Source organism: Calidris pugnax, unplaced genomic scaffold (assembly GCF_001431845.1).
Source record: "Calidris pugnax isolate Ruff unplaced genomic scaffold, ASM143184v1 scaffold211, whole genome shotgun sequence".
NCBI classification, from domain to species: Eukaryota; Metazoa; Chordata; class Aves; order Charadriiformes; family Scolopacidae; genus Calidris; species Calidris pugnax.
The window spans coordinates 7,359,641-7,431,729 of NW_015091083.1; positions in this window are offsets into that span (position 1 = coordinate 7,359,641).

Below are 72,089 nucleotides of genomic sequence, written 5' to 3' on the forward strand. Positions count from 1 at the left end.
AGAGGCAAATAGATCTTCCTTTCTTTTATAAACATGGTATCTAGAATTCTAGTATATAATGTGAAGAGTATGCTGCTGTTGCTATTATTAGTAGTAATAGTTTTGTTATGTACTGTGTACCTTACACAATATCACAAAAAAGCAGGTTCCTATACCCAGAGTGTTTATGATTTAGAGGGACAGATTGCACCAGTTGCACCTGGAGGAACTGCAAGAGAGAGGAACAGAAGAGTGGCCTCAGACATGTTGTGGGTGGGATGAATATGCCTTCCTCTGTGTAAGTGGCCAACTCTGCTGGCCCCAAAGCAAACAACTGGCCCCATAGCCTCTCAAAATTGTTAGGCTGCCAAGAAGGTATTTTTATCAGCTCACCTGAAACCCATAGCATACAGGTCTGCATAAGGAAGATGAACCCCTTCGCCTGCCCTCCACACATAGAACAGAAAGAAATGGATTCCCTAAGAGGAATTCAAAGCAGGCTGTGTCCTGAACCACTGTTTGCAAAGACAATTTTGTCTCGCTGGTGATTTTAGGAGGAGTCAAGGAAACCTCCTAACTTGGGCCCTTAGTGGTAAGATATTAGGCAATGTGAATACTGCAGCAGAACAGGGACAGGGTGGCTCCATTGCTCCTTTGAGGGCTAAGCCCATTTTTTCCATTGCACTTCCACAATCTTTACAGCAAGAGCTGTGGTCTCTCCGCACCCTTCACATTTCCTAAAACCCAGACAGCCATCTGCAGAGCAGCAGAGAGTTCAGACACCAAGGGACTACAGGAAAAAGGAAAAAAGAACAAAGAAGAAAAGAATCATGGACAGGAGAGTTGTGAAATTAGTGTGTGTGTCTGCTGTGATGGTTTAAATGTGGTTTGATGCTAATATATAGGAAATGTCTTTTATTTTCAAAAAGGTATTAAAGCAATAAGGTGGTTGTGAGGGAACATAACTGAGATGTGAGGCTCTGAGTGCTGATACAACGCAGTGGAGAGGGGTAGGAAATCAGAGACATGGGAACATGCTGGCTAACGTAGGATCTTTGAAGCTGAAGCCAAGAATTTGGCTACAAAAAAAGCACATCAGGAGCCCAAGGATGTGCTCCCCTCCAGTAGACTAAAGCCGGATGCAGTGGGGCTTGCCACACAACTTTGTGTTCAGCTCTGTCATGCACAGAAGGGTCTCTGGCACCAGCTGGATGGGTGGCACAGCAGATAATGGCAGCTGCAATCTGTGTGAGAAGTACCTGGCTCTACCTCAGGCATGAAGCCGGACACAGAGCCTGGCACAGCGCCACACTCATAGTTAGTCCCCAAATGCTTTGCTCCCATTAAAAATCTCTATCCCTTCTTGAAGCCCATTTATTTTAGGGAACATCTGTTATGCCAGTGCAACTGCAGGGCATGTTGTGCTGGTGTAAACAAGCCCACGGGAAGTTTCATGCCGTTTTCCCACCATGCCCATCTTTGTTCTGGTCCCTTCTCATCTCAGTGACAGCTGTGTCCTGGGCAAAGCTTGCCATTTATGTGGAAAAGCGTGGTATTTTTAGCCTGATTTCTCAATAATATGAGGATTGTGAGATCATATCCTTCATGTGACCATAAGTGTTTATGGAGAGGAGGACAATTGTATATGAATCCGATAGCCTCTCACCCTTCCCAGTAATTTTTTACCCTGTTTATCAGTCTCAACCAAATATGCCAGAAGCTTGAAGAGCTCTAAAATATCAAATGTCTGGTATGTTCTCAGATAAAAAGGTGCTGTTAAAAGGAAAGCACTAACCATGGTAATAGCAGCACACTGCATACTAGACATCAGAAAATTCATAGGGTTTCTCTTCTCTCTCCCCTCCATCCATGAGAGAGAAATGTACAGGAAACCAAACTTCTTTAGTCCTGCTTGTTGAATCACTTTTTCTGTAAGGTTCAGTGTAAACAAGGGTTATCTCACTGACCACCCTCCCAGTAACACTTTGCTATATTGACAATACTGACAGACAAGAACCGACTCCTGCAATCTATGTAATGACCAAAACACGGGGAGAAGCATGTCAGAATAGCACCATTTTATATGTCCTCTGCTCTCGGTTTGCCAGACCTTCAATACTGTGAAGGCTCAAGGTTTACACTCTTGCATATATTTTGCTTTTGCTTTTTATAGTGTTTATCTTGCTGTTTTCACACCTGCTGAGGTACATGGCAGCAGAGGCATGAATTGAGAACTGACTCATCTGTAGATCTCCGTAAATAGCTGGTCACCTGGCCATACACAGGAAACCTGACCCCCACTGACAGCTAGTTTTTGTCTTTACTGTATAGGAGACACTGGTAAGAAAGGGCATCTGTGAGACCAGACAGTTATCACTTACATATGCTAAATAGATAATATACCAAAGAACCAATAATGTTGATAATGAGTAACGAGGCAATTAAGAAGTAAATTAGAACCCCCCACCCCACTCAGTGGGCTTCTTCTCCAGCCTGTTAAGAAGCTGTGCCCTGCTAAATGCCTAAATTTCAGTAACCTAAGAGTGACCTGGAGTTTAAATTAAATATCCCACTGTCATGAAAGAAATTGCCTTGCTGCACAGTGTAAGTTCTGAGAAATTCCATTAATGCCTGTAGACAATATGCTTAGGTTTCACACTATGAAAAACCCCAAAACCAGACTGAAGGGCAACTTGATCCATTTGTAAACTTTTGTGATTTTCTAACCCATGCTTGTGTTGCAAAACTATATTGACCCCGAATGTAAATTTTAAAAACATTGTAAAGACATTTCCATTTTTTTCTCCTTGTCCTTACTCTGAAGTTAACTTTAAGTTTGATTAACTCAGAGACTTACTTGCTAATAGCTACTGTCAATAGCAATGCAACATGAATTTCCATCTTGATCCACTCTATTGCACTGAAAGTACTAAAAAGGGGATAACTTTGTATTACGTTAGGATTCTTCCAAAAGGCTGTGGAGTCTGTGAAAGATTCTCAATAAACACTGTTTTTATTTCTAGGTAAAACTTTGGAAGATAAAAGTTACACAACTTTTCACAGGGCAACAGCATCCCAGCAGCACAAATTAACTTGATCTCAGTACTGTGCTACTCTGATTTTATAGCTTTTGGATCAGAGCTCTGGCATATGGATCAGCGCTGGTAGTGACTCAAACCACAGACAGAGTAAGCTGATGCTTTTCTTCAAAAGATCATGAACCAAAAAAGGATGGATCTCTTTGCTCTCCACTGCTGGGACAAAGGGGAAAAGCTGGCTATTGAAATGATGTTTCCTTACTGCCTGACAGTAATGTGGACTCTGGGAATTCAGAGAGGTAGGGAAAAATGCATTTTATAGGGCATGAGTAGATCTGGTTTTGAAGCACCAATTTAATCTGGGAACATAATGAGCTATTGGAAAGCCTCCTCTTGCTGTACTGAAGTAGACCTGCTAGAGAATACACCATAATACCATCTCACTTCCAGACACTAAATGTTCTTCCTGAAGCCTTTTCTGTTTTCTTCAGACATGTGCAGCTTTACTTTATTTGATACAAATAGGGCAGTGTATAATCCACCTCCTGCTAAGGTCCATGGAGAGACTTAAAAGAAGTGGGGTTGGGAAATAGCCCTTGTCCATACTGCATTGTTTGAACTGGTTACTCAGCTTCCCATCTTTGATATTGTTTTAAACATACAAGCATTTTTTAATTAAAGGGGTAAACTGAAATGTCAAATCCTTTAAATTTTCTTTTATCCTGGGTAAGCACAACTGAAACAGGCAATAGCTCTAAAAAAGTTCTATAGATCTGTTACAGAAGAAGACTACATTACAAGGTAAGTTAGAGAAAGTGGAGGATGGTAAAAAAGGGAAGAGTAACAGTGTCAAATTTGCAGATGAGATGAGAGCATGAAAGAGGGAATATTAGTTAAGAAGAAAAGACCAAAAATGTGTGGAGGTTTTATTAGTGTGCAATCTCATTAGAATGAGTCATGGTTGAGCAATTTTGCCTTAGAGGAGTTCCTTTGATTCATGGTAAGAAACTGGGAGGCACTGGAACTGAAGAAAACCAAGAATTCGTGATGGAAAATGCCAGAAGTTTAGAATTTCAAATTTAGGTGATTGTTCCAAATGTTCTGAATCATGTAGCATTGTACTGCTAGATGTTAGATTTTATAGTAACATGTAGAGGTGGACAGTTTGTCCCAGGACCACTAAGGTCATTTCTCCAGTACTGGAGCTGGATGAGTTATACCTGGTTGATTTCTCAGACATATTTGTCTCACCTGTTCTTAAAAAATTTGCAAGGAAGGTTGTTCCATGCTACCCCTAGTCTGCTCCTGTATTTTATTAAGTGCTCTGATATCTATTACTGATAATCTGGGAGGATTCTCTTAACCAGCTGTACAACCTTGGATGAAAACTTGCTGGACTACATTTTCATAATTTCCCTATGTCTCCTTTTCCAACTTTGTGGATCTCAAAAATCACCCTTGCTATCCCAGAGGTTGTGAGGTTGTCTCCTTGTTGTCATTGGGTTAGATATAGCTAACAAAGGCCCAATTATAAATATTATTGCTACTTTAATGGCACTGGTACTTTTTCACTTTCTTTATTTGAGGGATTACTCACAGAGGGAAACCAAAAATGAGAATGAAATTTAGATAGACTCGTATATAAATCCCAGGGAAGCAGGATTCCATCTGAAATTTGGGCAAGCATGCAGAAGTGGAATAGGAACACTTGTAGCCAAAGCTCCTTTCCTGCTCCTGGGAGAAGTCAGCAGTGCTGGCCCAAGTGTCAAGAGAATGTGAGCAGCTGCCAGTCCAAATCATCTGCCTTCTCCAACCAGTTGTCCCACCAATATTCCAGATTTCCCAAAAACAAACCTCCAGGGTGCCCTGACAGGTGTAGCTGGCAGTACAGTGGAGAGCTAACACTGTGCCAGCAAAACACAAATGCAAGGTCATGAGAAAATTACTGTTGAATCGCAGGATCTACACAAGTGTGGTATGCCCACCAACACCCAGGCCTGTGACATCCATTTGTCATCTTTCCAGGAAAATGTTTCTAACACTTAAAAGTCTCCTGCACTTATTGGAGATTTTGGTTTTTTGTGGCATTTACGTAATTTCCGTAAATCTGTTGCTAATTGTTGTATTTTCTTCTTTATTCCATTTGTCCGATGCCCTTTGAGTGGTTTTAATAAAATCACATCTTATGACTAACATTCACTGTCCCCCATCAGAGAGTCCTTTTATGTCTCAAATAAAGAAGGTCTGACAGCTAGAGACCAAGCCTTTATTCCTCACACACCCAAGCCTCCCATCCCGCTCATTGACATACTGGGATTCCTTCAGAATGGGGCAAGGTGATGCTCACACTGTGCAGCCAGGAAGGTATTGAATTCACACAGTAGTCAGCTTTCTCACTCAGCTGGGACAGTGACAAAGCACTGAGCCCCAGACTTCAAGATTTGCAAAGGAAATGCACTCAGAACACACTCAGCAGCTGGAGTGTGTTTGTGCATTCTAAATAAATATGCATTTTTACAGTGATGTAAGAAATATATGAGAGAGGGAAACCATGGATGGCTTACAGTAGACACTACTGCAGGATTTTATAAAGAAACCACCCTTCTGGAGAGATTACTGCATAACTCAGCTATGTTCAAAAATCTAATTCACTAAAACTTGTATATGAGCATCTTTAGTGCTAATTCTTACAAAAGCAATTCTACTGCGAAGTGCTAGTTTGCTGGGACCAGAAATGGCTCTGTACTGAATAAGGCCGTTCCAGGAAAAGTTAATCCACAAGTAGCTACTCTTTTTCATTTCCTTCATTCTCCTCTGTCTGAAGCCAAATCTGCTTGGCACTGCAGCAGCTGGCTTCCAAGATAAAGCTGTAAGATCTCACACAGGCATGCTATGGTCTCTGCGTATTCACAAATGTCAGCAGCTTTGGTGTAATGCAGGGTTCCCTCCACACCAGCCGACAGTGACTTGACAATGCTGTGTACTTGCAAAGCCTCCCCCTACGCAAACCCAGACTAATCACAGAAAGGTCTCACACGAAGAGAAATGTGGGGGTTTGAAAGGCTGATGCCATCAAATCCCACAATTTCAGTAGTTTCCAGTATAACCCTGAGCAGTGAGAATATGTTGATCCCTGCAACATATTTGGGTTGCTGGTCCAGGGTACAGTGTTCTCATTCCAAAAATTATCAGTGCAATATTTACTTGCTGATTCAATTTATTTGCTGATTCAATTTATGCCAGCAATTTATGTGCAGCATAATTCAACATATCCATCTTTTGTAGCCAGTATTTATCTCACTCAACTAACTTTTTAAAAATATGTCAGTTCATGTATGTAGAAGGAATTTTTATACAGCTATAAAAGATTTAAATATTGAACAAAACTATGCATTTCATAAAATATTGGTGGTTTATTTATAGAGCAACACATCACAATTTAGAAACACACCTCTTGGTGTAATTATATCTGCTTGCCCTGTGATTCTTTTGAGAGATGATGGTTTAAAAACCCCGAGCCCAACATTTTAAAAAAATAATTTAAAAATAAACCTCTAGGCCTTACCTTTGCAGAGATGCAAGCTCTTTCAAAACATGAATAAAATGAGGTTAAAAAATAAAAAAAAAAAACCATAAGGTGATTTTTAAAAAGAAAAAAAAATATGTATGATACCTACATTACTTTCATGGCCTGCATCTTTATCTGAACACCTGGCAACCTGGAAGGAGATTTCTTTCAGAAGTAAGTTTGCATGCAGGTGTGTGTCTTTCTCTGAGTGCCCTATTCCCCCCGATTTCATTGTATGTTATAGCATGTTTTACTTTAAAACAGTGCTCAGAGGCAATAAGTAGTTCAGAAGGTAGTTAAAAGTCTGCGCTTTAGCTATTTCAATTTTAGTATTTGCCATTGTATATTCAGAAATATATAGCAGTAAAAAGCAGCCCAAAGTCAGAATGTACTATACTAAGTTGAAATGTTAGTGGAAAGAACATAATGAGGAAGATAAAAAGAAATTGCTTAATCCTCTGAAAAAAACCCCTGTGATTTTCCAGCATTCTATCAAATGAAATGTGCTTTGGGTAAATAAAACAGAGGAAAAAAAGTCAGCTTGTGTTGCTGGGGTGGAAAAGACTAGGTCGCCCAGAGCAGGCATTCTGTATGGTTTTGACAGCCACCTGGACCAGAAAGAAGATGTTCTCTTTGTCTTGGCCTCGGGTAAGCTGCAGAGGCTATTTAGTTAACCTCACAAGCTAGTTCAGAAATTGGAACAGTTAAAGAGCATCTGGAGTATGATCTTATTGCTCTCTTTTTTTCATAACTTTGTTTCATAACTTTGTTACAAATTCCGCATTTGCATTTTTCAAGTACATGTATTTAAATTCTGTTTAATATGAAACCAACTTTGCGTCATATGACAGACATGGGCGAGACAGTCTTTAATATCAAACAGTGCCACTCTCACTCTTGCAATGTCCTGGACTAGGTTCAGCACGTTAAGAGAACAAGAGAGTGCCCCTGGCTGTGCTGGAAAGGGCAATATAGACATTAGCAATGTGGGTGTCTTGTGCTGAGGATGTCAGGGCCACCAGTGAGTATGTGGCACCCATGAGTGCTCTTCACATCTGTTACCCACTGGCTGCTCAAGGCCTCTTCATGAAACAGGAGAAAATAGGAAGAATAGAGCAGCTAGCCCCACAAGAAGAAAGGAAGACAGGGGGAAGAGACAGGGCCTGAAGCCAATGGAGAACACAGACATTTTACAAGAGATTACGAGAGAGTAGAGACAAAAGTAAGGAGGGGCAGAAGGGAAGGACCAGCCAGCACCCAGGCAGGCTTGCATGAAGACAAGCTAGAGGAGATTCAGAGGACACGTGGGAGGGCCCTGCAGGACCAAGGTGCAAGGTGTGAATATGAGGGTGACAGGCACAATGGACAATCCCACGAAACCGAGCAGGGTAGTAAAAGCAATGAAGTTCAGGTCATCTGCAGTGGAATTTTATTGCTTTTTAGAGAAGGACAGCAGATCTTAGCAACTTGAGAGAGTTGTAGAAGTAGACAAAAAATGGCATCAGTAATGAACTCTGGGTTACATTCACAGAGAGGAGACTTATCTTGCCGTGTAACTCATGTGCAACAAGGCGCATAGTTTTCTGAGGTATAGCATGGTTCCTTAGATGAGCTTGTAACAAAAATGTGAATGGAGATAAATGGGAAAAACTCATGTAATTTCCTGACTTGATTTCAATGTACAGGGAAATCACATAAGGCAGCAATGACAATTGATAAGAAACTATGAGACTACAGATTTCCAGCCAAAAGAAATCATTCATATTGATGAAAATTACTATGTACGTGCGTAGTTTGCCTCAGGAACTATGTATAAGAATTTTAAAAAAATGAAGCAGCTGAAACATTCACATAATAAATGCAAGCAGTTTGGACAACAAAATCAAAGAGCTTTAATAATAGCATGGGGTGAGAAACTGGATATTATAGCAGAAAATAGTGGGCTAATAGTCATGACTAGAATGCAAGTGCTGAACAATATGCACTATTCAATGTGCATATGACCCAATTGATATAAACAGTTGTTAGCATTTTAAGTTAATGATGTAATATTCTGCACAAGAATGCGTGAAACAGAATCCTTTTGGGTCTAAATCACGCAAGGAAAGGAGGGTGAACAAAATTGTACTGATGCAGTCTCGTGAATCAGCCACGGGCCAGCACAGGGGGACATGACAGAGGTCTCATTAACGTTACTAAAGGCAGAAATCTGACAGGGAACAGTCTCATTTGGGAAGACCTTAATTTCCAGATAGAGGTTGGAAAGCAAGAACAACTTTCTGCCAGGTGCAGTAAAAAGGTCTGGAGTCAATTTCAAGAGGCTCCCAAAGAAATATAACAAAAGCAAACACAACCCAAGCTTTAAATGACCCCAGCTGAGTCTCCCTCTCAGAAATCTGTGAAACTAAATTAGCCACTTGGGCGCTCAAGAATGAGTAAGATTTCCTCACTCGCAAGCCATGACTTTTGGAAAAAAAAGATTTAAAGAAACAGACATTTCCTAACATAAAAACTGAAAAAGGCTAGAAGGATAACTTAGCAAGCCCCAGTAATTCATGGTACAGAGAGCTATTATCCATTTGAGAATGACTGTAGTAGTCATTACCTTCAGGTGTGGCCTCCTGTTGAGGTGAAGAGCCAGAAATCCCCTTCCCTTTCTTATGCCTTCGTTCAGTTCCTGCTATACCCAGTTCACACAATGTGCACCTATGTCTCTCACCGTCAGCGTACATATAGCTTGGCAAAACCCCAATACACAGCCCAAATGAAATAATCTGGCCCGACCAAGATTCAAGTGTCTCCTCTAGGCTCCTACTCCTAGTGATCTTCAGGCAGTCTTAATTTGTCACTGTTTTTTTGGAGCAGTGGTCTCCTGGTCTCAGTGTGGAAAAAAAACAAGGAGTGGCAGGACCTAAGGAAGGACTCCAAGGAAGTGGAATTTTATTGAGCCAGAAATGGCAATGTTCATTCATTGCAGGGGGCATGTGGTGTGGTGGGAACAGAAGATTAGCACAAAAATTATCAGAAAAGGGGGCACTAAATGAGAGATACCAGAATCCAGGCTCAGTAAAGCTCACACAGGCATCTGAATGTTCTAATAAAATGCTTATTTTATATAAAGTGAGACAGAAATAAGTGAATAATTTGGCACAGGCTTCAGTAAGAGCAATGATGTTGACCACTGAGGTGAAAGTGGGATGAGTGGTAATGGAAGTGAAAACAAAACTCAGAATTTAAAATAGTCCAGTTATAACATCACATGTTCTGCACTCCAGAATGTATGAGGAAGAGATATATTAAATGCTAGAGTAATAAATTATCCTATGGGAGTTCTATTTTGAACAGACTTCAGGTAACTTCTTTAAGAAATGTTATTTAGTAGGTACCGCACTAAAAATGTGAAGATGTATCACAGATGCTGTGAGCAACATGATGCTGAAGCTACATATTCAGCAAGAATATAAACAAGTGGTAATGAAGCATAGTGGTGCCTCTATTTTGTGGGTTCCACTGCTGGTTTGATTGGCAGATACACATCCTGTTTGCCAGCAGAAGCAAGAGTTTATGATCCATTCTGACTACAAAAGCATTTGAATTAGCATGCAATCAACTAAAATTTCATAAACAATACAGACATTCTGAAATGCAAGATGGGTCTGCAATTTATAATAGATCATCTCCATGATGATGGCTTGTTATGAGTCTTACCCCACATTTAACGTTTAATCATAAAGTTTTGTACAAGTTTTGAATTTCCTGATTATACTATACTAAGTTAAATGTGATGCAATGATAAACTTAAAACTGGTGGATTTATTTATATAGGCTGAAAATGTAGTAATTACAAGCATATGTCAAATATGCTGATCTTTGCTCAGGACAAAGAGAAAGAAAGTGGGAGAGCAAGAAAGAAAATGAGAAGAGGCGAGGGGAAGGGAAGGGGAAAATAAAAGAACTGGGCTAGAATCAAGCCCAACATGTTCACCTATCCAACAGTAAAAAGATAATTCATAAAGCAAACTCTATTGACATAATAGAGAATAAATAGTAAAAAAGCCTGAAAATGACATAATGCTTTCATTGTTCTACTCATTGAAGAAGGAAACTGAAAACTCTAAAGTTCCTTTTTCTTTTTCCTGTCTTTTCAAAGTCAAAATTAACTGGAATCTGGATTAAAGAAGGTTTGAGTAGGAAAAAGAATAATACAGAGACCAGACCAAAATATTTACCCACTGGTCATACTCTGTCCCTTCCTGATCTTTTGGAGGCATATCTAAAGAGAATTGGGAGCTTTTCAGAGGTGACTCATTTCCAGTTTAAATGGTTGGTCAGTGATATCAGTGACTGGTTGTGCTGCTCTGTGCCAATTACCCACCACAATGTTAGTGAAACAAGCTGGACTAACATCTGGATTTATCAGAGTAAAAGCTTTTAAATCACAATGCTTTACTCTTATCAAAAAAAAAAAAAAATATTGGGAGAAAACTTACTCCTTTGAAGTCAGCAGGAGCTTTTGCCATGATCCTCAGCGCAGACAGGCTTTTACTCTTTTCAGTTTCTTTTTCCTTCACTGCAGTGCCAGACCCTTCAGGTATATCACTGCTTTGTATCATCACTCTTACTGTTATGATGGGTGCCACAACACCTGCAGGATATTGACTTGCTACAACACAGAAGCTATGGCCTTTCCTTAAAAGAGATTACAAAGGAGATTCAGGTGTCCTGCCTTAGCTAAGATTGTATCTAATTGTTACCTTTCATGACAAATACTCTGACAGAGAAAAAAAAATTAAAAAAAGAAACTGCTTCATCCTTCTACTTACTGCCTGGAATAAAATTGAAATTTTGGAGGGCAGAAAGAGTGAGTTTAATGTTTGTTGCAAAAAGATATTACCAAAACATAAAACTAAATGATAGCTAGGACAATCTGAATATCCCAAAGATTTATTTAAAGGAACATAATGGCCAAATATATTAACTGTGCTTGAGCAAGTATTGTGGGCAATCCTGTTTTTAGTCCCTGAGAAAATTAAGGATTGGTATTTTTTCCTTTGTTTGAGGAAATTGCAGGCAAGTTTCCTATATAGATGTTTTCTACAGGCTTTTAAACAGTCCTTAAATTGTGTACCTTGAACACAAACAGTTTGTATGGAGCCAGGTCCCTTTTTCACCTAAGCCTAGACATTTCTTAAGGCCAGGGTCTTTATGTCATGCTGTCCCTGTATTTAAGGTCTTGGGTTACTTATGTTTTATTTTTAGTAAATTCCACTTGATATGTATGTATGATATGGACAAGAACCGACTAGTGCTTCTGCTGAAATTTGTTTTGTCAGGAAGTGCCCAATTAATACAAAGAAAAGCTCTTCAGTAGGAATGCCTTGTTTTCAGTAAATAAGATGTCAAGGTCATGATAGCATCCAGTTTTTCCTTCCACTTTTTGACCTGATTCATGTTGACAACAACAAAACAACAATTTGAGAATTGTCATAAAATGGGAAATGTGGATTCTTGCCCAACTGTAATGAACAAATTTCTCTGTTGTCATTGCCAAAATTAACAACTTTCATAATTAGGAAGGCTGTTGTATAATTTGCTGTTGGGAGTATCTGGCATCCTATCTCTACTGAAACAGGGAGAAAAAAATTTCCCTCTCCAGTAGGCTTAGTGGTGTAAGTGAAGTGATTGTATGAGTTTCAAGCAGGACTACTATAACCAAAAGGAAAGTCCAGTCCCCTTATCAAAGCTCACGTTTCACAAAGAGATCAAGCTCCATCTTACCACCAATTAAGCTTTTTGTCACAATTATGCTGCTGCAGAACCTCATGCAGAACCTCTCAGTGCCAAGACACTCCCTTCGTAATTTCAAATCTAAGTGTATAATGCATAATTTTTTTATTTATTTTTTTTCTTCTCCCAAGATAGTTTTTTAATTGTTTCTTTTCTGATCCTTGTGCTTACCCACTGTATTCACAAGAAAGCAACCTCTCCTATTGTGCTGGTTTTGGCTGGGACAGAATTAATTTTCTCCGTAGGAGCTAGTATGGGGCTATGTTTGTTCTGGAAACAGTATTGATAATATAGGGATGTTTTAATTATTGCTGAGCAGTGCTTACACAGCATCAAGGCCTTTTCTGCTTGTCACACCACCCCACCAGTGAGTAGCCTGGGGGTGCACAAAGAGTTGGGAGGAGACACAGCTGGGACAGCTGACCCCACCCGACCAAAGGGATATTCCATACCATATGACGTTATGGTCAACAATAAAACTAGGGTGAAGGTTGGCAGGGAACCCTGCTGCTCAGGGACTGGCTGGGCATATGTCGGGTGGTGGTGAGTGATTGTTTTCATTTGCATCACTTGCCTTTCTTGGGTTTTATGTCTCTCTCTTTGTTATTTTCCTTTTCCTTAAAATTGTTGTTATTATTATTATTATTATAAATTATTAAACTGCTTTTATCTCATCCTATGAGTTTTCTCACTTTTACACTTCTGATTCTCTCCCCCATCCCACCAGGGGTGCGATGTGGCTGTGTGGTGCTTAGTTGCCAACGGGGCTTAAACCACAACATCTATAAAAGATTTCTATTCCGTCACTTACCCCTAATAATCCTTTTCTTAATTGTTCCTCTTCATATTTCGTGAACAAAGTTCTCCAGAATTGAACATAGCACTCAAACTGAGGTTTCCACAGATGTTTTGTCAATGATGGTTCTCTAAGTTTTTGCAAATTCCCAACGCATCACCGTACATTAATCTTTTTAATAACTGATTTGCATTGACAGCACGTAGTCCTCTTGTACTGGACAAATATTGCTAGGTCTTTCTCAACAATTCTAACTGCTAAGCTCCTAGTTACTAACAGATGTTACTATTACTGTTTCTTTAGGTTATTCAGTTTCATCTCATCTTTGCAGGTCCTCAGGTTCCCTTTATTCTTTCATGTGATACCATGATTTATTGGTGACATCTCAACTTTGGATAATTGGGATTCTTTTTTAGCATAAACCTAATATTTGTCCAAATGGAGAATTCAAACTGACACCTTTAAAACAGATAAATCCCCAAACAAACAAAACCCCAAACTCTTGCCAGTTTAATGGCTAACCTTTCACATTACCTATTTTTATCCCTTTGCAAGCCAGCTTCTTACCTGCCCTACAGTTCCTGCAAAGATGCTTAACTCCAGGTCAAGATAGAAGGGATATAGATAAATCTGGTAGACAATGCATTAAAGTATTAGGGTAGTTTAGCATATCTAAACTTCAGCATAAACTTAACTTTAACATATCTTGGGTAAACTTGTGTTATATACATTTTTCTGTTTGTTACGATTTCTTTCAGGTCCAGAGCCAAATCAATATAGTGAATCTGCTTAGACTGAGAACCACATTAATGTAACTATGTTACTTTCAGAAACCAAAGAAATTCCTTTGAACAGTGCTGTACTGTACTTTGCCATGTAGATGCAGCGGTCCATACATTTAGGCACTTCATAGGAGAAGAAGGTGGCAGATAGGCACCTAAGAAAAAGTGGAGAGCCAAAAAGCTTTACTTGGCTGATGGATAATTGTGGAACTTTGTAAGTAACTTAAGTAACAATTCAATAACATGCCAGAAGAGTTTTTAAAGCTGCACCTCTAATTTAGGTCACCCTGGTCCCAAGGGAGAGCTGGTGGCATTGCAATGCAAAGGCTAAAAGTGCCTTGAATCCATTCACTGGTGGAATGAAACAGAACATCTTTTCTGTTCACTTTCCCTTCCTTATATCCTTAAGAGAAAATTTTCCTAGGTAGCATAATTTACCTTAACTTCAAAATATATGTCTTAAAAGGAGCTTTTGTTTGTTTGGAGGGGTAGGGTATGGCTGATGTGAGTTTTCCTCTACTGTACATGTTATGTTGCTAAGTGACATTTGGCAATGAATATTGCATATTGCTCCTGTTTCTCTGAGCCAGCAGCATTTGTTGCTATGTTCCAGATGTCAGAGTAGTGAGATGTCATCCCTACAAGGATCTGCATTTTAACTGGAGGAGAATGAATGATTGGCAGTATCTCCAACAGCTTTATTGGTATCAAAATTGATATATTATTAGTTAGGAAACTCATTTTATTGGCAGCTTCTAAACAGAATTTCTCAAAGCCTTTAAGGTTTTTCAGATGTTTTGAATAACGGGACCAATATAAATCCACTTTTAAAGACTTATATTTTCTGAAATAAATAAAAAGGGAGACTTCACTCCTTTTTTTTTCAAACTTCCTCTTTTCTGCATGAAAAAGAATAGGCTAGAAATTCATAAAAAACATGCACACACTGCAAAACAAAAAAAAGGTATTGAAGATGGCTTATATGTCATAACCATGCTGTGAAAAAAAGCAAGAGTGGATATTTTAATCTCTCTGAAATTTTATATATGATAACTATCTCATACCATGAATTTGGCTCCTTATCCAGATGAAAAATATTACATTTTTCCAACTCTAAAACAGCTTGGGACATGTATTTTATCTTGTGCAATGAACATCTCTTTAATTATATTCAAAAACATGTCTAAAGCCCAGGGACTCAGTGTGTATGCTGTGGTTTCTAAAATGCTCTTGCAACAACATCATGACATAAACAGCAAATCAAATAGATGTACTTCTCCAACATCAGCCTTGGTCTGCATTACAGCTATGGGGCAACCAGAGATGCTGAAAAAAAGACAAGCAAGTAGAAGGGTTACCCAAAAGCAGATCAAGTGATCAAAATGTTATTTAAAGTCTTAATTAAAAGTCCTTAGTTCACATCCTCATACAAGAAGGGAAAAGAATATCAAAAAGTGCCATCCTACACATGGGTAGGTTATTTGATTGTCCTGACTCCCTCTGCTACACATGGGAAATCCAGTCTCCTCACTCTTCAAGTCTGCATAAAGACTGTTTTTCACCCTGTCACAGGAGGAGGTGCTTTCCCTCAGGCTTTCTCATGCCATTTTCCCACTGCATAAAAGGTGACAAACCTTTTGCTGAATTTTAGGTTTCATGCAAGAGTCAGGATACTTAGGTGAGTCTCAGTGAAGTTTTCAGGACTTCAAAGTCCAAAATGTGTGCTTAGCTTGGCACCTGGAGAGCAGGCCTTGCCAAGTTCATCTTCTTGTTTGTGGTCATGAAGTTGAGTATATGAGTATGTCCTTTTTGTCAGACCAGGACACCTTAGTTGTAAACTAGCCAAGAAAACACAACTGGGCAGAAATGTCTTCATGCGAAATGCATTGGGGAGCCTTCTTTTACTTGTGTTACCTCTAGTCTGTAGCAGATGATAAACATATTCATATCTCTTTGATCACTACAAAAATAAATGTGTTTGTCTAAAATCTATTACAGGGCAATAAAAGAGTATTTTAAATGTACTCAATCCAAAATCTTATCAGACAGGAAAATGGAATGAACCTTTACTTCATGCTTTTTTTCTATAAAAAGTCTTGTTTTTGGAGAGCAACTGTGCTTAAGAGAGAAAGAAGGTACATAAATTGACCAATTTAGCAGCACTGGGCGGATTAGGGATGCAGTAACAAACTCTCATTCTCCTGATTTAGTAAGAGATAAAATGTTCTATTTTCCTGGAAAAGCAACAACATAATTAAGTGAAGAGAATAAAAATTAATAGCTTAATAACAGAAAGGGAAGAAAAGGGATTTCTGAAACTGTGCAACTGTGCTTGCAGACCAAAATATTTCTTTTTAAATAAATGCGGTTAAGGGATTGACATTGCATGGCGCACTGTAGGGAACACATCGTAATTTGTACAGGTGTTACAATGCAAAGAGCCAGGATGTGTGAAGTGAATTGCTTGATCTGCTATTAGGTGACTGCCCAAAGTTTGCTTTTTGAACACACACCAGTGAAAGTCACTGGTCAATGTCTACTTGTTCTTATGCACAGATGTGAAAATTCTGAAGCCTCTCATGAAAAGCCTGATTTCTTTTCTCCCATTGCAGAGATTCTCACCTTCTGCTAAGGGCTTCATCTGTTTAGTTACTGGCATCGACCAAAAGATGATTTAATTCGAAAAGCTGACCAGGAAATCTGAAATCATTTCTTATCCCATTACAGGCAAGATTGATCCCTACTTCAACCTGTGGGAGAATGAGCTTTGTTTCCTTTGATTTTTCTGTTTTAGGGGTTACTTTCTTTGGCTATTTTGTCAACATTTCTACTTTCCAACTTCATAATTGCAAGCCACAGTAGAAATAAAGAGCAGGTCTTGGCCAATGTCTTTGAAATTTTTTGTTCTGTTGTATGGATTACCTTTACACAGCAGTGAAGCAAACCATTAAATATGTGTAAATGCCCGTAGGCAGTGAACAAAGTGGTAACATTAGCCTAGTTGGATTGCTGATATCTCTCCACATTGTTATTTTTACAAAGAAAATATTTAGAACCGAATACTAACCCTGCTGTAGAGTGACTCCTGGGACTATGAAGCTAATAAAGTTTGAAATATACTGCGGGGATTGGATGCGATAAGCAAACTATAGATGTCTTATGGAGAAACAGCATACCTTGTATATCTTGAGGCTAAACTCTATTAAAGTCTTAAAGAGGAAAGGGTAGTCAAAAGCTTTCTTTTAATAATAGGCTAAAGATTAAAGTGACCTATACATACAAAAAACTTAATTTATTCAGGTTTCGTACCCACCTAGAAATCACAAAAGTAACCAAGTGACTTTGCATCAGTGTTAAAGAACTGTGGGAAGCTAAACTCTGGCTAATGTGTTTTCTAGGTATAAGAGCTAATATATGGTACTATAATTGAATTTTATTAATATTATTTAAATAACTAGTGGAAGAAAGAACCACTTATAGCTTGTAACTGCAATAAATACTGCTGCATTGTAAACAAATGCCCTGTTCCTAAATAGAGATGTAAATCAGGCAAGGACCATATGAGTGAATGCAATAATAATACCTCCACCAAACTTTAGATGGTCATTATTTTTAGAATTCAAGTTTTCCATCCCTTGAGAACCTTATTCCTACATCCTAAATCAAAATCACCAAACACATCCCAACAGTTTATTCTTTAAATATACCCTTCATTCCTTCAATACTGACAAAAAGAACATTGCTTCAAAGCTGAGCCAAAAACCAAAACAGTACATATTCCAAAAGTGAAGTGAGGGAAATAGATTTTTGTTCAGGAATTTGTCCAAGTAGAATTGAGTGCAATACAGCTGCAACATAATAAAAAGCAATGCTGGAATCCATGGCTAGCCTTTCCTCTGAGCTACAGACAATGCCAGAGCTCTTAACTCTTCAGAGACTACTTGGGAGATGTAGCACAATGGTCAACTGTGCATTAAATCCTAAAGTACTTCATATTTAGCTATGTAAATCCTATGTAAAGCAGACCTACAGAAATTCCAGATGAAATCCATGGACTGAATAAGCTGCAATAACTCAAATAAATTCAAAGATAAGGGAGACAGGAAAGGTAGATAGGGGAGATAATCGAAGAGAGACGGAGACATCAATTTTGTACGAGTTTACAATTCTGAAAGGTAACCATTTGGCATGTTTGGCCCTAGTGCATGTCATCACACAGAATGAAATAAGATAGGCATTCTCACTGTGGGTCTTCGTAATTTATTCCTCATTTGATGAAAATTTCCTTGAATCATTTTAGTATGTAATGGTTATGTTCCAAGGCATTTTGGAGGCGTAAAAGAGCAACGGAGGAAAGCAAAAGGATTTGAGGTGGAACGGCATGTTGGGTTGTTTATTCTGTCCTTTGATTGTGCCTATTTAGTTAAGACATCAGATGCTTTGGTTTGTTTTCCTGTAGCATGCAATTATTGTGGGAAAGCTACGTCAAATAAGTGAATGTTTTCCTTTGATCAAAAAAGGCGATGAAATATGTGGCCATTCTGATGTGTTCTGGGGCTAAGCTCCCCAGCACAGATGCTGATCAAACTCTCATGAGTCCCACAGATAATTCAGATCCCTGGTACGAGGTTGTTTTAAGGAAGGTTGTCTTAACTGCAACATTGCCACATCAAGTGATGCTCAGGGCCTGAGAGGTTGAATTGGTCTTAGAACTCATTTCATCTGAGGTCGTGCCACATCCTTAATTTCATTTAGAAGATACTGGCTGGCACCTGTAACAACCTTTATTTGCAATTTTAAGGTTATGTTTTTGAGAGGGTTTGGGATGTTTTGTAAATACTCACCACAAAGGCATTTGAATGAAAGAATTTCATCATCAGGACTAAATGATAGAAACTACATATTTAAACAATATGTAGTGAAGAAAGGGAAGTGAGAGATGTTTTTGCTACAGGCATTTACTAGTCAGGAATTCGAGATAGATCTGTCGTAGACAAGATACTGCTGAAACACATAGAACACTTTCAAGTCTAGTATATACATATACGTAGTCTTTACATTTCAATGGCTGGTATTCAGTGGTCTTTAATTGGAAATTAGTGAAACTTTTTGGAAATAGCTTTTAGGAATTTGTCATGGAAATGAAGGAACAAGGAAAAAAATCTTGACTAGAGTTTATGTAGCTCTGTTCATGATAAAGACAAGACAAGAGCAAACTTTGATTTGTCATCTGCTATAGAGTAGAAGAGTGATGGCGGGCCAAAGCGATGCCAGGATTCCTGGGAATTTGAACAGATTTCTTTTGGAAATGGTATTTGTTCCTTATCCTTGAAGTGGGTTTTGGTGCAGAACTCAGGCAGTCAGGGATGTAACTCTGACGTGCAGTCGAAGAGAATCTATAACCTGGGACACAGGATTGAGTTACAAGTAGAAGGTACCTGTCAGGGGCAACAAAGTCATACGTCTAGCTGAGGGCAAGGTTATGCCTGAATGCATTGTAATTGCAAGACCAAGAGTCCAGATGATATAACGATCTCTACATACGGAAGTGTGGTTCATGAACTTTGTCCTTTCCTAATCAGGACAGCACCTAGGCCTGAGCTTTAGGTTAATGCAATGTAGAACATATTTTGAAGTGAATGGTACACCTGTGTGCTGGCTTGAATTAGGAAATTCTTCTAAAGACAGACTCTGTGGTTCCAACCTGAAGGCAGGACAGGGACAACTGAAACAAGAAATAAATATATTGAAGGCATACTGTTTTTCTTTTTCCCAAGAGGCTCTCATTATTAAGTTTTACCTCTGATTTTCCTGTGGCCTTGAGAAATATCAAAGACTTTTTGGTAACCAACAGGTCAAGACTTCTGTCATATGTGATTTCATGACCAATCAGAGTAAGATATAAACTATAGGTATGACAGGCAAAGAAGGAAAGAGAGGAAGAAAAAACAGAACCTTCTTTGTATTCAACCATGCTATGCCAAACCCTATCTTGCTGTAGTACTTTGATAGCTGGTTTAAATTAGCTATAACTATTTATGCAGCAGCAGTCTACAAAATTGTTAACTTATTTAACACTTAAAGGTGCTGCATCATCTCTCATTCCTCTTAAGAACACTTGAAACTGATTAAATATCTCCCTTGAGAAGCTACTTTATTTTATTTTGTATTTTAATTTATTTCACTGCATGATTAATTTGTAATCAAGGCTTGTTTTGATTTTCCAAACTGTATTTTAAAACCAAATGTGAAGTAATAACTTGTGAATGGCTTGCAAAATAGTTAAAATGTGTTCCGTTAAGAAAAAAGAAGTATTGTGCAAATTTCATGCACCACAGAATTAACTGCTCTTCGGTAAGCCTTCTGAATGCAAGTATGATCAAAGCATCCCAAAGGTCAAGCATTATGGGATGATGGGGCTTTAGGGCCTACAAACTCAAGAGAATATATATGACTGCATGAGTGCAAATGACCATCTTACCTTACATAATCGCCTCTTACAAATTTTGACTGCAGATTTAATGTAGTAGTGCTCGCCAGTATTTTGAACTTTTAGCAAATCAATCTCCTTCAAGAATGCATGCTTCTTGCTTTGTTTTTATTAAAAATATATGTAAATCTCATCAATTTAAAGTTATGCAATCAAATGTCATCACATTTCTCACAGTCCTCATCTTCATTGGGGCTGTGCATGGGCTCTATCTAAACTTAAAATCTCTTTTGAGTAAAAATAATGTTTATTTCTTCTCATGTTAAAAAAAAACCAAAACCAAAACAAAACAAAACCAACTTTTGTACAGATCTGATTTCTGCCAGAGATCTAAAATCTTGGCAAGTGAATCTCTTCCAAGAATACACGCTCAGTTCCATTTGTCCATTAGGCTTGCTAGAAGTGAGCAAATGTCATACCACTGAATCAATGGGCCAATAGAACATTTCAAGCTGCTCCAAAGAGATAATTGACCAGCTGAAAGGGTAAGGTAATACTAGGACTGAGATCACTGAGTAATGTGATCTCATTCTGAATGTGGGTGTTTTATTTGTTTGCTTTTTGGGGGTGGGTCGGAATGTGTATAAGCCAAGATTTGATTACCAAGGACTAAGAGTGGGGAGAGGGAGTAGGGAGAAAGGCCCAAAGGAGTATGTTTAAACAGAGATGAGCCTGGATCAGCCATTTTATATGACTTTCCTGTAGAAAAATCAGGAGACTGGAAGGAGAAGAGGGAGAACAGAAAAAGGTCAAGTCCCTCAGTAGTATGTTTAAAACTTTTTCATTTTCTCCCATAGTATTTGGGAAGCAGAGTGAGGGCAAAGTCTTCACTGCCTTTATTTAGGTTCTCCCTGGCTTCAAAGATTGGCAAGTTCTTACTATATTTTTACAAAGCAGACTGCTTTTCAGGCAGGTTTTCTCAAGTTCTTGCTTTATGAGTTTTGGAGAACGATTCTGGCCAGAGATGTTCAGAAGAAAAAGTGTTTGCAGTCTTTGGAGGTTGTTAATTCCTGGAAAAACTTCTGGCAAACCCCAGCTCACCAAAATTTCACAGAAAATGTTTGTTAGAATTTGACCAGTTTAAATGAGTTTCTTGTGTTGGTGTCTTTACCTAGTGGAAGTTCGAATCGTGCTTGGTTTTACACACAAAGTCAAGCAATGCTGCCAACATATACAGCCCTCTTCTCTCCGAAATATTTTATTTATTTACTCTGGAGTCTGAAGACAGCTTGGAGACATGTCTCTTGCCAGTGGTATTTGCAGTGGTATTCACAGAGTTGTCCTCTAATTTTTAGAGTCAGTTTGCACTTACTTCTTAGAGTCATGTAGAGATTCAATTTTTAGTAATAACTCTCCTAACCATGTCTGAGGTTGCCACCATTGTTCTGTATGGTCATCGGCCTGGCCATCAGCCTCCAACTTTAAAAGGTTTACTAGACTACCATGTAAAACCACCTTATACCTAGAAAGTAAAGAAGATATGAATACTGTGAAATTCTTATTTCAAAACATAGATCAGGAATCTACTGCTTCACTTGTCATATGTTATTATAAGGATGGAGGATGGGAAGAGGTATTTTAGAACATCAAATCCCCATGACTGCTGCAGAAGCAAGGTAGACATACCTTCTTTTCCAGGACTGTAACAGGTTCCATCATGAAACTAAATGGGTCCTGGAGATGGGTTGTTGTCTTTTGCTTGCTACTACTGACATCTGAAAGGTCTGATCACTAGTACCTTCTTGTAGATCCCAGCTGAAATATTGTCAGGACTGGCATATATTAATCTTTCTTTGTGGTGAAATAGCCTAAAATATTTCTTCCCATGAGCACTGACAAAGAGATATTAGATCCTTCCCTCAGCCTCCATCTTGCTAAGATAAACATATCGATTTTATTCTTCCTAGAGAGTAAGCTCTCCAGTACTCTAATCAACCTTATAGCCCTTTTCTGTGTCTCTTCCACTTTGAATGGGATTTTCAGAACTGCAGTATTTTCCAACAGCGACAGATCTGGTTTCTCCTCATGAAAATGAAACCACTGGTGAATTAGATCTTGCAACAATGAACCTCATAGTTACTCATTTAGGATGTGAGGAGAGAGTCTTCCAGTATGCCCCAGTTGTGTGCAACATGTAGCACAGTGCTCTTGGATGTGATGGTAAGGCAAAGGAATCATAAACAGAAAGAAAAAATGGCATTCAAATCTGGCAATTTGGCATGACCATTCTGTAGGTAAGGTCCCACCCTCAAGTTGAGACCAGACCTCTATACTTTAAAAATGAATATTCATCTGCAAAAGGATGTTGTTTTCACATGCATTTTTTGTGTGCAGTCTAATATATATACATTCTGAAAAGCTTTTTTTAAGGTATAGTTTGATCATAAGTGGAACTGAAACAATTTCTGGTGGGACTTTATGAAAATGACTGGAGTTGCAAAAAATTAATTACTCTTCAAATATTACTTAAGAATTTAAATAATACGTTACTCTCGGCTTTTAATTTATATGAAATACATAAGTATCATGGTAGACAGCTTCAAATAAGCCTCATATTCAAAACAGTCTGGTCAATTCACAACAGCCGAGGATCTGTCCCTTTCCTGCTCAAACACATAGTACTTTTAAAAACTTATAATCCACAGGACAACAGCTCTGTACCAGGAAAATGAACTATCCACCAAAATGGAAAATAAGAAAGAAAGAAGGAAAGAAAAACAAATCTGCTTTACAAGAAGAAAACGAGACATTCCTAAAGCTTTTCAGGATGACCACACACCAAGTGAAAAAAAAAGATGGTTCAAAATGCTTGCCCCACACAAAGGATAACTCCCCTTGGCAGAATACAAGACTATCTCCTTTTACTAAGAACAACTCACCAATCAGTCAACACCCCTTTAACTACTTTAAGTATTTTTCCACCTTTCACAGAGTACATCAAAAGTTCAACACATACTACCAGCCAAGTAGAATATCCAGTAAGCTATATATATCCACATATATATCTTTATATATATACACGTACAAATACAAACGCATATAGCATCAGGTATTCCATTTTAAGAAAAATAAAATCCAGACATTGACAACAGCTATATTAAAATATGCATCCTATAATTCATTAATTGTCTCACTTTTTAAAAGTTTTAGTTAGAAAGCTATGGAATATTTGCCTTTCCAGTCTCATGTTGCAATCCACATACATACACATACACAAAAAATCTTCAGACTGTCTCAGAATCATCAAAAATAACTACTGTGCAATGCTGACTGCTTTGTTATTGTTTCTATTTCTTATAGGTGTTCTAATTATAATCAGAATGTAGTGAATACAGATGGAATAAAAAAAGATGAAAGGATCTCAGAAAATTTACACTCCTTGTGTAGAGTAAGCAATGGAATAAAACAAAGAAGGAGGAAGAAAACCCGAGACTAGTATTATCACTTTAAGCTGTTTCACAGTCCTTCCCAAAAGAAAGGTGGTTTTAGAGAGGGATTTGAAGCAAAGCAATGAGACAGCTTTACAGACACTTTATAGGAAGTTGCCTCTAAATTTGGTCATCAAAACCAGCAGGATCCTCATCTGGAAAGTTAACGGGGGGTAGCAGGAGCTTATACTATGTGGCAAATGGAAGTAGGTGTAAAGAGCTTTGACTCTGATAGCAGGCTGTGCTCTAATTTGGTGAACTAAAGAAGCAGCGTCAGAAGGGTACAAGGCAGAGATACATGAAGAGATACATGAAATATCCCTAAACTATGGATTAGGGATATTGTCTTGCTACTGTTTCCTGAATGAACATTAAGGGAACAAGAATGACTTTATAGGAGCTGAGAACATGATACTGTATAATTTCAGTGTCAGGAAAAAAGAAGAGTCTGAGGAAGAGACAGACTTTTTAGCGGGGTAGCAGGGCTTGTTGTGACAGGACAAGGGGTAATGGTTTTAAAATAAAAAAGGGTAGATTCAGATTAGATATAAGGTAGAACTTTTTTTATGATGAGGGTGGTGAAACATTGGAACAGGCTGCCCAGAGAGATGGTATATGCCCAGTCCTTGGAAACATCCAAGGTCAGGTTAAATGGGGCTCTGAGCAACCTGATCTAGTTGAAGATGTTCCTGCTCATTGCAGGGTGTGTTGGACTAGATGACCTTTAAAGGTCCCTTCCAACCCAAACAATTCTATGATTCTATGACGAGAGTTTCAGCAATCTGCATGGCTAGGAAGAACTACGTGTTAGGCATGCTATGTTTGTTAAATTGCTCACATTGCTTGAATGTGAGGAGTAAGGTGATAATCAGATTAGGACTTGGACCACATTAAAGACCACAGTTATTGAGAAGATCATAGTGAGAAGGTCTGTGGTGGAAAAATCTGTGATTCAGCCAAGCTAACTTTGAATGATTAGTAAGTCATTCACAAAGGTGTCAGACTAAAAGTTTGTTTAGAACAAAAGAGGACAGGAGTAGATTTGTGAATCTTCAACACAGAGATGACAGTGGCATTTTCGGTTGTAGGTGTAAATAAACAGTTAGAAGTCTTTGATTTCCTTACCAAGAGCTGTAGGATCCTCTAGGGGATGTGTTAAAGAAATGATTAGAGAGGTAAAAGAAGCAGTCAAGGAAAGCCAGACCTGAGGAATCCCAGAGAGATTTCAAGGACAGCAGAAGCAGAGAGGCCAAGAGAAGTTACGGTTATAGCAGTGAGTCTGAGATCTGGCAAAGCAGATGCCATTAGATGTTGTGGAAAGAATGGTTTCATTTAAGGGCAGAGGAGAGAAGCCAGATTGGAAGAGCTTTAGGAAGAAAAAGTGTAAACAGCACATTCAGAAAGCTTTGAGATGAAAGAGTGACTGCAGATGGGCCAGTAGCTAGAGATGCAAGAAGGAGTCAAAAGTGTTTTATTTATGATGTGAGAGATTTAACATATGGTATAGCAAGCAGAACAAACTAGGAACAGTGAAAACAACAAACCAGAGGAGACCAAGAGGTTAAGGGCAAGAGTAAGAGAGGGGAGGAGGATGGGCATGAGGGAGATGAAGAGATATGAAGAGAAAGGGCAAGAGGAAGCAAGCAGAAAAAAAAGAATTGAAAAGAACACATGAAGTATGTCTGTGTCTGACCAGGAAGAAGGAGAAAGCCACAGAACAGGAAAAAGGCCCCAAGCTAGCAGGAAGAGGAAAGTCATATGACATGTTTAAAAAAAACCAACACAGATAGATGGAAGGAAGCAAGGAAGAAAGGAAGAATGGGAAGGAGGAAGGAGGGAGGGAAGGAGGGATGGAGGGAGGAAAGAAGGAGAGGAAGGAAGGAAGAACTTGCTAAGACTTTCTGTTAAGAGAAAAGGCGGAGAGTTTGCGTAGGGACTTAGAGGCAAGGAGGAGATGGATACAATTAAATTTGAGGCAGCACAGCTGTGCTACTAGACTGACAGCAAAACTGAAAAAGTACAGAACTGAGTGGTAATGAGGTGAACATAATATAATTTTTTAGATGCAATAAAAATTATGGTCTTCACATTCCTTAATTTCAAACCTCTCCTCTGAGAGTTAGAAAGGCCCATATTGGAAGGGACATCCTTTGGGACAGAATGGATCCTTCCTGATAGTTTCAGAACAGAATTATAAAGCTTGTTAAAAGGCAATGCTATATGAGAATAAGCAGATTTATAGTAGTAATGAAATCACAGAAATGTCTGAAATTAGCACGTATATTTTTATGACATGCATATTTTTAGTCACCAAGTTATTTTGTGTAAGCTTAGTCTGAACGAAGGCAATAGACACATTTCCAGTAAAATATTTCCAGTTGAATACAGTGTTGTTTCCCCGCATGGAAGACCCTGCCCTCTCTTTCCATAGCACAGTGTTCCTTAGCAAGGTCTGAGAGTCCTACAGCACACACGTGCAGCAGCTGCAAGGCTAATGCAAATCACAGAAGGCAGAGACTGCGACCATAGAGCGAGATACAGACACTATTAGCCATGTTGGCTGCATTATGAACCAGATCAGGAAACCAATCCAGGCTAAAACTAACCCAGCAGAAGGTTTATTTTAAACTGATTCATTTCCCAATCATCTTCACTGACTAGCTGCACAAAGGTTTGCTCTTGCAGAAGAAAAGGGATGGATGGGATGGTGGCAGAAGGGAAAGGAGGGGACAGTCTTCTTTTAGTGTAGTCTTGGCTTTCTTTTGTCTCTCCCCAAGGACTAAACTACCTTGCAGAGAGGGGCTGACTAATTAACTGTTTTTAGTCCAGTCTTAAATGAGTAAAATTATGTTGTCTGTAAGTCTTCCAGCTTCTCTACACTGGGTTCCCATCGTGTGCCATCTTGGAATCTGCACCAAAGGAGAGAATTTAGACATGGCACAAGAGAAAGCGAGCCCTCTTAAATAGCCAGCTTATACTCATAGCCAACCAATTGTTTTTTTAAAATTGTCTTCCATTTCTTTAGCTTACTTACAGCGCTCTTCCTCATATGTCCTCAAATAATTTCCCTCCTTCCTTAATGTTTTTTCCACCCCTTCCACACTTTAGATTGCAGCCATGCACCCATGCTCTTGGTCTTGTCTGAGTGCCAGCGCTGTTTCTCTCTGCTGAAATGGTGACTTCACAAAACAAAGGCACTCAGGAGCAGAGTTTTATCTAACTTGCTGTACGTAAGCTCCTCTATATCCCATCTCATCTATCATTTCTTCTTTCCAAGTATCTGCTCCCTGCTGAATTGTCTCAATTTATAAGCTATTGGTTAGCCCTTGTTTGTAGGGAAAATAGGAATCAAATATAATTATTTAACTCATGCCTTCCAGCAGGCTTGGGGTCAAAAGTTGTTCTAACTCCCTGCCAGTGAGAACAGGCAGTGGGGACTGTTAGCACGCACACAGTCTCCACCACTGGAGAACGTCAGCTGAAATGTGCTCTGGTGGAGACTCCTTTGGAGGAGCACTGAATCTGCTAAAGCAGCAAATTCTGTTCAGCATGACCCACAGAAACACACTGTTTTGAATTTGAAACCATCCCAGCGCCAGGGTGCATTATGAAGAGGGGGGAAAGAACAGTCCCCCTGTAGTATACAGGACCTAGCGGTCTGAATGGTTTGAACTCTAATCGGTTCTCACACTTCCTAGATGTATCTAGATTGAATGTCTCTCCTGTTTTCTTTCCTTCTTCAATCAACACTGAATTGTTTACATGAACACTAATGGCTGCAGAGGAGAGGCTGTGAGAAAGACTTGTCCGGTAATTCAGTGGACAAGGAAGGTACTTACCCAGACCTCCTAGGTCCAAGATCTAACCATTTGTCAGGTGGGTCTTCTTGGATAGCACCTTTTCTCTAAATCATTTTCTCAGAAAAAAAAAAAAAAAAACTGGGACAGCGTCATTTTTGCTCTGAGTTCAGACAAAACCTAATGTTGTAGCCTCTCAATCTTTCATGAAAAAGGGACTAATTGTGTTTTAGCAAGCCCCGCCTGGAGACCTTAGTCTGGATCCTTCTCTGAAAATTCTGACCTGTAAAATTGTGTCTGTTCCATGAACAAGACAAAGTCTGTCCAACAGGTGAGCTCTGTAGACAATGTCAGTTATTGCTGATCTGGGGTTTTTTTTCTAGCCTGTTTAAAAAAAAAAGCTTTAAAAATGAGATAATTTTGCACTTTCAGTAGTTTAAAGTGAAGAATCTTAACTTTCACGTGAGAAATGTCTTAGATTCCTCATGCTGCTTGTAGTTCCCGTTTCCCTTTTCAGCTTGCAGCTCCAAAACACCTAATGACTTTTCTGTGCCTTCACATACACATTGACAAGTGAGGTGTAACTCTTTGCTGACATATAGGTCTGGAGGGCCCTTTTCTTAAAAAAGACTACAGGGAAATGGCCTTCTGGTTCATGAAATTAATGAACAGGCAGAATGATTTGTGAAAAACAACTGTTTTATAGGACCACCACCTGCAGTATGGGCTGGATCCCACAATGTGGAAGGAATCCAGAATATAATTTCAGATTAATTTCTTGACATTTCAACCTTGTCCTGCACCCCATCCACCAACGCAGAACGTATTCAAGAGTAACAAAGATATTTCTGGCGACACACTTCAGCCATGGGAAATTGGAATGCAAGTCATGCCATATCTACTGACAGCTCATAAAGTACTCCACAACAGTGCAAAAGATGTATTTTCTATGCCTGAAGATCATGTAGCTTGGTCTGGGTTTTACTAAATAGTACTGAACTTTTGGCTGTTTATTCCCAGCTCTGTGATGTAAGCTGGCCTCCCTGGAAGCCAGACTCCAAGTGCGGCAACCATTCTGTACACATACGCTGCATGGAAAGAGTTACCTAGTAATAAAAAACATATGAAGCTCTGAGATCAGTTCCCCTTTCTCCCTCCCCAGGTGTTCCTTAGTGGTTGTGATTTGTGCACAAGCCTATAGAAAATGCTGCATATACAAGCCAAGACATACAAAGACTTTCAGTCTCCCAATCCCTATTTAAGCATCTAACTTTGGGTTCCTAAAAAAGAATAAGGGATCCAGTTTGATGTTGGGAGGGGAAGAGAGTGTGGTTTCATATTTCTGCTCACTAGCCAACAAGCACCCTGAACTTTCAGCCCTAATGGTTTCTGGAATCACTTGGCATTTAGCTAGCTCTGGCTTTATTACACACATGCATTCATTTATTTCATTTATAATTAACTTCTTAACACTCACAAAACTGACCGTTGGTTTTGCACCCACTGTATTTCAGAACTTCTTATATCCCAAGATACTCTTTAAAAGTTTTTACCCAACAACCTTATCACAGAACTAATTTTCTTAAACTTTCTCTTATGTTCTACATTTTTTTCTTCTGCACAACAAAACAAACACAGGCGCAAGATCTTTAACTGGTAGTGGACTTTGGCCTTATTCCATTGACAACAATGTAGTCGCACTGTTACGCACCAATTTAAGATTAAAACCATTCAACACAATTGCACATTCTTTTCTGAGGTACATGGGTTTCTGCATCGGAAACTGATCTGAGAATTAAGACTATTTGCAATATCTTAGAAATTCAGTCCCAAAGTCCTTACTCAGACCTTCATTTCCACTGGAACTTTATGAAACTATCACATTTTTTCTTTCTATATCAACACACCCACTGACACCTGCAATTTCTTTTCCCTTAATGTAACAAGCAACATTTACAAGAGCGCTATTCAGTCCTCTAATATGTGTAGCATCATTCATCTTAATAAAAAAGTCAAATAGACCCAGTAACCTTACAGGTTCCTATCAGAACTGCCTCCCTATTTTGTTAGCAAGCAATGTATAATTATTTCTTCAGCTCTGTGTGCACATAGTATATTCCCTTACTCTCTTTATGGAAAAGTCACATGGGCAACATCCAGCACTTCCTAAAATCACAGTATACCATCTCATCTACTTTTTCCTCCATCACTGGAACAGTTCTGTCAGCAAAAGAATCAGGATTAGCTTTCTGACATTCTTTTTTTTTTTTTTTTTTTTATCAATCAGAGCAAGGCATTTTATTTTGGTCTCATTATCTTATATGGTTACTAACAGAACCTGTCCTTCATATGTGGAACTCTTTGCCACAGGATTGTGTGCACACTAAAAGCCTACAGGCACCCAAGAGGAAGCCAGACACCATAATGAGAGATTAATCCACTGACGGCTACTAAACACAAAGGAATACGTGAGCCACAAATTGCTGAAGACTGGAAGACTATGCTGGAAAATATATTATTGTCTAATGTGTGTGTGTGTGTCTGTATTTATATATATATATTTTTAGTATCTATGTATTGTACATTCTCTATTATTAGCCATGCATTAGAGAATGTATATATTATTCATTATCAGCCATTGCAGGGGAAAAGATAGAGAGTTCAATGGACTTTTGGTCTAACTCTGACCATTCCTGTCATAGATATTGGCTATTTAATAATATGTCCCCATATTTTCTATGAAGCAAATTTAAGTGAAGCAGCCAAAAAGATGGACAATGCCTTTGCCCTTTTCCAGTTTCTATTCCCCATAAATTCTCATAATAAAACCTGAACTTTCACAGATTCCTTTTGCCAGAGCATTGAATTCTTTGAGTTGAATTTTACTGGTCTGTGCTGATTTGAACACATATTTCACATGTATCTTCATTAGCCTGATCTTTATTTTGGTCTGTTTTCTTGTCCTTTCATCAAAATTTCCTTTATCTTCTTTAATTTACTTATTTAGCATTTCTTGATACTTTTTTATGTGGTCCTTTAAAAAATTAATATTTCACCTTAGTTATTGCTCCTTTTATTCCTACAAATATGTAGCATTTTCTACATTCATCCTTATTCATATTTTTTATTTCTACTTTACAACCAATTCCTTTCTGACTTTCTGATCCTCAAAGTCCTCTTAATGCATTCAGCTATGTGTCTTCACGTATTTCTGCTCTGCTTTGGAAATTATTTTCTATTTTATTTTTCTTTAAAACTACAGAACAAATTTTACTGCCTTTTAGATTAACTGGAGTTTTTCTCATTGATTTCAGAGAGCAGGAGGAGAGATTTGTCCATTGTCGTTACACTTGTATGTAGTATATGTGCGTGCCTACAAACCTGAACTCACTTTGGGGGAAGTAAGAGCAGACCTTTGTGTCCAGGGATCGTGGCTGGCACACAGCCTTGGCTAACCCAGACTACCACACTGCCAAAACTATCTATCTGCCAACATCTCAAAAGACTTTTGTTCACACGCTGCCTTACAGCAGCCTCAGGTTTTAGCAGTGCTGTACTAGGTCACCAGCAAATAGCTGGGACCTATGTTTACTTTAAAACATTTCTTCTCTAGACCACCATATTGCAGTACAAAACATACCTGACAGACACAAAAGTTAATCAGAAAGATGAAAAAAAAGTCACAAGTGAATTTAAAATAGAATTTCATAACATAATAGTGAAAGTGTCAGCAGATGTCGACCATTATGTGGCTATATAAAAGTTTATAACACACAATTGTCCGTAAGTACTCTATCTTCTTTACCAGTTCAATGGCATTCCATGAAAAGATTAGTGTTCGCAAAGGTTACATAAAAAGGTGCACGTTTATCAGTTCTGTGTACTATGTATATATGAGAGATGCAAGATACTTCAAAGAAGAAGTGATTTAGATTCCAAGCCTAACAACAATTAAGCATGAGAGTACTGCCTCTAAAGCGCTTGGCAGATCAAGGCCATGAGGAAAAAAAAAAAAGTCAAATTCATTCTTGAGACACCTAAAGAACTTAGGAAAAAATCTAATACAGAATTGTATCCTTTTAAATTGCCGCATTTTACTGAATATATTTCTTTTTATTGCAATATAACTAGATGCCCATGATAAAGGAAAAAAATTATGCTAAGGAAAGTATAGTTTTTCAATTGTTATTTATTTGTATTGTGGTAGTGCTTTAGTAGCCCCTCTGGTTCAGCACTCAGTATCTCATCATATTTGGCCCTACACAAACAGAGGAGCACAAAGCAGACCCGGACCCAGAAATTTCCCATCTTAGAAGCAGTGTTTGTCTATGACTTTTTATACTCTAGTGCAGTGAAATGCATAGAAGTATCAGATATCTTAGAAAGATACATCATCTGGTCTGATCTTCAGCAAGGTAAAGTTAGAGGAAAAGATTCATTAAGTTTTGCCTCCTAGAACAAGAGATTCTGAACTCTGCCATGACAGCAGCATTTTAGAGATTGCCCTGCAACTACTGCTGATATACTCAAAATTCCTGCATTCTGATTAAAAAGGACAGTGGCTTCCTAGTAACTATAGCAGCTTTTTTCTTGCTTGCTCTCATTGACCACACAAAAAACTGGCTGAAGAAAGGATGAGAGCCACTCTCCTCACTTCCAAAGCATCTAAAAGAGCCAACTCAAGACCAGACAAATCTTCTACGCTGCCCTTCTAGCTGATGGAGGAGACGGGAAGCTTGGTGTGGTGTCTGGGGTGCATCAATTGAAGCAAGCAGCTTTGCCCTCCTGTGTGTGGGCAAGGGGAGCCTGGGCAAATGAAACCCCTTGACTGCCCTGGGCTGGGGGCTGAGCAGCCCTGAGGAGCCCGGGAGCTCCTGATGCCTGCCCAGAACAAAGCCAGTGCTTAGCCAAGATTTGCTATGCTATTTAGAAGGCAGGAACCCAAGCCAAAGGTTTGAATCAGACATGTTCAATGTTCTGTGTTTCTAATTAAAGCTTGCAGTTTTTATGTTGTTTCCAGTGTTTATTTTTAGCCAGATGATGGTTCTTTTTATTATTAGAGAAGATAATTTTGATTAATATTTTTTTAATTCTGAGAACAAACACAAAAGGAGGTTTCAGTGGAGCTTTGTGTTCTCGGTGAGCGTGGGAGACTGTCAGGGCATGCTGCTCTTCTCCACAAGTAATTTTCAGCATCACCAAATGTTGGCCAATGTGCAGGGGAAGAAAAAGGGACATTTACAGCAACTCGTGTGAGCTGTTCCAGGTTAAATATAAGGGTCTAGCCCTGGAATTTAAAGCCAAAAACACTTGTGTCACATACAGAGAAGTCCAAAGATCAATCAAGTACACTTGGGATATTTTATGTCATGATGCACAAAAAACTGTCAAAGATTTTGTTTGGTTTTAGACATGAAGTTGGTCTAACCTGTTGAAATCAATCAGATTTTTTCCATCGACTTTAGTGGGAGATGAGTCAGTGTACTATTCCCCAGAATTAGTTACTGTATCATCGTGGTTTCCCAAAGCGTATTTTCAAATACTTTAGTTCATTAATAGAAATTAACAGAATCCAAAATTCCTTGCTAGAGGCAATGGTGTCAATCAAAGGTGATTCATAGCTACTACTAGTTGGGAGCTACCTCTATTACTTTTTAATTCTGCAAATCCCTTTGGTCCATTTTCATGTTGCTTGACAGTTCAGAATTTTTTTCTGAAGCAACTTGCTGGAAGACACATTGGTGATAGTTATACAAGCTCATGGTGCTCTGCCTGGCTGTCCTTTGAGCTGATTTGATATTTCTAATGCCCACAGTGTTTTATTACCCATTGTTCTGCATTAAATATCTTGCTTTCTGAGCAATCTTTAAATCTATCAATCTCCAAATGCATTTGCGGAGGCTTTAATCACTTCTGTGTATTCTCAGTGCTGTTGTTTCACAAACAGTGCCTCTTTCATCTATTTATTCTTTTGTTACAATTATGAAATAAAGGCCCAGTTTTGGAAAGGATCTGTGTGGGTACAAGAACCCTCTCACTACAGAGTGCCACTGAAACAGCATGGCTGACTTCCTAGAATGGGAGTATGGAACAACCATGTAAAAAATGGAAGGCAGTGCCTTAGAGGATGCACTGATTTTGTTAGCATATTACTTTTTTTGTGTCATTTGTTTCAAACAGCCTCAATCATGCAATTAAAACCTCAAGCATGCAATTAAATTACTAGACATTTGAATTTACTTTTGAAATTATCCTTATTGGTTCTGTATAATTTCCATACATAATTGTTTTAAATCAATTCATTCATGTCTTTGTTGAGTATGGTTTAAATTAATTTCAATCTGTACCTCAGCCATATTAGTATCAAGTAACTTTTGTTGGCATGTCTATCTACAGAAAGAGAACATACTTTTGATTACACCATTGAGGTAAGATGGGAGATGAAGAACTCCAGAAGGTTTTAGGAATCAAAAACACTACTGGAAGATAGAACATTTAAATATTTATGGTATAGTACTCAAATACTTGTGAGCTTGGATACACTACTTTCTAGTTTCCCATGATGGTCCTGTACTTTACACTTATATTTATGAGTAAATAATTTGTGATTAACTCAATCTTCAATTATTGCACTTAAACTTTATCATATCCAGGAGCATTATTCTACCTAATGATTTTACCTAGATTATACCTAATAATTCTACCTGGAAGCAATGGTTCTAACAATTGACTGCAGCACACTTTTTATATTTTCATATTCCTGCTGCAGTTTCTTTCCCATCTTGAAAATCATTATCCAGACAATTGATTCTTCTTCTTTCAGCTGTGTAATAACCAACAATCACTGGCATATTCTTATATTTATGCCGTTTAAGGCATTAGTGAACACAGAGAAAAACATGCCTTTTTCACTTAGTCATTGTCTTTACGTTTGAAAAAAGTTATTACATTGTTGACTACACACAGCTTTTCTCTTAAAAAGATGTATTCTTTTTCTATGAGAAAACTTCAGAAAACAAAACTGTTTTAAGTTTCTGTCATGAAAAAATAACATGTACATTCTTTTGCTTTTTAAAGTCATCATATATTTTTTATACTTTTACTTTTCTTAAAAAAATCCTGTTTTTTTTCTTAGCAACTATGCTGGAATTCCTATTATAATTTCATCATGAGTGATTAAAACTTTTTTTGCTTTAGCTACAGCAAATCTTGTGACAATTATTGTGCTCTTTCCTGGTACTTAAAAAATTATTTTTTGAGCAAATAAAATACAGAAATTCGTATTAATGAGTCAGCTTTTACTTATTCTAAATAATTTGTCTACTCTATTTGCCATGTGTGTTGTGATTATACTCCAAGATACTTGCCTATACACACACTGTTTATCCAGTAAAAAAAAAATACGAAATAAAACAATCTTTGAACAATCGAAGCCTGGGCATGTCCTGGCTGCAGCTCCTTTAGAAAGACTACAGCTATTTTGCAAATGCATTTCCTACTTATCCTCATGCATTTTAACAGTGTTAGAAATCTTTGCCATGCAAATTGCTAAAGAGTCTTTGGAACCTTTCATTTTAAAGGTGGTGCAGAAATGCAAATTGGTGTTGCTTGAGCTCAGTTCACATGCCTTTCTTTTCAGGCAGGACTTGGGGAAATGTAAACACCTTTAGCAAAGAGGCTTTAGATTCAGTCACTCATCAAATATCTCCTTGAGAAGCAAATGTTGTCATATTTGCATTGACCACTACATCCTTGGTTCTTTTCCTGGCTTTTATCAAACACAAAGGAAACATAGTCTTCAAGCAGTGATCTCCGTATAGGACTACTGGGTTTCCACTCCAATATTTTGAGACAGATTTTTCATTTACTTCTACTTCAAAGTCTTACCCTATCCTGCCTAAAGCCCAGAGAAAACCTCTTTGCAGTACATGCCACTCAGCTGGGAAGCTTCATCTTCTGCAGCCCTATCAGCAGCTCAGAAAGTGCTGGCAGGCTGCACTTCCCAGTCCTGCATGCTATTTTTCAAAACTTTGCAGTAAACATAGCAGCATTCATAGGTAGCAAACATTTCCTGTTTACAGAGCTGTTAATTATATGTGTGCAGACATGTTCTTTCACGCTCTTTACCTGAGTCATACTTATAAAATTAAAGATTTGGGTTAATAAACTTCTTTTTTTTTTTTTTTAATAGGAGAAATCTAAAATGAAGTCAAATGAATGATTTTCTATTTCAGACAATTCTTCGGACAATCCAAAAGAATATGCTATTTTTTGAGGGAAGGATCTTTGTGGATAGATTTTACTTAAAGATTGGATTCGGTTCTATATGAACCAAATTTAATTCTATAGTGGAAACCAAGCTCAATTTTCTTGACTAAAATGCACCTACAAATCCATGATCTACAGACTCAGACTCACTCAGCTTTCTACAACAGAAGCCTTGTACCTTCGCTCAGCTGTAGCTCTTTAATCATGTCCTTTTTTTGAAAGTTAAATTCAAAAGCAATAAAATACAAATTAAATAAAACTAAATTTTATACTACGCTGTTTGCTTGGCAAATCTTCTGAAAGAAATATTTGAAAGTTTACCAAATAGATCAAGCAATGATATTTTCCAGACTCTGGTTTTATCATCATGTAGTTTAAGCAATGATAGATGGCTTTTGGCCATTATTGGTCAGATACGTACCAGTCAAAGGACTGGAAGATTGTGGTGGTGGTGTTGATAATGTTGTTTTAGTTCTAGTCTAAGCTGAACTGTGTATCTTGAGATGTTTTTCAGTTGCTGAAAAATTGAAAAATTTGTCTTCCTTCTGCTGGTCTTCTAAACACAAAGAAATTGAAGACTGTATTTGAGGGCAGAATGAAACCCATGTGACTTTACAAATTAGCTTATATGTTCCTTGACATTTAAGAATACAGATTTTCTATTTTTTCATAAAAACATACCAAAAACTACATTAAACATTTTGAAGTTTGAGAAATGCCAAAAAAAGAGGCTAGGACTTTGTGTGTCTCCTTTACACACACAATTTAAGATTTCCCTTTGAATTTTCCCAGGTTCACATTAAAAAATAGAATAATCTGTGATGATACTTAATATTTTTAACAGACGTTACTGATATTTGACAGTCCTCCACAGAACATATACATGAGGTTATTTTTTTCAGAAATTTTGGTATTCATGCTACAGCTATTCGAATTAATAATTATAAGAACAGGATGACACTAGTACATAAGTTCCCATTCTGCTCCAAAAAGAACTAATGCCCTGAATGTGATTCCAAATACACCTCTCTCTTGGGCTTCTCATGTATTAACTTAAATTACAATGAACCACAGTAGTGCATATTTTCCTTAGAACTTGGCTATACCTCAGGTCTCTCTGATGGCTCCTTCTCTTTTCTGCTTCGCTGCCCATTAGTGATACTGAAGTTCCTTTACTCTGGCATTGAAGTCAAGCATCAGTGAAGAGTTAATTTTGCCAACATATTCAGATACTACTTTTTCTTATCAAGCACTTTCAAGGAGATCCTCTAAGCGAAGACTCCATAAATTAATATATTCTTGAAATTCTTCTTCCTTCTACAATACAATAAAAATAAGACACACACGAAAAAAAAAAACCAAACATTGCATTTAAGGCAACGGGTGTTACTTATACCTGATCATAGAGAAAATGTTCTGCTAGTTGGCTGTTTAAATTCTGAAATGATGATATTATATTAGATTTTTGTAGTGCCGAATTCAAATTCAGATTCTAGTCCTATTTGGGTTTCATACCAGCTTAAGTGTGTTCCAGAAATAGTGTTTCCACACCCATTTTCTATGCTTGTACATAGTGAATATCGATATTAAAACAAGAAGAAATGATCCTTCCAGGAACCAACAAGGAGTAATTTGCTGTGTTCTAGCATCTTCAGTTATTGGCAGGAGCAAGTCTCCAGATCTATGTTTGCAACGAGCTATTATGATGTATGTCATAGTATTTCCAAGAATCTCATCCACTTAAAGGAGATTGTTTTGAAGGAACTATTATTTGGTGCGTTTGGGAGCCAAACTAATTAACTGCCTTAGTATTCAAACTTCTTTCTCAACAATCTGAGCTCATATTTATAGGAGAGAGACATTTTAGCTAGTATTGTGATGCCACTCCCTGGAAACATTAACTCATCCCTACAGATTAAATCTCCTAAAATATAAAACCTGTTGTAGCAGATGCTCAGCTGCAATGTTATTCTTTCCTGGGATGGAAAAAGGCAAAAGCATTGCTACTTTATCTTTTTTAATGAGTGACTGAACAACAGATTTTAGAAATGTCTTTCTTTCTGTTCAGAAAATAATAATTCCTGGGGAAAAAGGGGAAAAAAGAAAGGAGAAGAAGTAGCAGTTGTAGAAGAAGAAAGATAAAAAGAATAAAAGAAGAAGGAAAAGAAGAAGGAACAAAAAAAGAAGATGAAGAGAAGATGAAGAAAAAGAAGAAGATGAAGAAAAAGAAGAAAAAGAAAAAGAAGAAGAAAAAGAAGAAGAAAAAGAAAAAGAAAAAGAAAAAGAAAAAGAAAAAGAAAAAGAAAAAAGAAAAAAGAAAAAAGAAAAAAGAAAAAGAGAAAGAAATATAAACTTGCCTCCATTAATTAGAACAATGTCTTGACTCTTAAGTGTACAGGCAAAATTCTGATAATCTTTCAAAAAGAAAATAAATCCAGGCACAAATGAGGTCAAGCTTATAACACTGTTCAAAAATTATATTCTTGCTGAAATATTCTCTGTCAAATTGACCGTATTCTGTTCTTCATTTGCTGTCACTTAAATATCTAGGAAAACTGATTTATTGGTTTAGGCAGATCCAAGTCATATACAGCAAGGGGCAACTGAATATTTGCATTTTGCAAAACCAATAAAAGGGTTTAGATTAAGTTTTTGATCCTAGTATCGTTAATACTGCAACACAGATATGATTGATTTGTATACTCTGTGTATCTATTTGAAAGTAGTGTTAAATACCAGAATCTGTGGAAACTATCGATACTAGCTAAATCATTAGCAATAATCACAGAGTGTGCCTTTCTATTGCATTTTTGGACCTTGTTATATATTCACAGTATTATGAAAATACTCATTCAGCTTATGAAGCACTCAGGAACAGCTCAATGGAGTCAGAGAACCCAGTCCTAGCTTCGGCAGGAGGTTTCACAGAGTAAATCCTGTGGCGCCCATCCTGTCTTGGACCCTGCTCGCACAGACACCCCAGCTGGGCTGCCAGCACCCTGCCCCGTGCCCGGCTGCAAGATCAAAGCTTTGGTAGCTCACTGCCGTTGGATTCAGCCTTCACAAGCCTGGGTCATCTAGCTCTGGAGATGAGCGCTGCCATCCTTAACGAGTAAGGAAAACCGAGCTGGGGGCCGGTTGGTTTATTTGCATATGGCCACACAGCAAGGTGGTGATAGAGCAGCGCAGGAGCTGGGGAGCTGCTGGCCCGCGCGAGGCCACGAGCACACCGTGTTGCTGTAGTGGTCAGGCCCTGCGCCAGTACAAGCCGAGACATTCTAGGATAAATTGGCAGTACGCGCTCTGCGAAGTTTTCCTCCATTTATTTTATTATGTAGCGAGTGATACAGCAAAAAAAGCCTATCTTAAAAGGATAGAAAATAGCCGTACACGTTTGCTGGGGCTTTATACCATTGAATGGCAGTCTAAAGAAATGAAAGCTGGAACAAACTATTTAAAAAGTAACGAGATAAAATAATATTTTGTAAAATAGGTCCTTTTGTCATAAGAAACAGCTATAAGAAACACGGAAGTTCATAATTTTCGTACTTTAGGTCACATCTCTAAGGATTTTGGTGGGGTTTTTTTTGTTGTTGTTTTTTTTGTTTTTTGTGGTTGGACTCAATGATCTCGGAGGTCCCTTCCAACCACTAAGATTCTGTGATTCTGTGACAGCAAAAGCACTGGCACAGGCCACTTGAAGAGATTTTTAATGCACACGATGTACCTACATTAACTGTGTTAAAATGCTCAACAAAACATACAGTTGATAGGTTGAATAGCAAAAAAAAGTGATATTTTAAAAGTCCTACACAGAGAAGGAAGACACTGAAGGGATTTTGACATAGTCATTGCTTGTTGGATGAAAACAATTCATTGATATCTATTCCACGTGTGAGCCTCTGGCCCTCAGGGAGGCAATGGGACTGTTCAACTTGAAGAAAACAAGATTTAAAAAAAAAAAAAAAAAAAAGAAGTACTTGAAAAAATTTCCCCGGAAAATCTGCTTAATGCTGGCAATATTAAGTCATGGGCATAGCTCTGTGGCTTGGGACTCTTGGAGCACCGTGCAAAAACTTGAAACTGGGCCTCTGGGTCCCTGGTGACAGAGTGAGTGTAATGTTACAGGAATGCTCATGTTTTTTGAACACAGGGAAGACTTCAGCAGTTGATCCCTGCTCCTTTTCTCTCCCCATTCTTCTTTCCTTTGCAGAAATGTCATTTATTTAATTAGAATAAATGGCCTACTCTAAGTATTTGAACCAAATCTGGGATGTAGCAATATTTGGATGTGCCCTCAACCACAAACTCAGCATGCCCGTGCCTCTACGATGTTGACTTTGGAGTCTTGAGAACCCAAGCACAACTGGGGCACTTGGGGCAGGACAACTGGATAAGAAGATGAAATTTGTGGGCCAAGGAGCTTGACTAAACATTGTGTTCCAAAAGGCAGCTCTGTACACAAAGAATAAGGGGAGCAATAGTTTATTCAAGCGGCTCAACACAAAACAGATGGCAAGATTTCATCAGAGCAAAGGACCAATGGGCAGTTAAAGCAGTCAGGAACACTCAGGCAGGCACCCTCAGAAGATTAAGACCTCAAAAGTGATATGCTTAAATCTATGATATCCTATGAGACTTTACTTCTGAAGCCAATTTGAGTGTTTCAGAATTAAAATGGAATCCTCAAAGGAATATGACCTGTTTCTAAAAGCACAGTTTCTGTGTTTCCAGAAACAGTTTCACAGGTCAGATGTTGCCTTTAATTATTTTTTCTTTAATTTTCACATAAATATAAAAGAAGCAGACAATCAACCTAAAAGCGTTGAGTTCCTTCTATGGGACTTTCCTACCTCCAGGCAGGCTCCCTGCCCTAGGAGGGACCTTTTTACTCTAAGTTTAGACAATGAATGTCTATTGACTTAATGCGCTGTCCTTGTTTTCACATTCCTGAGAACCACCTCAAAATGTCCCTTAGGTACAGAGGAGAAAAAAGTAAACTAATGAGCCATAAAGAAAAAAAATCAAAGGTACAACTTTGGCTTCCAATGACAGGAGTGATGAGATTTTTCATTTTGTCAAATTTAGAACAAACTCTAAAATTATGGATTTTGGAGACAGATTAGAACTCCAAACTATTGAGCCTGAATTTCCTTTTGCTTCTGGTAAAATGTAAGTTCTAGGCTGCAGCAGGTTTTTCTGTTTTGTTTTGCTATAATTTTATTCCCCTGGTAATCCCAGAAGCAGGACAAGAATTAATTTCAAACAAGGATCTTTATTGTTTGCATAGCTCAGTATTCTGTTTAATTACAAAAACATGTTTGTTGTCTTTTTAATTTAATTTTCTTTGAGAAAATGATGGTTCAAATTAAGGGGAAAAATGTTTTGCAAAACTCAACAGTTTTGTGAAACCTTAAACTGTTTTTCTTTATGTTGTCTAAAGTTTTGAAAAACCCTAAATGCTACCAGTTTTTATATTACTATTTTTTAAAGGATCAAAGACCTAAATTAGTCATTGATTATGGTCAATTAAGCCCAGACAAGTTACAGTGAGTGAATTTCCTAATCACACTATCATGCATATATATATATATATAGTTTTACATTCACTGGGTGAAATAGTTCTGAACATGGAGTACAACAAATAGATTATTAGTAACGAAAATTTCACTTACAGCTCGGATTTCTGTATTCCGATGAACTGTGTGTAGATTCTCAATGAAGAAGACAAACATCTGTTGAGCAGAGGAGGAAGGGTTAGTTAGCTTTCTTTGAGAAATAAGAATGCAAATTAAAGTGGAAATAATCTGCAAATTTAGTTCACTGTCCTGAAAGTGAGGACATGTTCAAAATCACCAAAGACTCAGCCAAAGCTTGGGTGTTCCATGATATTTAACATTCATTAGAATAAGCATACCACAAGATGCAAGTTTATTTCTACATGATCTACATTGCCACTCTTTGCAGATCACTGTAGAATCTCCCACTTGGGTATTAGTGAAAAAGCTGTGAAACCCCAGAACAATCTTGAACTGTAACAGAAATTATCAGATTTGAAAATTCAGACAAGAATATTTTCTTCCCTAGTGATCTTTTAAAACATTGTAGTCTTCCAATAAAGAAAAATTAAAATAAATTTGTTACTAGCATTATAACAGAAGAATCAATAAGATTTTTTTTCTCAAGTGCCTGTGCTAATTCTGACTCTTTCAGATCCATTGAGGACGAAGGGAGAGATATCCATAGGCTTAGACTGGTTTTTGCTTTTTGATGATCACACAAAAATGTTCTCTTAGGATTCAGGAAGAAACAAAAATATTTGGAAATACTGTGATGTGGGCACGTAAGATCTCTGGTTTTTTACAAGAAATGCCCAATAAAACTCAGCTACATACCCAATCTACAGAAAAGTCACTAAAAATCAGAGAAGGCAGAAAGTTATGCTTTGAATGCTGCTGTTGGGAAACAACCCTCATTTGGTCCCATCACTTCATTCCAGGATTTGATTTTCATATTGCCCAGCATGTTTATGTCCTAGAAATAAGCTGTCTCCAGCTGGTGTACTCTATCAGAATCAAAAATTTAAAATTGCCACATTATACAAGAAAAAAAAAAACAACCTCCTGTATGCTACAATATGTAATCCATCCTTCTGCTTATTTCAACTGTGGTTTTCAAAAATATAACATTTAATAATTGAAACAGAAATAAACTGAGGCAAATCTTGAAGGATATACAACACAATTAATGCGATGCAGATTTTGATAATGTATGTACAGTTGACCATATCCCAGCCAGTGATTCACTAATCATAAATCTTTTGTGCTTTAAAGTCAAGTATAACAGAGGTGAAATCTCAACTCTGTTGAAGGGAGTGGGAGTTTTCTCTTTGATTTCTAGGGGCCTGGATTTTTCCCTAGGCACATTTTCTCTTCTAAAAGCACAATTCACTTGGAATTAATTGAAACAACAAATCATATTAAAGTGGGTTTGTTGTCTGTTTCTGTCTTTGGACATGCACCGCATACTATAGACCTGAGATGGTACAAAAGAGAGACCAATTCCCATTAAAGACTTCCTTGCCTTCAAAGAGGATGTGATATAAAGTCACATCTTCCGTTTATATACATTCATGATATTCAGGAAACTGATCACTTAGATAACTTCACTGAATAATGCCCTTCCCAACATACATTTTATTTCAGAAATTAAATTAACTGACTCTCTGTAAGAGGATTTTATTATAAGGAATACTTAGGTGTTTTATTTGAAAAATATCCTAGAAATAGATTAATAACTTATTTGGTCAGATCTGCCAATTTTTCTCACAGAAATATTTGTGAATTCTGTATTCCAGTTACTTTATCCAGGGTACTAAACGTGAAGGCGGGAAATCTTTAAATAATTTACTCATTGTATGTCTCAAATTTGTTTGAATAAGTGTTTAGCCAAGTAGCATGGAGGCATCATTTCAGCAGAGCCAAAATTAGGCCCTGGTTCAGCCAGGTGCTTAACTATATACTTTCCTGAAAAAATGTGAGATATGCCTGCCTGCAAAAATGGGAGCATTGCTGTTAGCATCAACATCGGTTCTAGACATATCCCCAAACTCTTGCTGAATTCTGAGTTTTGTGATTAACTATTCAAAGCCCAATATTTGAATGATGAAGTCTCCGACACGATGAACATCCCTTGGTTTCTTTTAACTTCTCAGAGTTGTCTGTGAATTCCTCCATGAGCTTCCCTTCCCTTGGTGACCTGAGATGATCTGAATTGACTATGATGCACTATGTGGAAAACATTCTCTTCAATCCATCCTCCCCCATTTGTCACTTTTAATTTATTGGCCACCCACCCCTCCTTTTTCTTCTCGTTGTTGTCCAAATTTTCCTATTTCCAGCATATGTTTTAAGATTAAAAAAGTCTTATTTGGCAGACGGTATAAACACTGTACCTCAACAGATGTTTTTAGTGTCAGTGCAAGAAATGGCCACACGCTGATGCGGTTCTGCTTGGCACTATTTCTTGTCTGGAGAGACTGACACTGCATGAATATATTCATTTTACTGCTGGGCTCTTTTTGTCATTTTTTTTCCTCCTTTCCCCTCTCATGACACTGTGGCAAATTTGGTGTTTCTGTGACTTGTTCCCTCTTTGCTTATGATTTTGTTTTATAAGTCGTCTAAGTCTTGTTTTTGAAGATGCCAACTGACCTGAATTTACCTTTGAGCACCTCTCCCTTCCCTTTAACTGTGTTACCAGGAATATGTTTTCAGGTTAACTTGTAGCCTTTACCAACTGTTTTCATGTGTCTCAATATCACTATTTCTCTCCAAAATTTATTGCTATGCAGGCACATGTATCAAAATAGTTAGGGCCTCAGTAAGTACTATACACAAGTTCAACAGTTTTTTCTATTTACTCAGCTGGTCATGTTCTTGTACGAAGGAGGGTTTTTTTTCAAGCTGTATTTGAAACAGGGGACAGGTTATGTAAGGGCATAATAAAAATATGGCTTTTGTGAAGGCACAGGCATGATCCAAAAGAGAGTCTCTTTCTAAATCTCTTTCCGTCTCCTAATCTGAATGGATTTTTCTGGCTTTCTGATGACAGGGGAGGTTCTTCTTTGCAAATTTGTGCCAGGTAACAGCTGAAAATGAGGACTGGAACAGTGGACAAGAAAAAAAAATCAAGCTAAAAGCTATGAATTTAGAGTGCTTGCTGACCAGAAAAATCTCTGCTGGCTAAGTATTACCAAATGGTGCCATATGAGACACCACAACATTTCCCTAAGCTTGCGAAAGGCCATAATTGTGGTGCTCCAGATAATCTCATGTGGTAACTGCTTAGAAAAATTGACTCTTTAATGGCAATCTCTGTGCCTGATGGCCTAGTAGAGATGGGAAAAAAAGAGAAAAACAAGCGATGGGGCGACGGTTTTCAAAGAGCAAGCATATCTGCCACATCCCCAGCCTCATCATGAGGATGCTCACTGCCCACTACTGAACAGCACTTGCTCTGGTGTCCAGGAAAAAAAAGGGATCAGGGAAGGCTTTCTCTGGGGACCACCTTAACTAGCAACACTGCTCTGCCATCTCCTTCACTCCCTATCTGTTGCCTTCCCAGCTGCTCAGAGAAGGAATATGCTTTATTGGGCCACCTTCCAGAAAAATGGAAAACTGGAAGTGGAAGGGGCTGTAGCCAATATGTCCACTTTCTAGTCAATGCTTCTAACTGCTAAGATACTACACAATGCACAGCATCCAGAAGATTGGAGTGGACATACCCCTGTACTCCAGGGAACAATGGGAGGTCACCTTCATTCCTTCACCACCTTTCCCTTTACGCAAGCCATCTTCTGGAGTTGCTTATCTCCTGCTCAGACACTGTCTGTGAGCTCTCTGCTGCACTTGGGCACCTGTTTTAGGTACAGATACCTTTATTTTAAAGACATCTCTTTGGACGTCATTCCAGCAGACAACCAACAAAAGAGGTGTGTAGTGTGTCCTCCTCTTCACAATGGCTTCAGGGAAAACGATGCTGCTGTTTGGAAGGAGCAGCACAGGTAGCAGCTCCAAGGGGGAGCACCACTGCTCATTTTGCATTTCACTTGCTACCCTGTCCCTGTTGGGCTCCATGAGCCTCCTTTCTCTCTCTTCTTTGTGTAAGCAGCTGAAGACGTTACTTTGAAAGCTAGGATGATGGAGCTTAGCCTGACCTTAGATAACACTCAGTGGACTATCATATCTCTACTGAAACAGGCACAAATACACAAGCCTTTGGTGTCAGGGGTGCATGTCTCATTCTTCCGGCTGCTTTTCTCACAAACAAATATTTATTTTGGAGAAAGCAGGGGAAATCCAATTCTTTACTTGTGGTTTCGATTCCTTTTGTCTGCAACATGTTCTGCTAGGGAAGTGATGCACAGCGGTTTCTTTTTCAAATTTGCTTCTGGCTCAGCAAGAAGGTGGGTGGTAGGGCAGTTGGAAGTCAACAAGCACAAGAAATAATGTTTAGTAACCTTTTGTATAACTCTGCCCTCCAACCATCGCAATGGCTTCCTTTTGCTGTTCTTACTGGGGGAGAGGTCCCGGGAGGTCCTAAGTAACTTTGAATTTAGCTGAGAAATTCCAAGTCCTGAACTGGAGCCCCTAAACATAGCACAGAAAAGTACCACAAAATCTTTCTTATCCATGCTGCTAAAAGGGAGACAGCCACACAACTAGGGTAAAGTGAAGCAAGTCTCCCAAGGGAGAAGAGAGCAGCAACAGAGCAATTAACTTGGGCAGGCCACAATAACCCCTCACTCTAAGAGTCAAATCCTAAGCTCCAGTTGAGTAGATAGGACCTTTATGGAATATTTATATCCAGGATGGAGCAGGTGTCTTATTTTTCTCACCCCAGTGGCAAGCATAGCTGCCTTATTGCCACCAATTGAGGAAATGTCAACATGAAAGACATGTTAAGAAAAAAAATTGCCTCTATATCCCAGTAGTTGCAACTGGTTACTTGCTAATGACAAACAGTGATGATTGGTGATATTTATTCATGTGGTCAATGCTCGAAGCAAGAAGTGGAACTTAGCATCCCTGGGTAATGCTTTCCCAAAAGCAATATGATGGCCCATTCAATGTGCTAATACTCAGTCCTATTGGCATTTTTAATATGCAGGTTTTGCAAAGGAAGTGATACAACCTATCAGCAAATGGAGGGCTTTTTTCATATATGCAGTGCACAAATACATTCATGCGATGGAAAAAGGCAGGGGACATACCTGCTTCCTGGCCATGTAATTCTTCCTTCTACAGTAGTTTCCCTTTCATTCCTTTCTCGAGAGGAAAAATGATTCTCTGTCTTCCTTGATGTCCACTGTGAAGAGAAAAAGCAAGAAATCTATACACATATTTTGAAGAATGCTTCTTACTTTTAAATAAGCTGTTCTTTTATTTTACAGTGATTGCCCACATGTATGTTGACACAATGTGATCACAGAGGAAGGCTGTATATTTACCACAGGGAGGTAACTGAAGTTCTTCATACCAGTAAAGATTGTAAGAATACTTCCAAGTACAGCGCCATTCCCATTTGCTCCCAGGATGACCTAGAGTCTCATGAAATTGAAAAGAGCTCCAAATGAATGCTCGGCAGATGACGGGAAAGGTGAAATTCCTCAGCATTCTCAGCTGAAGAGCTCGTGGCATTCACTCCAACCATGGACGTGGCCTTGACTGCAGTCTCAAAACAGGCCATAGCAGCCTCTTATCTACATGAACTGTCTGCACACAGAGATAACAGTATCTCCAGATCACTCAGGTGTTGACCAAAAGAGCCTCAGAAAACATCTGGAATTTCTGATCCTGTCAGAAATCAGAAATAAGAAAAAAGAAGAGAAATAAGAAATAAGGTAGAGCCTGACTGGCATTCAAGCTGTGGAGGAAAGGCATGAAGATTAGATAAAATTCAAGTTTTAGGTAAAATTCCAAGAGATGGAATTCTGAGCCAGAAATAAGAATGGGTCTCAAAAGAAGCACCCATTAAGAATGGATATGTATGAAGAGAAAAAGACTGTCTTACCCTCCAAGAGAAGGCAATATTCAATAATAAACACATCTTCTTTGCCAGATGTATCAGTGATGAAGTTGCTGCAGGTTCACAGGAAGGATGTAAGTAAGGGACATTAGTATAAGTTTCAAGTCTCATGGAGGAGAAAAGTCCTTAACAAATGGAAACAATTTCAGAAATTTGAGGACTGGGATCCAGAAATTAATCTGCAAGAAACAGAGCATACTGGTCATTTTGTAAGCAGATTCCCCCTTACTATGGACCAACAGATCCAAAAAATATATTAAGTCAATTAATCAGATCTTAAAAGGCATATTAGTCTTTTTAGCAATGTCCAGGGTTGGCCTCATCCCTGGAGAATGATAACAAAACAGCCACAGAAGCAGTACAAGCCAACATCGATGTCTGGAATGACTATTCATCCTGAGACTCTCCATACACTTCTAGGAATGATTACTAGGCAGTTATCACTAAAGACTGAAGACTGCTTTTCTTGTGCTCTAACTGTCTGAAGTCTATCAAAACACCCAGCAGCAACCCAGAAAAATGTTGTCTCTGCTGAAGAATGAGCTCCTTTGAGCTTCCAACAGACTTTCTGCCCACCCATGGTTATTTGCATTTATTGACTCTCATAAAATGCACATTTTATTCAAAGAAGAGAAACAAAGAAACAACTTCTGGTACAGAAATCTTGGTTTGGAACTCAGGGCTAATGAGGGAAATGTGCTCCTAACACCTAAATTTCAGACAGCTGGTGCTGCAGATAGATGCCAGAAGGATTGAGGACACTCACAGTGTCAGTGATGAAGGGCCTGGGTTGGTGTCATATCCCAGCTATGATGACATTAAAAAGATTCCTAGAGGAATGGTCAACAAGATGTTCTATAGACTGCTTCCAACCACTTGGAACTATGGGTAAAGATACATTACTCACAGTGGATTTGCTACTGTAACAACAGTGACACAGCTAACCTCTTTGGACTCCAGAGATCTGCTGGAATAAAGCCATAGAAGATGGCAATACCATTTTTTCTTTGACTTCTTTTCCTAGCAGCATTAACAGTCACCTAGAGTCTGGGGTTAATGGCCTAATATACAAGGAAAAGTGTAAGGAAGGTTTTTAGTGCATAGGAACATCCTTTAAAGCAAGCACTTGCAAATTTTGGTGCATGAGATCTTCATTATTGTTGAAGGAGAATGGCACAATTTCACCTAGCGCATGTGGTTTCTGAAGACCCAAAGTCAAAGCAAGACCACTGGCAGAGATATTTCAGAAGGTTAAATTCTCCCCTCCTGTAAACTTGAGGATTGAAAGCTGGAGACTTTAGAATAGTCTGGAATATGCCTGTGTCCTAAACAATAAAGGCATATTCCTTTTCCCATGGAAGCCAGAAGAAATCCAATCACCTTTTGGGGAAAGTTCAAATGAAAAATGGAGAACTGAGGTAAACATGCAGAAGCTATACCCAAAACCTGAAAGACAATGAAAGAACAAACTATTCAGGGTTTATCAAAGAAACCCTAAATTAAGTTAACATACTGTTGAGATATGTCGAAAAGCAAAGAACTCCAGCACACCTGTGTTGTTGACAAAGGAAATAATATGGCATTTTACCATACCTCCCCCCAATGAGTGAAACTGGCAAACTGGTAGCAACAGATGGGGGAAAGGCTGAGGTACTCAACAACACTTTTGCCACAGTCTTCACTGGCAACCTCTCTTCCTACACCTCTCAAATGGATGAACTGCAAGGAAGGGACCAGGGGAGCAAACTTCCTCCGACTTTAAGAGAAGATCAGGTTCATGACCACCTGAGGAACCTGAACATACAGAAGTCTATGAGACCTGATGAGACGCACTCCAGATTCATGAGGGAATAGGCTGATATAGTTGCTGAGCCAGTCTCCATGATAGTTGAAAAGTTATGGCATTCAGGTGAAGTCTGGGGTGTTTGGAAAAAGAGAAATATTGCACCCATTTTTAAAGAGTAGAAAGGAGGATCCTGAGAACTACCAACCTGTCAGCCTCACCTCTGTGCCTGGGCAAATCATGGAACACATCCTTCTTGAAGCTATGCTAAGGCATATGGAGGACAGGAAGATGATTTGAGACAGCCAGCACAGCTTCACCATAGGCAAGTCCTATCTGACGAACCTAGGGGTGTTCTATGATGGAGTGACTACATCAGTGGACAAGGGAAGAGGTAAAGATGTCTTTCATCTGGGCTATGTATATATCGATTATCACTTAAAGCCAGGAGATATCCACCTATTCTTATATACACCATGCTTCCTGACTGTATTTAAAAGTAAAAAGTATTCACTGTTGGAACTTCTTTACAATGGTGTAACAAAAAATTAGATCTGGCCATAATCCTTAAACTGACAAGACAAATTTTAATCACCCTATGAAAAGAACAAACAATGGCTTTATAAATCCTAAGAGTCTTAGTTTACATTACTGCTACTTGGAAACGAAATTTTTTAAAATGATATTATGTTGGAGGTCATGATTTTCCAAATATTGAAGTGCTTGTTTATAGTTTGGTGTTTAATAATCAAGTGCATTAAACACTTTCTGCTCTAAATTTACCAGTTCTTGGATCTTCACCAAACTCTCTGCAGAGTGCTGCTCCAGGAAAACACTATCCCAGCTCTGATGACAACTTAAATTGCTTTATATTTTTAAAGCATTAATAATTTGCAATATTAGAAATACACTGAAAAGAGGTGATTAATTACTATCATGAAGCAAAGCTTCAGACAGACATTAATGTTGTCAAGCTAATCCCAGATTTGTGTTTCATATTTACTTCTCTCCTTTACTATGTGCTTATTTTAGATTTGTGGGACGCACCCAACAGGACTGTTTTGATGCACTGATTGTCAAGCCATTCTCAGAGTGACTGATAAATGCCAAACCCTATAGATGAAGTTATGATACTGGACTATGGTTACCATATTCAACTGTGGTTGTACTAAAATTAGGTACGCGTATTCCCGTTTAGCCACTTGAGTCGTTCACATCACACAAAAAAAAAAAAAAAAAAAAAAAAAAGGCCACTTGTTTAGGTGCCTTTAGTTAAGTGACTAAATTGAGACCCCATGTGGCATACATATTACAAAATAACAAGAGTTTGTTCCTTAATAGGCTCCCATGAAAGCCAATGGGAGTTTAGCCATGGAACTCAAAGGGGACGGACTGCACCCAACTAGTGAATTGTGTAATAGCTCTTATTTTGATGTTAAGTTTTTTGGTACTTTTTCTCAGTAAAAAGATTGAAAACACAAGTTAATAAATCTTCTAATTAAACCACTTACCGATATTACAACATTAGTGTTGGGATAAAAACAAGCAAAAAGAAAGGCAATTATAAAAGCGGAAAAGAAACAAAGACAAAGGAAGAAAAAGGGACAAGTAGGTGGACTCCGTCTTTGGCTGTCAGTTTGGCTCCTTCACTCTCTCCAAGGAGTCCTTTGGGGAACCAGGCTAGGCGGCAGATTACAAAGGTGTTGACAAGCCTGGCAGACCAGCGATTTCAATTTGTCCCTCAGCAACAATGCCAGGCAGCTGTAAATGACTCTAACATTCTCCGCTTCATGACGGTTCCAGGATTAGGGATAGGTTTTTGCTTTAAGTCCAGTATGGACTCCCTGCTAAGAGGCTCAAGCTTGCTTAGACAGTGAATGCTTTCAGCCTACAAGCCACAAGCCTAGCTCTTTTGCCAAGATAAAAGGGGCAGAAATCTTTTAAAAGATGGAAAGGCACTTCAGGTAGTAAATAAGAAAGAGAAACGTGAAAGGGACCCCACTCAACCATTTTTCTTTCAAGGGGATGTATGTTCTGAAATCCCTTCAATAGTTTGGAAGTCTTCCATAATTAATTCAGAGGCATGTTACAAATTTTATTCTTGTGCAGAGGATAGAACCATTCAATGTTGCACAAAACCAATAATAAATTACTTAGATTTTTAACAAAGGGTGGGCATTTTTCCCAAAATGTCTCCTTCACAGCTTGGATAGGCCTCTTCCAATAAACTAAAAATGGTCTAGCCTTTTGTTACCTGAGTGCAGCATCAGGCTATGAACAGAATCAACAGTAGGATGGTATCCATGGCAACACCACGGATGCCAACAGACAGGACCTGTCCCTCCATCCCAGTAAGAGGCCTTAGGGCACTCACATAGCCATGCTACTCTCTAGATTACTTGTGAGGTGACCAGAAATACTGGACACCCCAGCTTCCTCTTTCCTTATAACCTGACTGCCCAGGGTTACTAAACTTTGGTTTGCAGTGTGAGTAAAGAGAGGGGACAAAAGTGACTGAAAAACAGACTTCAATTTTCATATCTTCATACATTTAAAAAAAAAAAAAAAAAAGAGGTGGAGTGTTCACCTGCATTTTCAGCAAACCTGCAGAAGGAAAGAGGAGGTTTTGGCTCAAAACCAAAAACTCTTAATTTGTAGTTGTGACTATTACACACTTCACCCCAAACCACTGAAATAAATGGAGTTTTGCCATTGGCTTCACTGGAAACTGGCACCAAGCCTTCATTTGGTAATTTCAAGTCTGTTTTACAGCTGCAAGCCAATGCACAAAGCATATGGTTTCTGGTGCATCACAAGTTAGAACTGCTTAATGAACATCCTCTTAGAAGATCACTCTCTTTTATGTATAATTTATTATGTCTTCATCAGTGAAACCAACTCAAAGCACAAATGCAAAGCAAATATATTGGGGTTGAAATTAGAGCTACAACAGAATACTCAGTGGTAAATGTGCAAAACATTTTATCTTTCTTCAGTAGTTCTAATGGAAGCTTTCAAAATTCAGTCTACTGTAAACAAATACTGCCTTCTTTCAGCAGACAGTGCTAAGTTAAGATAGCTGGGAAAAATAAGCTAGTTTCAACTCATTTTTACTTAAAAAGCCCCAAATCCTAAAGCATCTTCCCTTCCAGGCCTGTATTTGAATAAAATAAAAATGGATGTTTATGTCAGTACCTCAGGGGAAAAAAATTGCCACTCTGGATGATATCAAGAGAATTAAAATTTTTATACTACTCTTTTGCACTGCCACTTTTCTGTCTTCCCAGCAAGGGCCAATAACAAAAACCACATCCAATGATTCTAAAACACAATGTGTTCTGAAACACATGTGTCTGACTGACAAGAAATCCTTTTTTATCTTAGTCTTTCTTTAATGGCCTAAGTTATTAACTTGCAGTGTGGCACACATAACTCAGTGCATAAAATTATCTCTGGATATAGCATTTCCAAACTATTGCCAAACTGGTCACTTAAAGTTGTTTGTCATCTCACTGTTCAATATGAGTAGAGTTTAAAAAAAAAGAGGGGTTTCTGTATATATGCAAATGGTGAGGTGGGGGGAGAGGGGGAGAATAATATTAGATTAGTTACGCTTCTCATTTTTATCTTAGCAGCTTCTTGCCCACATTAAAATTCATTAATACAGGAAATCCTAAACTCATTGGCTGCAACACCTCCATTGTAGAAGTCAGGCTACTACTAATAATTACGTGTTCTGGCATAAAACCACGTTCATTCTCTTTCTCTTTGGTGTTCTTCTCCCTGAACCTCATTAAGATGCCACAAAACTACCCGTGGAAACAACTACTTTACAAAAAGTCATGTCAAGCACAGTCTCCAGTGCCACTGATTCACAGACACAGCTATGGCAGGAGAGCGAGAACCTCATGGAGGCCACAGGGGCTCTGTCTGGGTGCGGGGACATTCCCACATGGAAGAGATTATAGAACTGGAGAACGAGGCCAAGCAATTTGTTAATCCTTCACATGATCATGTATTTTGCATATGTTGTGCAGCAACGTACCTTTCAGTTGGGACTGGTTATGTTATGCTGAAGTTCATCTTACGTAATGCCGATCAGCTAGACCACAGATGCTGAATTAAGTGGGCCTTCAGGAGTTGGCCTTCTTGCCCCTGAGTGATTACAGAACCAAGAGCAAAGTGTACCAGGAGTAAAATAAATCAAGAACTGAAGAACAACAGTTAAAACACAACTCTATATGGACTCTTTATCCCAAACGACTCTTGTTTTTCTTTGCCATCTGAGCAGATTTTTGATTACTGCAGCCTGTGTCCAGGTTTTCTTAGAGTTCTGCCAGAAACAAGAGCTGGGGCATGTTTATTTCTGAGGGTAAGTCCAAGAGAGTGGAGAAGTTCAGCCAGCTAGCAGGTGCTAGTATCCAAGGGAGTGAAAGAGGACATGGGGAGGGTTCATAAATCTATAGCTTTAGAAACAGAAATGGACTTGTCAGTAATTGTTCCTACAGACATACAGATTTGGAGTGGGGAGGGAGGTTGATGGGTTGAATGCACAGGTGGGAAAGCACTTGAATGTAGATAGAAGTGAGGGGCTTACACACATGAGTATCCAGGACACAGTGGAGGAGGAGAAAGCTTCAAGCCATAACCTGACAAGACTAGGGTGGCTTGGCAGGGAAAAAAAGCAATAGTACCGGAGTAGACGGTTCAGGGATGGGAAGGCCTTGGTACAAAAAGGTCAGGGGATATGGGATTACTGGCTGGCTGGCTGATATCTGGTGGGATACAGATTTGGGAGATTTGAAGATCTAGGGGCTAGTGTTCAGAAAGCAGGGGATCCCTGTGCAGTATCCCAGTTTCGCAGTAAGGACACAACCATATCAAGATGCTTTCACCACAGTATGACACTGTCACCCCCACAGATACCCAGTATTGCACTCCTTCCTTTCCGGTGTCTGCAGACACATTCTCTGGAGGTCTTTTTTTCACTGCTGGAAATGCAACAGTTCTAACAGTATTAAGCAGAGCTTAAAACATTCAGAAACAGAAAAAACACTTTTTATTTTCACAGACCTGCACTGTGCCTGAGGAAGGATTCAAACCAGTGAAAGATAAATGGTCAGCAAGGCAGTCATGCTTTCTATTTCACAGTGGAGTTGAAGCATTTGATATTCCTGACACTAAGTACAGCACAGCGTAAGAGAAAAAATGGAAGACCTGCAAAGAGCATGAAACAATGTTGAGATGTACCTTTTACCTGCAACAATAGCAATAAAAAATACTAAGTGAGGGAAGTCTGAGGAATCATACTTGTAATTCAGTGGCCAAACAAATCCCTCTGCAAGACAAGATAGTGTCTGCGACAAAAATTTCAGAATAACATTACTGAGAGACTTATAATTTATCCTTGATAAGTGTTAAACCAAGAAGGTCCAACATGTCATAAATCACTATGTATCCAGGTTGAACGTCTGATTTTTGAGAAGACTCTATCACTTTTATCACAGCACAAAACCCAAAGAACTATAAATTTTCCTTTTTAATTGCACCAACTAGTTTTAATCCAAAATAGTTTATCTTGAGACAGGATATAAGAAAACAGAAAAGCAATCTGAAGCCAATAATTTTCTGCTTAGATACAATTTCAAAATCTGCATTTCCCTTCATTCTCCATTCTTTCCCTAGTTCAGCCTCCTGAAGTTTATCTTGCAATGTAAATAAACCAAATGTATCAAACTCTAAGAAGCTGCATGTGACAGGAATTTTCAGACAACTTTGTTTTTCTATTGGAAAATATAACATTTACTAATTGATACCAGCTAGAAAACTGCACTAACTTTTCGCAGGGCTGAAGAAGATCTGGCCAAATAATCCATATTTGAAATTCTGAGTAGTGATATCATTTGATCCAAGCGAAATACATAGGTTTATTGAAACTTCTTGTGCAAAGGTGCATTATGCAATTGGCATTAGCAATGTTACATGTTCAAGCATTAAGACAAAGTCAGAGCTTTAAAGTGAGTTTGGTGTAGGTACTTCTGTTATTGTGTTCTGTGAGATGGACAAAAAAAGGGACACTATTCAGAATGTCTTTGATCTACTGCTCTGAGTATTTTACAAATATTCCTAACCCAAGTATATGAATTAGCTACTTAAAATAACTACTTCTGACACCTTCTGTAACTGGTTAAGACAGGTTCCTCCAGCACAAGAAACTCTTGGTGAATCTTGGTTAGATTTTTGGACTGAACTGCTCCAAGAGGAACCTCTCACGCTCCACTGTTAAGGGAGCATTAGGTACATACTCCCAGGCCTTTTTTGAAGCAAAGGAATTCCTTTAGAAGTTTCGTGTTGAAACAAATGACCTACCTCATTCAAAGTATTGCCATTCCAAGGAACTTGAGGTTTTTTGTTTAACATTGCCACAATTTATGTCAGCTGACTCTGCAGAGGCATGTCTCTAATCATACCAAGTCTGGAGTAAGTGTTGGAACACTTAGCACAAGCAGAGCGTGCTTCAGGCAATGCCTGTAGAATTGCAGAGGACACTGACTGCAAGAGCAAACTACCCTGTCGTGGATTCCTCACCTCTTCACAGTCTTAAATCAAAACTGAATGCCTTTCTGAAATACAAAATCTAGTCAAATTTAATTTGCTTGGCTTAGTTCATGAGTAAGTGGCTTAAATAATATAACTTCTATTGTATAGGAGTTTGGACTAAATGATATAATTTCCTGAGAAATGCTGATATTAAAAACAAATCTTTGAATTTCAGTTCATGTTGAGTGGTTTACTATGGAGTTCAATGGAGATTTTTGAGGTCTGTTTGAGCAACTAGTTAAATCCTGAATATGAAAGAGACAAAGTAAGCAGATAGAATGTGAATTTAGAAACACAGCTGGTTATGAAAAGTCATGCTCAGCAACGACACAACTACTTCAAAACAAAAAAAGTCTATGCTTTTGCAACTGTCCTGGATTATTGCCCCCAAGTTGTTTGTTTCAAAGAAGCTGTATGGTTACATAAAGTGCTACTGAGCTGAAAAGCACCAAACTAGGATCTGTTGAATTCTGAGCTATTGGTGACACATAGTTAACAAGCCAAATACACCTGTGCGGTTAGAAATGTCATTTGCAAAGATAAGTCTTTAAGATGGTCTTGTTTTGATAATTGTGTTATACTTTTCCTGTTTACTTTCTAAAAACTCCCATGGCACTGAAGAACTGATACAGTGATAGAAACAAGGCTCAAGTCACCTATTTGTACGATAACAATAAACAATACCATTCTTTACTCTAAGTACATTAAATATTCAATGTGCGATTAAAGGAATTGGCATATTCATAATAGCACAGCCTACTTCAGTTATGCATATATTGCAGGTCCAAATTCAAAATAAAAGAGAAATACCATTCATCAAATACACACTTTTCATTAATGCCTTAGTCCAATAATTTTCTGTTTGTTTTTTTTCAACCACAGAAAGCTGCTTAATGTCTTCTAAATCATAACCAACCACAGAATCACAGAAAGGTTAGAGTTGGAAGGGACCTTAGAGATCATCGAGTTCCAACCCCCCTGCCATGGGCAGGGACGCCTCCCACCAGAGCAGGTTGCTCAAAGCCCCATCCAGCCTGGCCTTGAACACTTCCATGGCTGGGCCAATCACAGCTTCCCTGGGCAACCTGTTCCAGTGCCTCACCACCGTCACGGTAAAGAATTTCTTCCTAGTATCTAATCTAAATCTCCCCTCTTCCAATTTAAAAACATTCCCCCTTGTCCTGTCACTAGACTCCCCGACAAAGAGTCCCTCTCCGGCTCTCCTGTAGGCTCCCTTCAGATATTGGTAGGCTGCTATAAGGTCTCCCTGGAGACTTCTCTTCTCCAGGCTGAACAACCCCTGCTCTCTCAGTCTGTCTTCATAGGGGAGGTGCTCCATCCCTCTGATCATCTTCGTGGCCCTCCACTGGACCCGTTCTAACAGGTCCACGTCCTTCCTGTGTTGAGAACTCTAAAGCTGGACACAGTACTCCAGGTAGGGTCTCATGAGCACAGAGGGGCAGAATCACCTCCTGTGACCTGCTCGCCAAACTTCTCTTGATGCAGCCCAGGATGCAATTGGCTTTCTGGGCTGCCAGTGCACATTGCCAGCTCAAGTTGAGCTTCTCATCTACCAACACCACCAAGTCCCTTTCCTCGGGCTGCTTTCCCATACCTCATCCCCTAGTCTGTATTGATAGGGAGGATTGTTCTGGCTCAGGTGCAGAACCCTGCACTTGCTCTTGTTGAACCTCATGTGGTTCACCTGCGCCCACCTCTCCAGCCTGTCCAGGTCCCTCTGGATGACATCCCATTTATCTGGTGTATTGACAAGACCACACAGCTTGGTGTCATCTGCAAACTTGCTGATGGTGCACTCAGTCCCTCTGTCTATATCATTGATAAAAATGTTAAACAGTACTGGTCCCAGCACAGACCCTTGAGGGACACCACTTGTCACTGCTCTCCATCTGAACTTCAAGCCACTGAGTACCACCCTCTGGATGTGACCATCCAGCCAATTCCTTATCCACTGAACAGTCCACCCATCAAATCTGTATCCTCCAATTTGGCGAGCAGGATGTTGTGGGGGACTGTGCAGGCTACGGGGGACCAGTGCAGGCTAGACCCTTCCCCAGAAAAGGTTTAGATGCATTTTTGAGAACAGAGATCAGTCACTGCAGGAAAAATAATGGGCTGCTTTTTCACTATATAGAAGTAAACTACAAATGAACAACTTGGTTTTCAAAATTAAAGGTAAAAGCACAGGAAAGCCACTCTAAAGGACACCTGTCACTTTAGAAAACAAGTAATAAAAACATAATATTTTGTACCATAGCAACATGCAAGAAAACTACCAGGAGAGTGTTTTCAATCAAGGCATTCATTTCTGTCCACAGCTGCTCTGCATTTAGTTTTTTAGTTCACATTACTCCTATCTGCTTGTCCAGGGCTAATTCAGCCTGAGAAGAAGCTACATGTCACTAGCTAAACAAAAGTATAATTAAAAGTCCTACTGCTACAGCTGGTTTGAAACATTTGAGAGCTTTGGAATTGCAGGGAACTCATATTTTCATTAAAAATGAAAAGGATGTAATCACAGCCTCCTGTACAGTTTAATGGGCAAGAGTAATTTCATGATTGCAGTTGGTTTGAATGAAGCACATTGCTCTAATTATGTGTATCGTGTGTATACACGCAAAGACTAGGATCTATCTGTATAATCAGGGTGATTTAAAATATTCCTGACTTTCATGATGATAATTAATCTGGGCAAAGTATTTACAAATCATGAGATCATTTCATATCATGCTGTAAGATAGAACTATCTTAGAGATGGACCCCAGCCACAAATTTAAATGACCCATTTTTGTGTACTGTCCAGCCTCCTGGATGGATGTAGGGAAATACGCTCATGTCTGTAGTGGTTTCTTTACTGAACAACTAAACCACATGTTTCATTGTTCGGCATGCCACTGCTGAGGATGCCTACACATGTTACTCTTTTCTGCGCCATACTATTCTTTCTGGAAAAGTCATTCAAGACTGATGTCAGCTTGGATATATGAAGGCTGCAGACTTGTTCTAATTGTAGTACTAAAACAAACTACGCTTGTGCTAATACTTTCCATATTGCATTTCAGTCCACAGTAATTTTTGCTCATTTTTGAGAAAAATCACTTCTGTCAGTTTTTGTGTTATTAGAGGAACGGTATTTTTCCCATATAATTCTTTCATCAAAATGCTTTAGATAAAGCTGAAACTAGAAATACTAAATGCCAACTATTTTGTAGATCATAGCAATGATTCAGGAAACAACACAAGGCTTAACCTCATCAGCTTTGTATTTCTAAACTAGAAAAATTTTATATCAGCATGTTTAGACTACTAGATATTAGAGTCGTGCTTTTTATAGAAGGAGTTTGGCAGTTTAGGACAAGTTTCTTTAGGACAAGGTTTTGTTGGTTGGTTGGTGTTGTTTGTTTTTTTTTCAAAAAGCCTCAATTAAGAATGTTGCAACTATGCAAATATACTTTAAAAATATTTTTTTTAAGAAAACGTCAATATTTCTGTCTCCCTCTGTCTCTCCTCATCTCTCTTTTAATTAAAAGAACTCTGGAAATTTAAAAAACTGTTTCTACAAAGTTCTGATTGGCTACTGCAAAAGCAAAACCAAAGGAAGGTAACCATGGTCAGCGCCTGTATAAACAGGCTTTCATGCCAAATCAAGAGAAATACTAAGAAATATTGAGAAATCAAAAACATAAAAGAGCTAATGGAAAACGTGGTTTATATTTAGTGGAAACACTTATTTTAGCACTTTGAGATGAACTTTGGAACTGAGAGAGTAAATGAAAGTATTGCTTTTATGCCAGTATACAGGGTATACAGATGAAATTCTTTCTGCTGTCCAGAAGAGGGGACACAGAGTTCCTAATAGAAGCCAGGAGTATTCATTATGCAGCAATTTGAATTACAGAAGTTATTTAAATGATATGCTAACAACATGAAGGGTGCATACCTGAGAATTTTTGGGTAGTTTGGATAACAGCAAAACTGCATTGATTCAAGCCTATCTTTATTATATACTTGATCACAACTTCTGAATATTTCTATGATCGATCACAAGGTTTCCAACATGACTCCTTATTCAGTGTTGTTTCGTATTATGCAACTTCATTTTCATCTGTCGGGAGCTGTTTCATTCACCCTCTAGTAATATAATTGAAATTTGTTTCATTATTCATATTGGAATTATATGATTGATTCACAGAATACATTTTGCACTCATTTTGCTTTCTATAACTTCAGAAATTAAGTGCTAGATGTTCCACTATTATTAAAATTTTATTTCAGTTCACACTAACATTTCATATTTCAGTGAAGAAAATATTTCTTAGCACAAGCGAAAACACATGATATTAATTTTGAGTATTTTTCATCTACTTCGTCTACATCATTTCAGGTAGCTCCTTAGCCAAATGCTTATAAAAGTATTGTGTTTAATTTACAAAGAACTCTATTCATTGAAACAGAAGAATACCCTTTTGGCTTGCCCAACTGGATACGTAACAGAGACATCTGGAAAAATGGGCTAATTTCACATTATAAAATAATGCAGAAAAGTAAGAAGATCTTCCCCTGTTTTCCTTGACTGACTGAGAATTATATCATGTAGGCAACTATAACCCAAAGGAACACACCGCTGATGTTATTTTAATTATTTTTCTGATTACAATTTAAGAACTCTGTTCTTTTTTCACTTACACCTGACATATCCCTGTTGTTATTCTTACACTTCCAGTGAATTCTCTACTTCAAAACCAAGGAGAGCCTCTCAGGTCAATTTTCAGTTGTTCATTTGTATTTATTTACAGATACAGAAAATAGATCCACCGTGGGTTTGTTTCCTCTCAAGCTATCTTGCGCTAATTCTTTTCCTATCATGGAGCCACTCTGTCTTTATTTAACTTGGTTATATTTAAATTTTATCCTGTAACCTTTGCCATTATTTCTCCCTTAATAGAGAAAAGATGATGCACTATTAATGTGGCTAAATTTTCCATTTAAACAATTCTAACTCGGTGTGCTTCAATACTTATATATTTGAGATTGCCTAAGTTTTTCCCCCCATCAAGACCAAGGAGAAACATATTGGTAAAATGAGCAACTTAAAGAAGACAAGTTTACTGTTAGTATTCTGCTCAGCATGTAAAGTTGGCAGCTGGTTCACACTTATTCCACTTTCATAATGATGGACACTGGAAAATGTAGTATATTTCTCTCTCAGCCTTTCCTAATTCACTCCATATGTAAGCAGAACATCCATACACTTACCTCATGCACCCAGATTTCTAGCACCCCCTCCCCATATAGAGGCAGGGTCTCCAAAGCAAATAAATAAATAAATAAATAAATAAAAATGACCTTGGTGGTTTGTGGTTTTTATACACACTCTCAGTCACACATACTCAGAACCACTAAAAATCACCAGCTCCCCAGAGAGCCAAGATTTAATTTGGATCACACGTTACAGGCCAGACTAGAGAGTATCTTTACAATAACAATATTTACTTATATTCATCAACAGATGGTAAAACAGCACAGGGAGAAACGCTTGAAGAAAAGTGAGCAGTTTTTCACAGAAATAATGGCCACTTCAGATACAGATTGTCAATAAAAAGCAAGTCATCTATGCACAGAATATTTAATTCCTGCATAAGTATAGCTTAGGTTTTCAAATTATATTATAGACCAGATATTTTTTCCTTATGTGTCTAACTCCAAATTGAAAGTCAGGTTTCTGCTGTCCCTCTCTGTTTATTTTGTCCATACCTATTTACTATGCAAGGCAGAAATCAAAAATGCAGCAGTAGTATGAGGACTGACATGTGCAGCCGGAACCATAACAGTTTCTTTTTCAGATATTTCTAAGAGCTGACTTCACTGGCCACAGTTATATGTGGAGAAATGTGCAGAAATACCAGAGAAGGACACAAATACCAAAGCAGAACATAACTCCCAGAGCTATTTAGTGAAATTTTTTTATAACCGTCACTATTTTTTTGAATAGTTGCAATACTAATATAGTTTTTACTTTGGTTCATTTCTCTCTCCCTAAAAAATTATTATCTCAGTTTAATATACATTTTTGTCCCTAAGAAGGTTGGTTCATACTGGGTTACCCTTCTCAATTATACTAATGTGCCCTAATTCCTTCAAGTCTGTTCATAAAACCTGCCTGTTCAAATTGGGCTCTCACAGGACTTTCATTTTATACACAGCCTGCCCCGAGGTAAAGAAATAAAGGTTACTCTCCTGCCACACATACATACTTTATAAGATGGTTGATAAAAAAATGCATTCTTTTGTAATGTAGATTTTCCTGATTTCTGTCAGCATAACACAGCTTTCCCCCACCCCCAGGAAGATAGCTGTATCCTCTACTATTCCCCAAAGAAAGCTAAAAGAATAATTCAGAAAGAACAATTACTTACGCAACTTGGAGAAAGAAGTCTTCAAGAACTGGTGCTACATGATCCAGTATTCAGATAAAGGCCAATTTCCTCATTAAATTACATCGGATAATGTGAAAGTTAAATCCAGCATATAAAAGCCACCTACAAGTAAATATGTATAATACAAAAACTTCAAACATCAATCACTTGCTGGAAAATTGTGCGAGTGACACTCTCTAGCACATATGCTTCTACCATTTTTCTATTTCATAGCATTCTATCCATTCACAGGATCCCTTCATACATAGAAGACAGCCTGCTAAAATGGCAGAAGAAACCAGAAGATCTTGCCAAAGATATTAATTTTTATGTATTTTACTTGCTGAAATATAATACATAAAACCATTTTTTTTTCTGTGATCAGCTGTAACAGTAATCTTTTTCACGACTCATCAGCTGACCCTGACCATGCTACTAAAGACAATCCAGTTCTTTTGAGTCACTGTTCCTTAGGACAATTTACTACAGATGTGGAAGGAAACCTCAGCCCAGCATGAAAACAAAGAGTTGTTTAATAATTATTTTAAGCATTCATGTGAAATTATAGAGCACATTTCTGTTTGTAAACCACATAGAACTTTATGTGCAAGATACATGAATGTTGTATAAGTTCTGTTTCTTATCAATTGCTCATTGAAATTGTCAAGTGGTCAAAACTACATAAAAAAATATATATATAGCAAATGAAGACTACTGAAATATATATAGCAAATGAAGACTACTGTAGTCATTATTGCAAGTTAATGTGTGTGTTTACCTGGCAGATCTCAGTGGAGAGGGCAAACCTTTGCTTGTTATAAACTAAGACTTCACTTGCATAGTTCAGTTGCAGCAGCAAGGAGTTCTCAGTAAGTTAATTATAATATTTTTTTTTAACCATGATGTAAACATACCCCATTTAAAAGTGAATTGTAAAAACAGGATGCAGAGCAAAAACCTGGTCAGATGCAATTCCTGAACTTATGGATGTCAAAAATCCAATTTTGCATAAGCAACCAGGCAAATTTTTCTGCTCCTGGTCTGTCTTGTTGCCTAAGGCTGTGAACAAGAAGACTGTTTCATTACATACACTGGGGCTTCTAGGCAGAACAACAGTACTACTCTTATTTCTTGTCTTTTTCTTTTTTTTTTCTTTTTTCCATCACCATGTTGGTTAGCAATCACTGACTGAAGCTCTTCATTATTAAAATGCATATTAAAAAAGATGTTGGTGTCTATATTATCATAATATTCACCTCTTTTTTTACTGTAATACAAGTGGGTCTTTTGTTATATCTTTTACCTGAGGCCATCCCAAGAAACTATTGCTTGTCCTATCAAATGTAGTTACCCTTGAAATTAGCAGGTGCAAGCCTCAAAACAAGCAAAATGAGTCGCACTCACCCTAATATGCAATTATGCAGTGGAACACTCTACCACAGGTGCAAGTCAACATGGGTTCAACAGAAAACTAGACAAGTTTATGGAAAAGGAATCTGCTGAGGCAAAGACACCTCAATATCACATCATTATCTCTGGTTCAGGAAGTCCCCGGCCTGCAAATTGTTGACTGGGAAAATATTCTCAGGAAGTATCACCACCTGCTTCCCTGCCCTCACATGCCTCTGTAGACACAGATTTTTATGACACTTCCAGAGACAGGATGTGCTGGCACCACAGCCACTCCTACAGTAAACATTTGAGAGTATGTGTGGGTCAGCGCTGCTGGTGTTCAACATTTGCTCCCGTGAAAGCTCTAATGGATTGTTGACAGAAAGCAACCTTTTGAGATTTATTGTGGAAAGTTGCTGCTAAAAAAAGCTGTAAATTAGACAATAGGCTTTCCAGGACAGGAGACAGCTTTTTGTTATGTGTTTGTATGGTGCCCATAAAGAGGTCCTATGATGAGGACAACAGGTTTACCAGGACAGTGAGTCCCGAACATTTCCAGTCACAGCCTCACTTAAAAGGGCATCATGACCTCTCTTTTCCTAACAGCTCTGGGATTGTGTCAAAATTCCTAGTTCCTGTGCCCTTTATATTTCTGTGATTATAACCCCAAGCAGGAATTACAAGCCCATGTTTGGGAATTAGTGTCCATGACTGCTACCATAATACAACAAATACAAAACCCGAAAAAGAGTAGTTTGTTAGCAAACAGAAATAAACTTCATAGAGACTGAACCATAATTCTCTCCAGAAAAATATCTGCAATTGTCATTGCAAAGAAACTGAAACAATAGACTAAACAAAGAGAAGAGTTAACCAGAGGTTTTTGTTCTTTAAAAGAACAAGCAGTGTAGCCATAGATTCTTGCCAGCTTCTGTTGCCATTTAAGTAGTACCAAAGACAAAGTGTTTGGAAGAGGAAAGTTGAATATGAACTAGCCAAGCTACAACAGCACTCTTATCTGTGGTTCAATAATATGAACAAATGGGTATGATAAAATTAGTTTATAAGGGCAAAAATAGCAACTTGCCATAACAATTAGGCTTTTTCTCCCTTTAAAAATTTCTAGTAAACAAAATATAAAGATGCTAAAAGTTATCCTTTCCCTATTTTCTTTCGTACATCTGTTATCTTCCTGCAGCCAATTTTCTCTGAAAAGTTGATGTTTTGTTGAAGCAAATCCAGTAGCTGTACAGCTGTGCTGCTGTGCAGAACAGCAACCCATTACTCACCATCCTGAGAGCCACACAAAACTTGGGAAGAATAATTGTCTCTAAATTTCAAGGCTCTTCATACTTTCTTCCCTCTTACAGTACTCCAAAGAGCAAGGAGTAAAATTCAGCAGTAATTTTATAGTGCATCAGCTACTCCTGCTGTGAATGCAAGGTAGCTTCTTCTACCTTTCATCAAGGAGAAATTACTTTTCATTTAGCTTGCATTTTTTGCTGGGTTACAGCCTATATATGGACAACCACCATGCCATAGCTGACATATTGCAAGTTGACATTCTAGCTTATCTCATTCATATACACTCACCTTCAGAAAATGAAAAAGGTCAATCATTTTCAATAGTAAAAGGGTGCAATGTTAAACTTTTTTTTAACCTTACTTACAACTCAGGGAAACCAGGAAACCAGCTCTTTTAAAAGTAATTTTACCTCTAATCATTGTCTATATGCCAAGTAACTTGTTTTACCATCATACAGTAAAGTGTTTATATCTATCCTCAATAACCAAATTTGAATTTTAACCAACTCCTGTCCAATTAAATCAAAACAATACCACTTCCTAGCTGCCCTTCACATGCGAAAAGTATCTTTGAGAATTTGCACCCCGAAATTTGTATTTCTGCTCAGTAATTTCTTCTCTTTCCCAGCCAGCTTTTCTATGTATATTTACCAGCTGTTCTGGTGTAAGCAATGTTCGCTGGTGAAAAATAATGGGTGTATCACCAAAGCGCATATTGAAAAAGCATCATTGCTTATACTGAATGTACCTCCACTCTTCTAGAGGGAGAAGTTCTTCATAAGTGTTTAGAAATGCAAGTATTCACACTTTATTGCTACTGTTCATGGACTCCAGGAATGCAGTATCAACAAAACTATTCATAATATCTGCTGGAGTGAAGACAATGATTTTTAGTTGGAGTGGTTTCTGCTTTCTTACTTCCAAAACATCTCCAAGCATTACAAACTTGACATGCAGCTTCAATGTAATGCTGTGGGAGAGTTCTTTGGGTTGCCCCATGTTCCTCTTTATTAAAAAGGCTCACAAATGACTCTTAATGATTATTTTTTGTTTAATATATTAAACCAATGTTCTTTTCTAAAGAAAATGAAACTGTGGAGATGAGGTATGTTCCAGTTAGTTCTAAATTAGAACCAAAGTGTTCAAAACTGTCTAAGTGTTCCTGCCCTCTGGGGTTGGCAAACTCTGTAGAATACTTGTATAGCTTGCTCATGTTGAGTGTTCCTTTAGGCGGTGCTGTATAAACCAGCATTACATCAGGTTCATAAAGGCAGCAGGAAGAAGACCTGGATATTGGCAAATAACGGCACACGAAACAGACCCATGAAATCCCATCAGCAAATTTTTCCTTGTGGAACAAAATATTCTAACTTCCAATCATCAGGAAGTTATCAGTTCTGAAGGGCAATAAACAATGAAAGACACCAGGAAAAATTTGTGTGAATCGGTGCGAAAATCATCATCCCAGTGACACACCACCCTAATGCAACCTTTCTTTTATCTGCTCTCCCCTATGCTTTTCCCTCATTTTTTCTTGCATGCTATTCAATCAATCAGTAATGAAATTATGTTCTAGCTTTATGACTTTGCTCCCTTCATTCTTATGTATCATGACTAGAGAAGTATTATTTTCACTTCTGCACCACCACTTCCTTCTCTCAATCCACCTCACTAGCTCCTCTACATCACTCTTCCTTTCTACGCTAACTTCTGCTTTTTTATTTCGTATTTTCCTTTACAGTCCATTTAGTCTCTCTTTTTACAATACCAAAGAGAAGATGTTGGACCAATTTTTGCAACTAAGAACAGATATTCCATTCTGCATCTACTTTGAGTAAAGCGTGCTTTGCCTTGCTGCAGATATCTTCCCAAGAACTCACAACCATGACGTGCATTTGGGCAGATGGAATCTGTCCTGCTTGGCTACTCTGCATCTCCTACTCACAATTATTTGCCATAGAACTCCAAGCTCACTTTTCCACTCCAAAGCATAGTCTTTGCCAGCAACTTCATCACAATTTACCCGCCTCTCTTGCTAGAGATAAAGGCATACGTTTCCAGCACAGGCTTCTTTCCTTCATAGGATTGTATCAGTACTATGCTCTTAGTCCCCATGACAAGACATGGCTACATGCTTTGCCTTTAAGCTAACAAGCTAGCATCCCATCAAAAATTTCGTGAGGAGCCTGGCAAACCATTCTTGGGTTTTTTCCATGTACCATCTGAATGGAAAGCTCATCTTCTCTTGTGGATGTCTCACCAAGGAACATTAGACATGTAGTATTTAAAAGGCACATATTGTCTGCAAAGCAAGCTCTAGAGGGAATCATTAGCACAAACAGGTTCCTGGGGCTTTTTGCCTTAAAAGGCACAGATGCAGCCACAGACTGTCTAATACAGGTTCTGCTCCTACTTATCAATGAATTCAAGGGTTATAAAATAGAGAAAGGAAATTATGAAGAGATCTACTTTTATAGTTATTTTCACAAGTGGATGCTAATTGGGTGTGTTTGATGTAAATAATAACCAGGTTGATATGCCTCATGTCTGAAATAGGAAGTCCAAATTGGAGGCCAACCTTCCCAAGGGCCACCTAAAGTTCTATTCAGAATGCCTTATCAAAATGAAGCAACCAAAGACCAAACAGTTTGGAACTGCATGAAAACTGATGACAGCTAATGCAATGTAGATGTGTTTGTGAAAATAACTATGTATGTATTTTAGGTATGCACAGCATTACACCACATACATAAATACACATGAGTTTACTTACTTCAGGCCAATATGATCTTATGTTGTTTTTAAAGAAAGTGGTAATGATAGGATTGCACCAGCAGAGAAACTTATGAAACTGATGTCACAAAAGTTGGAAAAATCCTAATTTGCCTTCATAACATTCATGCTAGTCTCCACTACCTTGGACTCAAAAGTCTGATTAAAGAAAAGTAGAGTTAAATTAAATTTGTCTCAAGTCTGTGCCTCCTTTCAATATAGACATCTAAATATGTGTATACAAATATATTGTACAAAGAACTAAGATAAAAAGTACTTCTCAATTAGGTATAAACTTGTAGTACTGCTAGGTTTGACCTTACTGTAAAGTCAACACATCATTGCTCCAAAACCCGAAGGTAAATCAGGCCCCTTCATATTATATCAGTCTTCCTGAAGTAATCTGCTGTGGAAAGACTTTCTTTAAGCATTTTTTAAAAGCTTTTTTTTTTTTTTTTTCCATTAACATAAGTTGCACGCCCATGCATCTCCTTTCAATGCATATAATTTACTATCTGTGATGTCACAAGAGTGTTTTTACACTTTAGATTTTAAAGTACTATTAATGGGCGAAAAGAAATTGTGTCTCTTTCATATATGTCTTACCTTACAAAAGTAGAAAAAGGGTATACTTCCCAACGTGTGATACTCCATGTTTTTGAAATTACAGCCCTTAGGGATTTTGTTTGGCATTAAATTAAAACCACTAACAAATTGCTAGTGGTAAAACATTGCATGAACATTGTTTCTTGCAAAATATTGGAAATAACTATTGTAGCATTACTCAACAGTTAAGCAACCTCTGTTTACTGTAAGTATTATCTCCTCGAACAACGTGTCCTGCATACGTAAATTCATTCCCTTTGGATCCAAACTCCCAACTCCTAATACTTGGATCACAAAAGTAAAACAAAAATATATGAATAAGTTCTCTTGCTAACTGGTCTAATGTCCATAGCTGGATTAAACTGCTTACTAAAATAAATAAATAAAATAAAATAAAAAATAAACCATGCTTATTTTTCAAATCTTTCCCTGCAACAGTTCTAGAGGATACATTTCATTTAGTGAGAAATATGATCTTGTTTTTCTTATTGTATACATCTGAAAATCACATTGTGGAGTGACTTGTCCTAGGAAAACTAACTAGAACACTGTCCATAATACATCCCAGCATCTCTTTTTGGTCAATGCAATTTCTATTTGAGCCAGAGAGGATTAACATGTTCCTATCTCTCTCCATCCATGATAGTCACAATATACTGGGAAAAGAATTGAAAAATGTGAAGAATGTCCTCACCCATGAATTAGTTCATCACTGTGATGGGAGAATATAAACTCATTAAATTTCTCTCCTGCTCCTCTACATAGATCTAGATCCAGCAAACTAAACATTGACTCTTCTTGGAGGGCAGGATCAAAACTAGCATTGGTTCCGTACCCTCTCTAGCATATTTCTGTAGTGGTGTACAGTAAATGGAGACAGGCTTGACTTGTAACCGTAAGTCAAATTTCCTTGTTTTCCTCTCTCAAGGTTTTTAGACTGTTCTATCTGGTTTTGTAAAGATGTGTTGGAAGAAGCCTTCTGGACTAAAATCCTTCCAATTCAAATCCAGCCTTACAATTGAGCTGATAGTGGCTCTCCTCTGAGTTTCAGGATCATTTCTAATAATTCTTTCCCATTTCATTCCAAACATGCATTGTGACAAACAAACAAGAAGATGACAACTTTTTATACAGGTGTCTCTGCATTTTTTTCTCTTTTTTTTCACTTTTAAACCAGCATTACATATAACTTGTCAAATATAAAAGCACAACTCTTACAGGGGAGCTTGCTATTTAATTACTTCTACTGTGGTTGACAACTAACATGCAGAAAATTAATTTAGATCCTACATTAATCCCAGAAGCTTAACAAAACTGGAATTTGGGAAGGAGCACAAGCATCTTCACTGTAAACTGAGAGGAAAGAATGTCACAACACATTTAGCATATACTATGCCAGCAGTAGTAAAGCAGGGATGGGAGTTAGCACCTGCTTAAGAAGAGAACAAGCATACTAACACTGGGAGTTGGGGGAATTTCCCACTAAACTACAACATATAGAAAGTAGGTCACTTTTTTACTCTTTTGAGAATGAGGGAAAGAAACAAAATTCTGAATTATATATGAACCATTATATTTAATTTTCTTCATCTCCAGCAGCTCCCAGGAGCCTTGCAGACAGAAAAATCTGGATTTTACGACTCTGGCAATTATCTAAGTTAATACCACAGAGTTCTCTGTAACCGTTTTCATTATAGTTAAGAGTCTGTCAACCTTTCTATTTTACTCCCCTTTACACTTCTTCCCGTACCCCTTGCCCCGATTTAGTGTTTGCCTGTAAAAGTTTACTCCACATATAACTTGGCACACAAACATCTTACAAACAGGCTTTAGCTAAAATAAATCTTGAATATATCTGCAATTTAACTTATTTAGTTCTCTTGCCAGGTGTTACTGGCAGGAAGAAGGGTCAAGTTCAAATGTCTGAGGGGTCATCTTAAAATTAATAAATGTGATTGGCTCAAGTGCTGCACACAGAAACCTGGGAAAATTCAATACCTTCCCTGCGTGACCTTAACGGCCAATTATTTTCTGTTCTGACACATGGAGTCTGTGTACAAAACAAGCAAAATTTTATGTGGGGAAAAGGAGAACTGCAGCTTGATAACATACAACAAAAACCACTGCCATCTATAAATAGGAATAGCAAAGCTATCTGATAGTAGAGTTGAATTTAGGAGTCATATTTTATTGAGTATAAAGTAGTAGGATAAATGTAAAAGGCTGATTACAACACTTCCACGGAATAGAAGAAACACTGGAGGTCAGCACCCAAAACAGAGTCCTAGAAAAAGAACCAACCACTGCAATTTTCCTTGGGGACTAAGTGCAAACTCACAGCAGTGATCACTGTTCAGTGGAGCTATGCACAAAGGATAAGAAAGGGCATAAATACATGTACACGTAGAGCAGGCAGCAGGAAAGTCCCAGAGACAACTAGGGAGCACATATGATGATTTTGATAAAGAAATTAAGCAAGAAAGGGTGGTTAGGGTAGACCTTTGTCTGAGGAGAGTATATTAGCAAATGGGCCTCTCATGTTTACTTCTTACGGCGTTCAGGGAAATGGGAGTTCATAAATATAGACAGAATTGCAACAAAGAATGATTACATTTCATCACCAATTTGCAAAAGCTTTCCCCCGAGATATCAACTAATCACCCAGGGTTAAAAAGAGTGAAAACCTCTCAAAATAGCTCAGCAGCCTTGCACCTGAGTCCCACCTCTCCCAGTGCAAACACCTTTGTAACAGCATCTCCCCTTCACCTGCTGAGCACCAAGTGTTACTGCCAGCATAGTGCTAGAGCCTAAAGGCGTATTTCAGCAAGTCTGTTCCCAGGGGAAGTGCTTGGTATTGAGACTTAGCTCCACAATGAAGCCCGAGAGAAGTCAGGGGCAATGGTGCTCAGAAGGACACTGGTGTGGCATGGTTAGCTTAGGTCTTGATGCTCTCTCCATCCCTATCAGCCATCAGGGCTCACTCCTGCTTTCTCCACTCCTCACAGCCTTTAAAAGTTGATAGCACCAAGGGCCTTAAACTTTGTCTTTGCCATCTGGGGACACTGGCTTGCCACAAGGCTTCTGTTCTGTTACATTTCTCTCAATCTAAAGCTGTTTTACTTAAGAAGTGTGGTGTTTTCTTATGTTACTACTCAGCATGTGACATATGGAAGATGACAGCACAGGTTAATCTTGTGAGACTCGCAATAATAAAGAGAACACGATTTACAAAGAGACAAAATATGGGCAAGAAACAAAGGAAATCATCAGCATAGAATGATGCCAGCTACTAGGCATGGTGGATTTCCAGACAAAAATCCGTGCGCAGGCATTAAAACCGTGAAAGCGAGAACTAAGCCTCCATGCAAAATTTATAATGGAAGATGAGAAAAATCATTCTTGCAACATTGGGAGGGTGGGGAGAAGATAATCTGGACGCTCCTGTTGGAGTAATGCCCCTGATGCTGGAAAAGCGCATTGAAATATTCAAAGAAAGAGCAGTAGACACAGAAGTGTTTTGTTTTGCTTTTACCTGAATAAATACTTGTATTGAATAGTGAGAAAAAAAATGTTTATGCTGCAGACCTCACATTCTCAGCACCCACATGTAATCTCAGAAAAAATGAAAGCAAGATCATTTTCACATTTTTAAGGTATTAAACCTAGCCTTAG